The sequence below is a fragment of the Odocoileus virginianus genome, chromosome 12 (genome assembly GCF_023699985.2).
Source record: "Odocoileus virginianus isolate 20LAN1187 ecotype Illinois chromosome 12, Ovbor_1.2, whole genome shotgun sequence".
NCBI lineage: Eukaryota > Metazoa > Chordata > Mammalia > Artiodactyla > Cervidae > Odocoileus > Odocoileus virginianus.
Genome location: NC_069685.1, coordinates 62,818,270 through 62,889,235, shown reverse-complemented (window position 1 = coordinate 62,889,235; position 70,966 = coordinate 62,818,270). Strand labels below are relative to the sequence as shown.

General features: G+C 51.5%; 1 long non-coding RNA gene across 3 annotated transcripts; it reads left to right on the top strand.

The window, feature by feature from the left end:
- Nucleotides 1-22,148: 22,148 nt before the first annotated feature.
- Nucleotides 22,149-63,976, top strand: LOC139037821 (uncharacterized). Of its 3 annotated transcripts, none has more exons than XR_011490742.1 (5): nt 22,149-22,381; nt 57,976-58,061; nt 58,917-59,092; nt 60,021-60,157; nt 60,815-63,976. It is a non-coding gene; the product is annotated as an uncharacterized lncRNA (long non-coding RNA). The 3 variants fall into 3 exon arrangements; XR_011490740.1 differs by lacking the exon at nt 22,149-22,381 and adding an exon at nt 30,279-30,363; XR_011490741.1 differs by lacking the exons at nt 22,149-22,381; nt 60,815-63,976 and adding exons at nt 30,279-30,363; nt 60,244-60,459.
- The last annotated feature ends 6,990 nt before the right edge of the window (nt 63,977-70,966 follow it).

Here is a 70,966-nt window from a genome sequence, read left to right as displayed (position 1 = left end):
TTAACAGTCCCCCAAGGTCACACTTCCTAAGTGTCCCCACTTCAGCCTTGCTCCTGCACCCCAAAGGGGTTTGTACAGTGGCTGGTCGGTCAGCAGGGCTTCCTGAGAAAAGGGTGATTCTGTTGATGTGATTGATGTTAAACCAATTCCTTCTTCCCTGTCTCCCTTTCTTCCTCTTCACATTCTCATTCTTTCTCCTTTATTCAATCATTTATTCATTCAACAAACACGACACAGAAGCCATCTCTCTGGCAATTTGTAGGCTTCAATTCAGACGATATAAAAATGACCCAGGACTCTTTTCCAGCAAGGTGTGGTATATCATGAAGGGGAGGTTCTTTGGTGTCATCCAGCTCACCTAAAATCCCTGCCCCACTTTTTCAGGCTGTGTGAACTCGGGTGAATCACTTCCTCTTTCTGGGCCTCAGTTTCCCCATCTAACAAATGGGGACACTGGTGCCCACTTTGCTCCCTTCCTCAGCCTGCAGGGGGAGTGCTGGTGTCACTGGGGGGGTTTCTCTTCTGTGGGAGGGCTGGCCTTATAAAATACTGGCACCAGGGCTACTATTTTGGTGGGGAGGCCAGGCATCAATTGGGCACTGGACGGTCCTGGGAGCCCAGCGAGGGGCCTGAGGGCCCAGGAGGCACCTTGGAGCCCCCCAGCCCAGCCTCAAAGGCCCATGTGGGCGTGAACTGCGGAGCTTCTGTGCTGCAGCCGCCTCGAAGCCAGGCGTGAAATCTGGGCGCATGCGGTGTGGCGAAGCAAGGGCTGGGCGGACGCGGACCGTCCTTTGATGTGCTTTTGGGGTGTGTAATTAACTGTAACTGAAATATTATTTGATCTTTTATGTGGAAAATCAAATTGTGTTGTGTCAGACATGAATAAATACACACCGGTCCGTTTCTGCGGCCGCCGCAGCTCCTCCCCAGGCCCGGCTCCTCTGCTCCCCTGCCCCACCCCCCTTGCCTTGGTGGAAACATAATTCTCGCCTTTTAAACTTTTTCCCTTTGTCTGACTGTGAAAGGCCCTATTGTCCTGGGGGAAAGGAGGGGGCTGGGGCCTGAACCGAGGGCTGGGGAGGGGGGTGTCCTGCCCATGGACAGGGCTGGGGCTCAGGGGCCTGGGCTCTGGGACTCCACCTCTCTGTCTCCGGACATTGGGTGACCTTGGGCAAAGCCTTCAGCGGCCTCAGCCTCAGTGTTCCCACCTGGGTTTTCTCTGGACCCCTTGGGGTGGGGGTGTCATATTTTATAGGCGATGGGCCTCATGACTCTGCTAGAGGCATTTGAGAAACTGGCTGTTACTTTTACACAGAGGTAATGGCCTCTCTGGAGACCCTAAAACCAATCCAAGTAGGTGATCTGAGTTCTGACCGTTTCCTCCAGTGAGGCTGGTTGAGGATGGGGATGTTGGAAGGGTGGAAGATGTTGTGGAAGGGGGAGAACATAACCTAGTGATTACCAACCAGCTTTGGAACCAGGCATCCCTGAGTTCAAGTGGTACCTCTGCCAGTTAACTGCTATGTGACCTCTCTGAGCCTCGGTTTTCTCATCTGGAGAATGGGCTGGAAAGCACCTTAATCTTCGCACATTCTGTTCCACCTGCCTTGGGTGCCCTTCCTTCCCTGTCCTCCTAGTTGACAGCTGTGCGTGCATCAGTGATGTTGAACCATCACTTTATTTTGGGGGGACATTTGCAAACTCATCTACGCTTGTCTTCTTAGGCGTTTCCTTGTTTCTCTTCCCCAGCTTTCCCCAGACCCCCTCTCATGAGAGGGAACACTTTACTTGCTCTATATCTGCCTTACTCTCTGCCTTGAGAGTTGAGGAAGCACCCCCTCCACCACCCACCAGAGATGCCTCTGATCTTCCCAGCTGAATCCCAGGGCCTGGAACAGCACCAGGCACAGAGTGGGTGCCCAGGAAGCGATCACCTTGGTTACACTCTGCAGACTCCATCAGGAGCCTCCCCCAGCCCAGGCTGTGCCCACCAGTCCCCTGGAAGATGCTTGACCCGTTCCTACAGGGAGCTCTGATGCCGGGGAGCGGGAATCAGAGATGGCCCAGGTGAAAACACCAGGCCCTGGTCCCTGGCCAAGTCAAACATCCGGGAATTAAAGAAAATAAACAGAAGAAGAGAAGCCACAATTATTGTCTGAACCTGTAATATTACCTGCCAGGGCAGACGAGATGATTTTGGACAGTGGGCCGTCCCATCGCTGCTGGCTGGTCTGCCTCCCCCAGAGGTGCAGCGGGGCTGGGGTTTCTCACTTCCCCAGGTGGAGAGGCAGCGAAGGGGCACAAAGAGGATGCCAGGCTGCAGGACCCTCACTGAGCAGTGGGGGAAACTGAGGCCAGCCTGGGGACAGCGTCCCAAGGTCACACAGAGCGGGGACAGAGCAGCCCAGCACACCCTGCACCCTGTCTTCTACACGAGCGCTCACCCCTCTAAAAACAACACCAATGAGAAGAACAATAGAAGGATTTGTTGGATCCATCCCAGGTGCCGGGGTCTCCAGCCAAAGGCTTTCCACGCAGGTGCTTTTATTCTTCCTCATTTTACAGAGGCCACATTATTATTATTATTATTCGTGCGTCTCTTTCTCTGTTGAAAAAATTAAAAATTACATTATGACTGTTGGTCTAAGGATGAAAATATTAAGTTTAGATATTAAAACATGATCTTCAGAAAGCCTCCTTCCCCCTTCAGATTTTAGAAGAAATGAAAACATTTTAAAATAGTTTTTGAAAAACTGTTGTATTTTTCAAAATGAGAAAAACTAAACCCTAAAACTGTTGTGGGCCCGAGGCTCTGGGACTATTGAGGCAGGAGATAGATGAGCCCCCCTTCCCTCCCCCAGGGTAAAGTGATTGGAGATTCATTCTCTGTGGATCGAAACTCCAAGCTGAGAATAGCAGGACAATTAAGGTGAGGAGGGTGGGCCCTGCCCAGACCACATATTTCTTTTCCGGAAGTCAGGGGACCTCCCCCACCACACGTGCGCAGAAAAGGCCTCTTGGAGGCCAAAGGGGAGTTAGGTCAAGGGATGTTCTTCCCAGATGCCTTTGCGGTAAAATCCATCTTGACTTGGGAGGATCGTGAACTATACCAAATACGGACTGTCAACCAAGCAAATCAAAATGATTGGCCAAGGGAAACCCGGAAGAAATACCCCATAAAAGTAATTCAAATCGCCACGAGGATGCGACTCAGGAATTCTCCCTCTGGTTCTGCCCATGTGCGTATCTGGCCGCACACACTGTACTCTTTTTTTCCTCTTAAGAAACGCTTTACTTGTTTCAGTACTTTCCTTCTTGGTGAAAATTCTTATCCGCAAAGCCAAAGGGCCAGGGCCCTTGTCACTGACCACTGGTCTAGTGGCTAGGATCTGGTGCTTTTACTGCCGTGACCTGGCCTCAATCTCTGGCTGGGAGCCCAAGCCCCGCTCCACACCGTTTCAGGCTGAGACCACCCGAGATCACTACCGTACCTGATGGATAAGTTGGTTCTCTACAGAAGGGAAACTGAGGGGGAGAGAATTGAGCTTCAAAGAGGAATGAGGGACACACATCCTGTAACAAAGGAGCGGGATAAACCAAGACCCAGTGAGTGCCTAGGTGGAGGGTGGGGGATGGGAGGTGCTTGCCAGGTTCCCTCCGGAGGATGGGGCAGCCCCTCGCGGTCCCCAGGCTTGCCCCTATCCAGCGCCTCCACCACCCCTTTGATCTCCTGGAGCCGGGCTGTGGCCATGCTGACTGGTAGCCAGTGCCTGTGTAGCCTATAGCCATCCACAGGGTGACACATCCCCACTGTCCCCGGGAAGTCATTCTTGATTTCTGCAGCTTGGGGACCTTCTGCCCCTGCTTGGACTGTTGGGAGGGGGAGGTTGGGGCAAAAAGCCATTATTGTGACCCCTTAGATGAGCTGCTCCCTGCCTCTGTCACCATAGGTCAGGACCTCAGGGCTTCCAAAGGGCTGGACCACCTGCCTGGGGCCAGGAGGGGTGCAGCTGCTTCCCAAACCAATGATGAGAAAGTGGTTTCCTGCAACCTTCCCTTAACACCAGAGAGAGTCCCCGTTGGGTGCTAATGTGTCTTTAACACTTCTTTCTAAGGTTTGCTAATCTCTCTTTGAAAAGCTTTGTTGAGGGGGAGGGTGGAGAGGGCAACAGGGTTTGTCTCTAACTCAGCACCATTGTTTTTTTTTTCATTTTTAGGGTACCTTTTGATTTATGACTTCTAATGTTCATTTCCCATTTAAGGTGGTGATTAAAAGTTTCTTTAAAAATGTTAATTTCTGCAGAAGGAGATCAACTTAGAGAAAAAATACTAAGTAGGTCACCTCAGACAGGAAGGAGGGAGAGGGCAGAAATTAACCCGGAGATACACAAACTAGTGAGGTTTGGAAAAGCTGCTGGAGGCCGCAAACACACACTTGTCATTTTGGCATTGACTGCTCAGAGAGGGTCGGTGCCTTGCCTGAGGTCACACAGTAAGTGCATGTCACTTAGAAGGGACTCAAACTCCAGGTCTTCATGACTCCAAAGCATTTATTTTGGGAGTTGCTCCCATTTAGGGGTGAAGTGGGGGTCAGGACCCCCTTGGTGAGTTGTTCCCACAAAAGAACTTGTGACAATGTAGGCATGATTCTGCTACAGTTTCAGCCACATCATGGTGACTGAGGCTCAGAAGCCCTATTCTGCTTACACCTGCCATGTGTCCTCCGTTACCTACACCCCAGTGTGATGACAAATGTCCTCCCTGACTGTGACTCCATGCCTTCCTGAACACACTCAGGAAGCTTCCAGGGGTCCTACCAGCTCTGTTCTCTAAGGACCACCATGGATGTGGGTGGAGCTAGGCAGTCACGGGGACACGTGTCTCTGTCTCGTGTTCACAAGGCCCCAGAGGGCTGTGCAGGGAGGCAAGCCTCCCTTGGTGGAGGGAAGCCCATCCCCACAGCATGGGGTGCCTGGGTAGGGAGTGATCTCCCCGTCTCTGGAAGTATGCGAGTGGAGGCTGGGGGCTTTGCAGTTGGAATTTGCATTCTGGGAGTGAGACTAGTTGTAAGCTCCTCATTCCTCAGCTGACATGTCCCCAGCACGTCTGTGGGGTTGGTGAACATATTTTGGCCATTGGGACCAGGCAGGGCTGGAATGGAGGTCCAGCTTTGCCAGGCTCCACCTCCCCCTGCTTCTCATCTTGACTCTCCTTATCTCCTCACTCAGTCTGATTCTTCTTGCTAGCACTCATTATTACCCCCCCCACTCATGACTTCATAGGCTGCTCTCATCTGCAGCTGTGTAACAAACTATCCCGTAACTGAGTGGTTTAAAAGAGCAAAGATCATTTATTTGGCTCACAACTCTGTCATCTGGGTAGGACTCAGCCGAAAAGGCGCCTCTCTGCTGTACATGGGGTTGGCTACAATAGTTTGGAGACTGAAAGATTCCAGTCCAAGCTTGCTCACTTGTGTGTCTGACTGGATGACTGTTGTCTGGGGACTTCTCCTCCCCAACATGTGGGGGCCTCCACGAGCTGCTTGAGCTTCCTCCTAGCATGGCAGCTGGGCTCCAGGACGAGTCTCCCCAAAGAACTCGGTGCAAGTTGTGATGCTGCCATGACCCCACCTTGGAAGTAGCATAGCAAAACTTTAGCCCTGCTCTGTGGGTCAGGCCGTCATGAAGGCCTGCCCAGTTTCAAGGAGAAAGGAGACAAAAGACCCACCTCTTGAGAGACAGAGGAGATTGTGTGACCCTGTTTGGAAAATATAATCCACTGCATCTATGCATTTGCTTCTTCGTTTACTGCCTGTCTCAGAACCACAAGGACCTGGTCTCACTTGCTGCATAGCCTCAGCTTCTTGAAAGTGAAAGTGAAAGTTGGTTAGTCGTGTCCAACTCTTTGTGACCCCATAGACTATACAGTCCATGGAATTCTTCAGGCCAGAATACTGGAGTGGGTAGCCTGTTCCGTTCTCCAGGGGATCTTCCCAACCTAGGGATCGAACCCAGGTCTCCCACATTGCAGGTAGATTCTTTACCAGCTGAGCCACAAGGGAAGCCCAAGAATACTGGAGTGGGTAGCCTATCCCTTCTCCAGCGGATCTTCCCGACCCAGGAATCAAACCCGGGTCTCCTACATTGCAGCTTCTTGAAAGTGTCTGGCAAATAGTAAGTGCTCAATGGGTTTCCCAGGTGGCGCTAGTGGTTAAGAACCCATCTGCCAATGCAGGAGTTGTAAGAGATGCAAGTTCGATCCTTGGGTTGGGAAGATCCCCTGAGATGCAGGTTTGATCCCTAGGTCGGGAAGATCCCCTGGAGGAGGGCATGGCAACCCACTCCAGTATTCCTGCCTGGAGAATCCCATGGACAGAGGAGACTGGCGGGCTTCATAGGGTCTCATAGAGTCAGACATGATGGAAGCAACTTAGCCTAAGTGCTCAATGCATATTTGTTGAATACACAAGCGGAGAGATGAATGAAAAAAGAGGCAGAGATGGAGACAGACAGATCGGTTTGGCAAGACGTGGTCAGGGCTGGGCAGAGGGGGAAGCTGATGTCCACTGGCCCGAAAGCAGGGGCCTCTGGGGGGCTTCGGCTGGGCTTATCACAGGGAGTGGGAGGAGAGCGGGGCTCTACAGCTGGGTGGGGGTTGCCAGCCTGAGCAGGGTGACAGTCGGGGTGAAGAGGGCCATGTCCAGCAGGGACTGGCCTGCCAGCTGGGGCTGGATCCCGCGGTGGCCAGCGGGCGCAGGCTGCCTCCCTCCACTCACAATTTCCCTGTGGCCAGAGCCTTGGAGACCAAGAGTAATGAAACAGAAGAATGTCGGTGACATTTTTCTAAAGAGGAAAAATGTAGGGTTTCAAGTCAAACTGAAAGACTTATTGGGTTCGCAGCGAGGCTAGAGCTCCCTTTCGAGAACAAACTGCCAGATAAGGGGCACGATTGAGTCCCCGGTAATGTTCACTCTGGCCGGCCCGACGCCTGCCGACACTGTTTTGACTACATCGTTCTCATTGATTTTCCTCTAGTCCCTTGCAAATGGAGGCTCCGGCGTCTCTGGGGAGCATCGTCATCGGGGAGGCTGAAGAGGTTCTCTGTGGAGCAAAGCCAAGGGTGCTGGGTCACCAGGGGGCTGCTGGGCTGCAGCCCAGCTGGGTGGGCACAGGCCTGGCACCTGGGGGGGGTGGTCATTGACAACATTGATAACCGTACTCAGCATGATTCAGCCAGCGTTTTCCACGATGCCCCTGAGAAACTTTCTTTTTCACTCTTACACACTCCCCATTTTATTTCTGATGCTCTTAGCAACCCCAGGAGGTTCAGAGAACGAAAGGGACTCGCCCCATGACACAGGCAACCCAACTCAGCCCAGGTGAGCCGAGGTCTCTGGTTGAAAGCGGGGCCTCCTGGCCAGTCTTGGGGGCTTAGACACCCAGATTCCAGAATCTTCATGGACCCCCGTCCCAGTTTCCTGTTGCATACACCTGTCCTTCATCTACTGAGTCTTCTGATGACGATGATGTCAGCGTCTTCGTGTTTATTCTGGAGTGTCAGCTGTGTTTAGCTGTGGACAGCTGATGTCTCGAGCTCAACATGTTCCAAACTGAACCCACAGTCCCCTTCATTCCCTCTTCCACCTCCTCTGGGGGAAGTGACCCCCTTGTCTCTTGAATAGAGGGTCCTAGAGCCCCCCTGGTCTCCTTCCTCCTGTCATCCCCAGACCCTAACAACTATCCCCAAGGCCTGGAGAGTTTACCTTCTGAGTCTCCCCTGAGTCCATATGCGTCTCCATACTCCCACTGCCTCCAGCCCCTTGAGGCCTCTGTCTTCTCCCTCTACATCCGGCTCCCGGGTCTTGCCCCGCCCCCTGACAGCCCATCTCCCCACGGCAGCCAGAGGCATCACTGCGAAATGCAGCTCATTCCCTGCTTCACATCCTTCCGCCAGGTTCTCAGGAGCTGCGGCATCTGGACCATCAGCACCTGCCTCTTCCACAGCCCCCGCCTTCACCTGTCAACACTCATGACCAAGCCACCTTCACCTTCCCTCCGCTTCTCTTTTACTTCTGCCTGTCCACTGCTCCCTTTCTGCCTGGAAAGCCACGATGTGTTGGAATGGCCTGCTTTTCTGTCCTCCTGCCCCAGGCTGGGAGCTCCTTGGACACTGGGCTGGGCTTTACTCAATTTTGCACCCCTGGCACCCTGATCCGCACCTGAGCACATCACTCAGACTGTGTATTCTCTGAAGGATGGAATGACTCCAGCCTGCTGGTCAACCAAGCCCTCAGAAGAGGGGTCTCAGGCACGGGGGACTTGCCCAAGCACATGGTAATCCCAGGGGTCTGGAGATCCAGCCCAGGAGTGTTGCGGGCCCACCCGTGCAGAGATGGTCTTAGAGGTTGGGGATGACCACCACTTAGATGTTGGGGCTCTTCATCTGGGAGCATGAGGTTGTTCAGGGGTGATTCTCAGGAAAAGGTGGGTGGGATCTTGTTTAGGGGTGGAGGAGACAACTTTGCCTGGGGAAGGCATTCTTTGGAAGATGTGGTGGGCTTTACAAAGGTACAGAGGCCTGAAAGGGAAATCTCTCCAGGCTGGGAGGCACGAGGAATCCAATGCTGGGGTTGTCTGAGCCAAGACCAGTGCAGTATCAGAAAGGCAGACTCAGAGATGAGAGGACCTGCCTGTCGTCTTACAGCAGAGCCGGGTTGAAAGACAAGGATTCTGGCTCCGAGTCCAGCTCCTTTCCTTTGGGACCAGCCTTGTGATACATTTTGGGGAGGAAAATGAGAAATTCTTTGCTGACAAAGAGGCATATGGGGCCAGGTAGGGAGACGCCAATTCTCAGACCTGTTCAGGTCACCTCAATTTTTCCTGAAGGGTGGGAGTCACAGATACACAGACGGCAATTTCCTCTGAGGAAACGAGCTGCCATCTAAGGGGAAAAATGTCTGGGGCCGGATGCTTGGAGACTGGACAGGTAGGAAGGGGGGACAAAGGGAGGTGAACCTTGAAAATATCTAGGTCACATCTCCTGCCAGCAGCTGCCCAGCCCTCTGTCTATGGCCACGTTGAGAAAATGCTTTCTTTCTGATCCCCTTCCAGCCCTGTCTTGAAGAATGGGGTGGAGCTGATGTCTGGTCCTTTCATCAGCCGAGGCCCTGATATAATAATGGTGACAATAAATAATAAATGCTACCATCCATGGAACACTTGCTCCAAGCCCTGTGTTCATTACACATTGCCTATTTTACTTCACTGAGTCCTCAGGAGTTAGGAACTGTGGTTCTTCCCAATTCATAGATAAGGAAACTGAGGTTCAGTCATTGTCTGGATTTACACCCAGTTCTGTTGGCTTCAGGGCTCTGAGGTTTTCTTTTTCAATTTGGGTGGGATATTGGTTGTAGTAAGCGGGATCTTCCATCTTCGTTGCAGGATGCGGGATCTTTAGTTGAGTCATGTGAACATGTGTGAGCATGTGGGATCTAGTTCCCTGACCAGGAATTGAACCCGGGCCCTCCTACTTTGGGAGCTCAGCGTCTTAGCCACTGGACCACCAGGGAAGTCCCAGCTCTGTGGTATTTAACTGAATGTTATGGAGAGTCCCAGGTGCCAGGTTCAGTGCCACGTTAGAAGCTGGCCAGCCCCAGCCTCTGTTGGAAGGTGTCTGAGTTCTCTGGTCTGAGAAGGCTGATAAGGCACAGCATGTGCGCCTAGATGCTTGGTCTGGTGGGGAGGCAAGGTGGTCCTGCAATGCACCTTAGAGAACACCCCCAAGGATGCCCCCCGAGAGCCCCTGGCACTGTGCAGCTGAGTAGGGTGCTCTGCGCCCCCCAACAGCTCTGGCCCACGGTGGTTTGCAGGATTTGCTTGATGTCTGTCCCTTCCATTGTATCTGAAATTCGAGAAGGCCGAGATGCAGCCCTAGCACAATACCTGGCCCCTATGGGTCCTGCATCAGTGCTCATTTACTACTGTTACACATACAGACGCATCAGAGTAAGCCAGGGCAGGTAGTGAAATAAGCCAGCATAGGTCATAAGTGGGTCACAAGCAGGAAAGCACTATGAAAAAGTTATTATTGTATGCATTTTACAGAAGCGAACCATGTTCATTATAGAAATACTAGAGAATAGTGACAAACATTAAAAAAATCACCTCTCCACAATAGCCACTATTACCATGTGGGTAAGTAACCCACCACGTTTTTTAAGTTACATGCAGGTATGGGGCACAGCCCTATTCCATTGGGCACCATTCATATTGCATTCTGAGTGACTGTAGTTGTCCAGTGAACAACCTGGGCAACCATGTATGGCAACCTTGGGTATATGCTGCTGCTAAGTCGCTTCAGTCGTGTCCAACTCAGTGCGACCCCATAGACGGCAGCCCACCAGCTCCCCTGTCCCTGGGATTCTCCAGGCAAGAACACTGGAGTGGGTTGCCATTTCCTTCTCCAATGCATGAAGGTGAAAAGTGAAAGTGAAGTCGCTCAGTCGTGTCCAGCTCTTAGCGACCCCATGGACCGCAGCCTGTCAGGCTCCTCCGTCCATGGGATTTTCCAGGCAAGAGTACCGGAGTGGGGTGCCTTTGCCTGTTCTGAACCTTGGGTATATATATATATGTAAATATGTGTGTGTGTGTGTCTGTTGCTATTTATTCTTTATAGAATTGACACCAAACAACATATGCTGTTTGAAAAGTTGCGTCTCTCACTGAAAACCTACCATGATCAATTTTTTTTATGTTAACAAATATCTCATTTTAAGTGCATGCTTGGTCGTGTCCAACTCTTTGCGACTCCATGGACTGTAGCCTGCCAGGCTCCTCTGCTCATGGAATTTTCTGGGCAAGAATACTGAATTAGATTGCCATTTCCTACTCCAGGGCTCTCCTTGAACCAGAGATTAAACCGGCGTCTCTTGTGTCTCCTTGATTGGCAAGCAAATTCTTACCACTGAGCCACTTGGGAAGTCCAAATGTTTTTAAAACAATAAGTTAAATTATTAGGTTATTTCCATTTTATTTAAAACATAGCATGATGAACATGCTTTGGGGACATTTGTATATTTAAATTCTTGGGATAAATGCTAGGAATTTCAAGCAAGAGCATATTTGATGTATGAGTCTTTTGAAACACAAACTGCAAAATTGTTCTCCAGGAGATTCCCAGCAATAATGCAGGGAAGGAAAGGGTTAGTGTAAATTGGATAAAATTGCAGGAGGAGGAAAAAGAGAGGGGATATTGGGATATTTGATCCACTAGTGGCCTGTAGGTCAGACTTTCTCTTTAGGAGGTTGAAAGAGGAGCAGTTTGTCAGTGAGAGGTCAGCCTCCTGGCCTATAGCAATAAAGTCACATCATCCCAGCTTCTACCTTAGACTCCAGCCTGAATCTCTGTCTGACTTTGACCAAGTCATTTCCCTCTCTGCAACCTAGCTTCTCTCCCTGTAAGCTAGTGAGATTGGACTAAATCACAGTCGCTATCATCCTGTGATTGATTGGTAATTCCTGCCTGGCAGGACTGTGTTGAGCTTCTAAGTTATCTACAGTTGGCAAGAAAGAGTGCTGTGATCAATTAATAATGTCTGCCACAGGGTGTGGGAAGTGAGGCGATGGTACCTTTCCCATGGACTAGCTGTTCCAGGACTGGACACTTTCGGAGACTATTAGAGCTCTGAAAAGGAAGGGAGTTTTTCCTGCCATCTTGTTCCTCATGGATGTCTGGATTTTGAGAAAAGCCTCCTTGAGTTAGCCAAGTGCTGTCACCCTGGTCTGTCTCATGCTGGGTGTGTTGCGGTGTAGCTAAGAGGCTGATGACATTCAGTTTCTGTCTCTCGACCTTCTTCAGCATCTCATGACATTGTCTTCAGCCTGCAGAAGGAGGATTGGGAATTTCCTACGATTTCAGTATTCCATTCAGTTTTTATCATTTTAAGGTTCATGCGTTTCTAATTGTTATGAATACCATGGCAAAATTAATAGTTCTATGGTTGGTTTATTACATTTAGTAAAATTATGTGCATGCAGTGTTTGCCAAGAGAAGACGCGGCAGGCTCCTTAATCATGTAAAGATGATAATTTAGTTGTTACACTTGTTGAAATGATGGGATTAATTTTTAAAAAGTTTGCAAACTGGTGGAGAAATGTAAAACATTAATTTAGTTAGACAAGCAAGCCGACAACTGACAAATCCTTTCAGCCAAACCCGGTGACGGAGACGCTACAGACCCAGAGAGGGAGGAGATTCACCAAGGACGCAACAGGCACTTTCAAGGAATTGGGGATGTGATGTTGGAAAGTGCTGTGTGACTTTTGGGGAGATACTTTCCCTCTCTGGGCCTTCAATTTTTTTCTATAAAATGATATTAGATCCGTGATTTTCAAATCACGTCCTGCAGAAGTCCTAAGGATTCAGAACATGTCTTGCAGGCTAAAAGAAAGGCAGATGGATAAGAATGGATGAGGTTTCAGTGGAGTGGGTATCATGTTGGAGGAACCGGTCCACATTCTTTTTCCCCTGATTTTACCTTGGGCAATCTCTCTTCCCTCCTTGTCATCAGTTTATGTAGTTCTGAAGGGATTAACCGACCCCTGGGTGCAGAAGGTGGCCAGTGACACAGGATGGGCTGGTGAGATCAGCAAAGTGACCTGACAGTGATTGGTTTGGGCCAATCCCATGACTCATATCTAGCCAATCAGAACCAACGAAACTTTCTCACGGTACCTTTGCTGTAACTTCAGAATGAGATTCTTTTTCCCTTGGAGTGGCTGAGCCAGAAGATGGAAGATCGGGCTTTGGAGACGATTCTTGACCATGGTTTGGAGAAAAGCCTGTCTGAGAATGAAGCCAATGGAAAGGAAGTGAAAGTGAAAGTGTTAGCTGCTCAGTCACATCTGACCCTTTGTGACCCCATGGACTGTTGCCCACCAGGCTCCTCTGTTCATGGAACTCTCCAAGCAAGAATACTGGAGTAAGTAGCCATTCCCTTCTCCAGAGGATCTTCCAACCCAGGGTGGAACCTGGGTCTCTTGCAGAAAGTAGAACCAAAATACAAAACAGATTCCCAGTATCATCATTTTAGCTCCTGGATCCAGCCATACCTGATGTCTTGGATTTTTCTTTTTCTTTTCAGTTGTTTGAGCCTATACATTTCTATTTTTGCTTCAGCAAGTTTGAGTTGAGTTTCTGTAGCTTACAACCCAAAGAGTTGCAATTAATGTGGGACTAGGGCCAAGCTATGTTTATCCATTCTATATGTTGGAATTCCATATAAAAATTTTGTTTGAACAAAAGATTCTGCTGCTAAAAAGTAGGACTAGGACTCCATGATTCCTAACAGCCCTTTTAGCTGTGATATCCTGTGTCTCCATGGGTGCTGCTGTAGGTTTGCCTGTCCACAGGTGTATGAAGCAGGTGAGGGCACACACAGAAGGAGGAGGCTGACTCCGGGCCGAGGTCACCAAGAAGGCACCATTGGGAGTGGATCTGGAAGGCTTAGTGAGAGTTCTCCAGAGTGTAAGGGAAAAAATGGAATACAAGGCAGAGGGAAGAGCCTGTGCAGGTGGCCTGAAGGTGTAAAGACTGGGAAGCCTTTGGGGGAAGATTGGAGAACCTGATGTGGCTAAAGCAGGAGGTTTGTGGGTGGTGAGAGAGAGGAGGCTTGAGGAAATGAAGTGGAAAAGCAAAAGACCCCTGGGAAGGGTCTCGAGTGTCAGCTTGAAGAGTCGGCTAGTGGTTGGCAGGCAGTGGTCAGCCGTGGAATGTTCTTGAGCAGGAGAGAAGCAGGGCCCAGTGGGGGCTGGTTGCTGGGAACAGGACAGACTATGGAAGAGAAATCGGTCTCCCGGGGTGGTTATGCCCGAGACTGCTTCCGTCTGAGGCAGGAGGCAAGGAGGGGGTCCCAGGTCCCCCCCTGACTGCATTCCAGAGTCAGCAGGGCCTCACGGTTCCCAGCCCTGGAGTCTGGGCGCTATTTTGAGGAGGGAGGCCTGGGAGGCGGCTTGGTGGAAATTGAGAATGAGTCCTTGACTCTGCTGGCTCCATTTAGCAGGGGTGATTTACGAGAATTTTGCCCTGGTTCCTGGGGGAAATTGATCTTTCATCATGTTGCAGACCTTGATCATTCTTACAAGTTCTTGATGGTCCCTTCCCCCAGATCCACCATACAAGCCACGTTCCATTACTCTTCGGGACTTTCACCCTCACTGTTCCATCTGCCCGAATCACTCTTCCCAACTTTTTCTTGCTTGAGGGTAATAGTAACAATAATGTACTGAGTCACTTCAGTTGTCTCCAACTCTTTGTGACCCCATGGACTGTAGCCCACCAGGCTCCCCTGTCCATCAGATTTCCCGGGCAAGAATACTGGAGTGGGTTGTCATTTCCTCCTCCAGGGGATCTTCCCAACCCCAGGCTCGGACCTGCATCTCATGTGTCTCCTGCGTTGGCTGGCGGATCCTTTACCACTGAGCCACCTGGGAAGCCCCAGCAATAATAATAATAGTAACAATACTAAAGGCAGGAGAACCATCAGCCACAACCACAGCCAAAAAATGTGTATTGCACACTCACTGTGCACAGGCACATGGTAAAATCCTCATATACACCTACTCAAGAAATTCTCTCAACAATTGGAAAAGGTAGAAACTTTTAATATCCTGAGTTTAGAGAGAAGGAGGCCTAGAGAGATGAAGTCATCTGCCTAAGTAAGGTCTATCCCTGAGAAAAGGAGGAGGTGGGATTTGAATCCAGGGCGGTTGGAGAGGGGACAGGCCTTGGATTTGGGGAGGCCTGGCTGAGAGTCTGGGAGAGGGGAAGAGCGAGGAGAAGGGAGCAATGACAGATAGAGGTGAGGCCGTGGAAGAGGCGGAGAGAGAAACAGAGACGCGGCTTGGCAGCCCTGACTGAGAGAGTTCGAGAAGAAGCAGCAGAATCACATGCAAAACAGCCATGAAGCTCCAGGTCCAAAGCAAAAGGGAAAGATAGAGACTGGAGAGGAAAGACTTGGGGACTCTGTGTTAGGAGTGACTGTAGTTGTCCAGTGCAAAACCTGGGCAACTGTGAATGGGGACCCTTGATATGTATATGTCTGTTGGTGTTTATTCTTTATAGAAATGACACTAAATGACATATGTTGTTTAAAAAGCTGGGAGTGGGGGACCCACTGCAGGTGAGTGATGGGGAGCAGTGAACTGCAGTTCCTGGGGACCCTAGTCTAGGAAGAGGCAGAGGCACCAGGAAGAGGTGGGAGGCCCATCGGCTGCTTCAGCCATCTGAGCCTCCTGGTCTGTATCATCAACCACAGGGGGCCGCAAAATTATAGGCATCCAGGCACCTTTTCCATGCTCACCAGCACCGAGGTATAGTTTGTACTTCAGAGAGGCTGTGAGGCAGGGAGGTCGAGTTGTTTGGGAAAAATCACTTCATTAAAAAAAACCAACAAAAACTTGCAGGCACTGCAGGCGTGTGGTCTGGGTACCTGGTAAAGTTGAACACATTCTGCCTTCAGCTCTGGTCACGTGTTTCCATGATAGATCTCCGAGCTCCGTGGGAGGCATTGTCCAAATCAAGTCATCATTGAGGCCCTTTTGGCTTGGGAGGTGGGGTGCATGGGGCTGATGGTCAATAAACCACCCTGATCCCAGTGGGCACAGACACGCAGGGTGACCTCCAAACAGTGCTGGGGCAAGTACTAGCACCAGTCCCATTTTATAGATGAGGAAACTGAGGCTCAGAGATGGCAAGGAGGATTCTGAGCTGCCCTCCTGCTTCCCCCAGGACCTGAGGACTCCAACCCCCGGTTTCCCGTTGTGGTGGGTGTTGTTTGGTTGTTTCAGAAGGAACTCCCTTCCTACTGTTCCCGTCTAGCCCTTTGTGGATCCCCATTCTGGGTGCAGAGGATGAGATGGTTGAATGGTATCACCAATTCCATGGACATGAACTCAGGCGAACTCTGGGAGGCAGTGAGGGACAGGGAGGCCTGGCATGCTGCAGTCCATGGGGTTGCAAAGAGTTGGGCATGACTTAGTGAAAGAAAAACAACAACAAATTCTGGGTGCAGCTAAGAGTTTGAATGCTACTGTCACTGATGCCTCCAAGGAACCTGAGGCCATATTTGCCCCCAGGCCTGCCTCTTGCCTAGAGGGGCCCCAGAAGCTGCAAAGCACCAATAAGATGGGGAAAGAGAGAGAGAGAGAGAGGGAGACAGGGAAAGGATGGGAAAGGCTGGCTCTAAATTCACAGGAAGAGCAAATGGAATTACATCCATGAATGACAGATATAATAATAATAATAAAATAATAATAGCAGCTGGGCCTTCTCTGAGCACTGTTCATATGGCAAAAGCTTTTCACGGGTTACCTTACAGACTCCAGTTGCAAGCCTTAGGAGGCAGTACCTATAGGAACCTGTGGTTTCCAGGGATGCAGTATCAGTTCTGACGAAGTGAGCTGGGCCAGGTGGGTCCCTTTCCCCCCAGATCTGAGCTGGTTTCCATGGCATAGAACAGGGAACACGGGCTGCACTCCTACTCTGCGCCCTGTGGAGGGCCAGACCCTTGCTGTGTGATCTCATCTCATTCCATAACATCCTAATGAAGTGAGACCAGTATCCTCATAGACTAAGGCTCAAAGGTCAAACGATCTGCCTCAAGACACACAGCGGACAGCTGCAGGCCTGGGGCATAAATGCCAGTCTCTCCCTCCCTCAGTCTCCGCCTTCCTCAGTCCTCTGGGCGCCTGTTGACCCCCACTTCACTAGCCCCCCAGCACCTGCCTCTTGGGGAGCGGCTGAGCAGGGCTCCTGGCCCTGGGCCCGACCCACCCGGGGAGGAGAGTGACCCACTCGGGCTGCTCTTACGTGACCTGCCTCGCCCAGCCTGGCCCAAAGCGAATGTGTGTGATTGATGCCGAAACAAGCCACTAGGTGTGTTTAATCCTGAGGCTGTGATGACCGCAGCTTTGACCTGATTGATGAGGCTGTCGTGTTTTTATATGAAAATCACTACCTGAACATACTCCGGTCCTCCTAGTATTGATGGAGTCCAGCCCTTCGCTTGAGAGGCACTGAAAGGAAAGGTGAGGCCCAGTTTGTGGCCTCTGGGGATTTCGGCTGAGGCTGCCCAGGCATGGTGGTGCACACGTGTGCGGGTCCCTCCGCAACACGCGTTCACATCCACACACAAGTGGACACACATGGGTGGATGCACTGTAACACACGTGTGAGTGCATTCACACCCAGCTACGGTGCACACACACAGTCATGCCCACTTGTGCACACACATCTACACACACATTCACAGGGATGCACCCAGTCACCCATGCACGACCACGCACCACCAGCGTTAGTGCACATGTGTACAAACACCCGCAAGTGTACACAGCAGGCACACCAACGTGTACACACGCACGCACCAGGACCCCTACACACGTGTCCACACTGAAGGCTGCTCACACACACTCATGGGGCATACATATATACACTTGCACACATACACCCGCTTCTCTACTACGCATACACAGTCATGTTGTTGCTGTTCTGTCTCCAGGTCATGTCCAATTCTTCATGACCCCGTGGACTGCAGCACACCAGGCTTCCCTGTCCTTCACCATCTCCCAGAGCTTGCTCAAACTCATGTCCATTGAGTCAGTGATGCCATCCAACCATCTCGTCCTCTGTCGCCCTCTTAGCCTGCCTTCAATCTTTCCCAGCTGCAGGGTCGTTTCCAATGAGTGAGCTCTTCGCATCAGGTGGCCAATGTATTGGAGCTTCAGCACACTCAAACACAGGTACAATTTGCTTGCCACACCCACACAGTGCCCTGGCCCAGGCCTGAAGGCATGGAAGAGGCTGAATGAGAAGATACAAGGAACTGAGACTGAGTCCTGCCTCTCTCCCATCCTACCTGGATGGTTTTGGGTGGATACTTAACTCGCTGAGGCTCAGTTTTCCCATCTGTCCACAGGGTGATGTGAGAGCCAGCTTACAGAGCGGCTGTGGGAGGCAGCATTGATAAAAAACCTGGCACACAGTGAGTGAGTGAGTGAAATCACTCAGTCATGTCCGACTCTTTGCTGTCTCATGGACTGCAGCCTACCAAGTCCCTCTGTCCATGGGGTTTTCCAAGCAAGAATACTGGAGTGGGTTGCCATTTCCTTCTCCAGGAGATCTTCCCACCCCAACCCGGGTCTCCTGCATCGTAGGCAGACGCTTTACCATCTGAGCCACCAGGGAAGTCACACAGTAGGGTGGAGGAAATGGGTGTTCTTAGAACCCATGGCTGGAGCACCAGGACCCGGGGGTCTGGCAGGTACCCCTGCCTCTCAGTTTTGTTCTTTAGGTCTGATCAGCAGACGCTGTGGCCTCTCCCCAGCCAGGTGACCAGGGGCCCTGGGCAGCCTTCTTTCCCTGACAGGCTCCCCCTAGCCCCCAGCCCCCAGCTCCAGTCCTTCCATCTAGATGCACCTGGGCAGGTGGCTCTGGGTCTGAGCGCGGGCAGGGCCCAGCCTGGTGTCACCCCAGCGCCCAGCCCTCCTGCAGCCACAGGACAGGAGCAGTCCACGGGGAGCTGAGACCCTCGTGGCCACAGCCTGCAGCCTCCCAATGGGCAAGGAGAAGGAAGCAGGTCAGCGGGAACCTGTGATGCTGGCCCGTAATTCACATGGGGAGGGAGTCAGGGGTGTATTTTGACTACAGTCGTAAGCTCCAGGATTTGGGCCTGGGAGTGCCGTCCTGATAGATGAATTGGTTGAAATTCATTTGGCTGTGACGACAGGGCTGGTTTCCTTGACAGCTCTCTGACTGGAATGGCGTGGCTCACGGGACAGAGAGTTGCGAGTCCGGGCTTGCGTTATCCGGGCCCTGGCTGGCCGCCGGCCACCGTGTCTCCCCAGGCTCCAGCTCAGGGCCGGTGCAGGCCGTCCTCGTGTGTGTGTGGAAGACGGAGGACCAGGCGGACGGGGGGGTTCTGTGTGGAGAGACTGCAATACCCGGTGACCTGGTGGCTGCCTTGCTGTGTGAGCTTGTGCAAATCTCTTTCCCTCTCTGGGCTTCGGTCCATTTTAGAATGTGACAGCTCACTGTCTCTCTCTTTCCTTCCTTCCCTTCCCCTCCTTCCCGCTCTCCTTCCTGCTTTCTCTGCAGACCCTCATGGAATTCCTATGTGTCACACACTGCTTTGAGTGCTGAGTACCGCACTGGGGAAGGACCTGTGTGGCTATGGGGGTGGGGCGAGGGTGCTGGGCGGCAGGGTCTGCCCACTGGGGCCTCAGCTTCTGTATCTGTAAAATGGGAGCAATGCTGAGGGAGTAGTTGTTTTTGCCTCTAATAATCTATGACTACTGAATAGATCTTAAAGGCTCCTGGCATGTTCGACTTCTAGAAGCAGCCAAAGGAGGAGATTTGAGCTGACCCTTGGATTCACACAAACCCTCCTCTGAATCCTGGCTCTGCCTCTCCTGAGCTGCTTGACCAGGTTACTTGTTTAATTACCTCCAGGCCTCAGTTTGCTTCATCTGTGAAATGGGCAGAGTCCACCAACCATGAAGGGTCACTGTGAAGATTAAATAAAAGAACTCAGCATTTGCCAGAGGGTGGTCTGCATTTTACTGGCAAGCAGGACAGGAGATGAGTAAAGTTTCAATTTTTCATGTTTATGTATTTATTTTAATAAATACTAGACACAGATCTAACAAGTACATCTTACCAGTGGTTTCATGGATGTTATTGCTTCAGATGAGACTGAGGTTGAAAAAACAAGGTAATATTTTTTAAGAAAAGATGAATAAATAGTTGGGAGGAGTATTTGGGGAAGGCAGACACAGGGAGATGGCCCAATGGTGTTGGATTCAGAAGAAGCTCATGTAAAGTAATTAGTATTGTATGGGGGCTTAGCAAGGGTCCCAGGATGGTCTATGGCTGTAATGATGGTGATGACAGTGATGGTGGTGGTAAAGATTCTTGTTGTCGAGGTGATCGTGGCCACCTCCTATATGACTGGGGAACCGCTTTGATCGGATTGCGGTGTGGCCTCAGGTAAGGCTCTCTCCCTCTCTGGGCTGGGACTCACCCACTTAGAGATCCCAGGACAACAGTGGCTTACAGTGCCTAGGCCTGCTCGTTTTGCAGAGGCACCTAATGTTAAGGCTTTGTTGAGGCACCTCTGTCCCCAGGTTCCTGGGAAACTTGTGGTGTCCCTAGCCAGGCAGGGTCCACGCAAGGGAGTGTGTGATTGAGTCCTGGCAGGGCGGACCTCTGCCTCCCAGCCAGAGGTGACAGGATGCAGCAGTGCTTCTGCCAAACCCCATTGATTTATGGGCCTGCTCCCCGGGCCATGATGTTTGCACTTTTTCAGCTTGGGAGGCAGGGAGGCCAGGAGGGTGCCGGGAAGAGGGTGTTTAATGAGGCAGGTAAATATTAGGTGAGCACGGGGGTGATGACCACAGGCTGGGGGCAGGGTGGAGCGTGTCTCCTGGCTGGGAAGCCTGAAGGAGGGGTCCTGAGCATGACCGTGTCGGGGGCCTCTGACAGCTGCTTCAACCCCCAGCCCCCAGCTCCAGAGCCCGAGTCTAGGCAAGGAGCCCCCTGGATGAGCAACCTCAGCCCTGAAACAGCTTTGACTAAATCAAGTTCTCTTCTTGTCCTCTTCCAAACAGTGAGCAGAGTGGCTCCCAGGAAGGAGGCTGGGCCTAAGGGTCAGACTCTCTTTTTTTCTTTCTCTTCTAAGTTTTATTTTACATTGAAAGAAAAGTGAAAGTGAAGTCACTCAGTCGTGTCTGACTCTTTGTGACCGCACGGTCTCTAACCTGCCAGGCTCCTCTGTCCATGAAATTCTCCAGGCAAGAATACTGGAGTGGATTGCTATTCCCTTCTCCAGGGGATCTTCCCGACCCAGGGTTTGAACCTGGGTCTCCCGCATTGCAGGTAGAGGCTTTACCCTCTGAGCCACTAGGGAATCATTAGAATATAGTTAGTTATCAATGTTGTGATAATTCTAGGTGGAGAGCAAAGGGACTCAGCCATACATATATATGTATCCATTTTCCTCCAAATGCCCCTCCCGTCCAGGCTGCCACATGACGCTGAGCAGAGTTCCCTGTGCTGTTCAGAAGGTCCTGGCTGGTTATCCGTTTTAAACAGAGCAGTGTGTACATGTCAATTCCAGTCTCCCTAACTCTCTAACAGTCAGTGTCTTGGATCCAAAGCCCACCTCCCCATCTGTGTAATCCTAGGCATGTGAACCTGCCCCTCTGAACCTCAGTTTCCTCCTCAGCCTGTGGTCATCATCCCTGTGCTCACCTAACATTTACCTGCCTCCCTAAACACCCTCTTCCCGGCACCCTCCTGGCCTCCCTGCCTGCCAAGCTGAAAAAGTGCAAACTGGAATGAATGATGAGGCAGGGCTGAGAGTCTAGAAGGGGTGTCCGGCTTGGATGGAGGGGTCAGCACTTGGTGAGAACGATGCTCAGTGGAGCAGAGAAGAACAGAGCTGGGGCCGCGCGGGGACGAAGCCGGCGAGCCCGGCTCTCCAAGCCCACCCCACGACTGGTCCACGGTAGGCGCTCACTCGTGTGGTCTTAAGGCTCGAAGAGCATCTCTTGGGGATCCTCCAAAAGGAGCCTCGATGGGATGCGGGCTGCAGACAAGGGCGTCAGGGGCAGAGGGCAAGGCAGGGGGAAGGCTGAAGGTGGGCAGAACCTGGGTGTGGTCAGGACAGCATGATGGTGCAGGTGATGAGGAGGTTGGGGAGGGGAGGAGCGGTGGGGGGGCAGATTAGCATCTTCTGTCTCTTCAGTCTCTATGTTTAATTCCTTTATACGCTACCCACGTGTGTAATTTTATATACCTTCATGAATGTCCTGTTGCGGAGCCGTTCCTTTAGTGCTGACAGTTTTATTTCCTTCTTTTTTTCTTTCTCTTTAGCTTCCTCCTCCCCTCCTCCCAACCGGGTCACCCAAGTTAACAACCTGGTCTTAATCTCCCCACGACTGTCACACCTGTCCCCCCGCGCTCCCATCAGCGTCGTCGGCCACGTGCAAGGACGCACGTGAGACTCTGTGATTGATTTCCTTTCACAGCGATGGGATCGTGCTGCAAACACATCTCTCCACCTTGCTGTGCTCACTCATAAAGTCTCCTGGGCGTCTCCCGAGCTGGTTGGCACAGCTCTGCTCCCTCCCGTTGAGGGCTGGTACTTTTCGGTGCCACAGAGGCACCCTCAAGCACTCCCCATTCCCTGGCCAAAGGGCTCTGGTTTGGCCTTGCCTGTCTGGTTTTTGGCCGTGACAAAGAACGCTGCGGGCGACGCATATTGTTCAGCGCTGTGCATTTGTTTCTGTGAGACAGACTCCAGGACGGGTATTTGCTGGTCTCTAAGGTAGGTTTTAGATTTTCAGGGATGAAGCACGTGATTGCTTTTCTAAAATCCTCTAACCGTTTACATTTTGGGCAGTGATGATTGACAGGGTATTTTTATTTTTCCCTAGTCTACTGGGTGGGTGGTGGGGGAGGGCAAGGATCTGGTCTTCTCAGGCTCTTTCTGGATTCAGAGTGAGGAATGGGTTAGAGGCAAGAAGGCCTGATCCAGTTCATTATTTGATGAACTCCTGCCAGACTGTAGACCCGTTGAGGGTAGAACCTGCTCTATCTTGTTCAGTCATGGATCTTGTATGTCACCTCCAGTCATGGATCTTGTATGTCACCTCCTTTATGCCACCTCAGCTCCATTCAACATGGGACCTGAGCATTTTCCAGCCTTTGTTCAGTGTGGTCCAAGTGGTGGATGGATGAGTGGGAGCTGATGAAGCTCCATATGCCACAGGTTTGTCTGTACCTGAAATGGGGAGTGAGCTCCCTGTCACTGGAGGCATGCAACCAGATTCTAGACAAATCCATGACATGGCTCCTGGCACCAGTGAGAGCAATTGACTGAGGGACTTGTAACACCCCTCCCAACTCTGGGCGTCTGGCACTGCTGCCTGGACCCTGGCCAGGATCCTCTCCCACGGAACTGCCCTGAGCCTGATGGCTCTGGGCCCATTTGTGTGCAGGCTTCCTTGCTCCCAGCGTCACACTGGCTTCTGGCTCCTCAAACCTGTCAGGTTCTGCCAGGCGCCCCGCATCCTCGCCTCGGAAGGCCTCCCTCCCTCCCTAGCTCCTCCCGGGCCGTCCTGTTTGTGAGGCTGTTGTCTGGGGTTGCCGGGGCAACGCTGGATCTGGGCCCCACTCCGAGCCCACTGACTTTTGGCCCTTTCCACGCTCTTTGGACCCAGCAGCTGCTTCTGTCTCCTGTCTGGGCGGGTCCCTTGGGTGGAAACCCTGCGATGTGGTGTCTGCAAGAACCCTGGGTCCACCAGAGCTCTGGGGTTTTCCCTCTGGCTCTGGCCGGGGGACCTTCCTCCCTGCTGTGTTGTCGTTTAGCCGCTAAGTCCTGTCTGACTCTTTGCAGCCCCATGGACTGTAGCCTGCCGGGCTCCTCTGTGCCTGGGATGCTCCAAGCAAGAATACTGGAGTGGGTTGCCATTTCCTTCTCCAGGGGAGCTTCCCGACCCAGGGATAGAACCCACATCTCCTGCATTGCAGTGGTCTCCTGCTTTGCAGGTGCATTCTTTACCACTGAGCCGTCAGGGAAGTCCCCTGCCCCCTCCGGCTGGGGAAGGTGGAGTAAAAACCCAGACTCCGTGGCTGGCTGCCTGGGTTCGAATCCTGCCCCATCGGCCGTGCCTTAATCCTCTCCTAGCAGATGCTTCTCTGCACAGAGTCTGGACTCCCTCTGCGTCTACCTGAGTGTGATGAAGTTTTCCTCTCTGAGGGAACCTGGATGGGCCTGGGTGATGAGGATGTCCCTCTAATGAGGGAACAGAGCCCAACCCTGACACTTGCAATCTAGGGATTGTTTTTCTGATTCCTGACAGAAGGCTGGGTGTCTGTAGTGACCGACAGGCATGCTTCTTCCCTAAGATCCCCCCAGGTTCCTGGTAATTCCTCTCCTGCCCGTCACCTGGGCCTGTGTCTAAAGTGGGGCAGGCTTCCCTGAGGCCTTGTCCTTCCAAAGCCCCTCTTCCTCCTGCACCCTGCAGGAGCCTGCATCTCCTTCCCCACCTTCGGTGAGACAAATTTAAGACAGCTGAAAACCTCCTTCCTTCACTAAAAATTCACCGTTTTGCTTTAGATAGGTCACATCCCTTCTCTGGGCCCCGGTTTCCCATCAAATCAGTGACTTTATTATTTATTCTTGGCCACACCAGTCGGCAGGTGGGATCTTGGTTCCCAGAACTGGGCTCGAACCTGCGCCGCCTGCATTGGAAACACTGAGTCTTAACCACTGGGCCTCCAGGGAAGTCCCTGATCAGTGATCTCAGAGATGAAATCTTAGGTGGGACAGATGGGACATGGGTGGGGATCATGAAAACTCTCCCACAGAGGCGAAGGCAGGGGTCAGGGCTGGGAGGAGAGACTGGACAGGCAGGGCTTACCATCATCTCGCCAGGCTCCGGGGCCTGGTGTGGTATCCTAATCCCCATGCTGTGGGGCCCTGGGCTCACCGCTATAAGTTGAGGGTGCCTCATGGGACCCACCTCTGGGAGGGAGCGGGGAAGGTGAAAGGAATCTATGTGCCAGGATATTGGGGGCCCAGCAACGAGGGATGCCTTCCTCTCCTGCACCTGGGGGTTCTACACAGAGTGATGGAACCAGGAAGCCTGTGCAGGACAGGGGCTGGTTGGGGGGCTGGCAGGGAGGCCCCTCCCAGACTCCAGCCAGTGGATTTAGTTCTGGAGCATCTTCCCCTGATGCACACACTCACTGTCTCACACACGGGACCTGGAGACTAGACATGGACACCAGCAGGTGAGCAAACAGCCTGCCCTAGACACACATACACACTCAGTCGGTTTAGTCACGTCCAACTCTTTGCCACGCTATGGACTGTAGCCTGCCAGGCTCTTCTGTCCATGGAAATTTCCAGGCAAGAATACTGGAGCTGTCCCCTCCTCCACGGGACCTTCCCAACCCAGGGATCGAACCTAGGTCTCCTGCATTGCAGGCAGATTCTTTCCTGCTGAGCCACTGGGGAAACCCCCTGTCCCCCGACTCATGCATGGTACCCACCGCAGCATACAAGCATGTAAGCTGGTGAAAACATACCCAATACACACAGGGGCATGCCCACACCTGGAGCCTGCTGGGGCCCAACCTAGTGGGGCAGACTGAGGCTCAGAGACGTGGTGGCTGGCTCCTGATTTTGAAGCTGGGAAAGGAAAAAGCCAGGATTTGAACTGGACTCCTTTGCCTACTACGCGGGGAGTGTGTCCCCAAACCTCAAACCTTCCTGTACCACCCTGATATCTTGCTCTAGTATTTATCCAATGTCATGTTTCAAATAAACTTTACATTAAGTCACTTAAAAAAGATGTTAGCCTCAGCCTTAGCAACAAGATCCATCACTTTCCAGGACTTAAGGGGTGATATTTTTAAGATGTATTAAAACAGATATTTGAGAATTAAAAATAAAAGTTTTTTTTTGCCTGTTTGCCACCTAACACCATCTCTTGGCCACTTCGATGTTTAAAAATCATTTGGGGACTTGCTGATCCTGTTTAACCATCTTATTTCATGGAGGCACAGAGAAGGTCAGGAGTTTACCCAAAGCCACACAGCCAGCACAGCTGAGGCCTCCTGTCTCCCAGGTCTGAGGCCATCCCCTACCATGCATGCATCAGGGAAGGCAGAGCTCCTCCCAGGGTGGGTCCTGCCTGACTCTGAAATGAGAGCAGGCAGAGATTCACAGACACCATCTCTGTTCATCCTTGGAGGCATGCCTTCTTGGTCCCATTTAAAATTTATTTTTTATTTTCATGTTTTTTAATGATTTATTTTCATATTTTTTAATTTTTAAAACTTTTATTTTATATTAGAGTATAGTGAATTTACACTGTTGTTTCAGGTGTACAACAAAGGGATTCAGTGATACATATTCATGTATCTATTCTTTTTCAAAATCTTTTCCCATTTAGGTTATTACAGAACAGCAGATTTCCCTGTGCTGTACAGTAGGTCCTTGTTGGTTATCTGATGGTCCCATTTTAAAGTGAAGGGAGCTGGGGCTCAGAGAGGTAGAGCAACTCTCCAGAGGACACACAGCAAGCAAAGAGCGAAGCTGGGATTTGAACCCTGGAACTGGGTGTTGTGTGGCAGAGAGAGTGGCTGAGGATATGAAGACCCAGTAGAAAGGAGTGTTGATACCATGGTGGACACGGGCCAGCTGGGGGCCTGCAGTTTTGGGAGCCAGCCCTCCCTCCTTTGCTTCCCAGGCTAAAGTGTAGACGCTGCTGTACCTTGCTGCTTTCTGGAATGGATTTAGTTCAGAGGCTGTGCCGCAGCTGACAAGCTGCATGTTTTTAACTTGGGGAAGAATGTCCTGGCCTTTCAGAGCCTCCCGCCAGCCCGGCCGTACCTCCTCGGGACCAGGAATCCGGCTTGCTTCCTGCCTTCAGTAGCCTCGAGTTTTCTCTCTGGTCCCAGCAGCCCCGTCTTCTCAAGTCCAGACGGCAAAAGGTCTTGGGAATTTTCGTAAACTCTTAAACCTGGCTATAGGCCAAAGGAAAACAGCTCTGAAAAGGCTGACGCTGTCTGGGAGATGATAGAAATACGGCATTCCTGTAGCAGACGGTTCTTGAATTTACGGGGGAGCGGCGGACAGACCCACAAGCAAATGGGCCAGCCCTGCCATGGGGGACGTCGAAGCCCCCAGACACACAGCGGGCAGGAAAGAAAAAAGGGCTAATCATGGCCACTTGTACAGCTCTTGCAGCGGGCTGGTGTTAGTCAGTCTCTGTGCATTAACTCAGCAAACCTCACCAGCTGGAGGAGGTAACTGTTTAAGTCAGCCACCCATCATCTCGGATGTAGAGGCTCAGAGAGTTGAAGCGACTGGCCTGAAGTCGCACAGCCAGCAAGTGGTGGGGCTGGTTTCTGAGCTGTCTTACCACTGAGTCACCTGGACATGCATGCATCCACACACATGCAATCACAATACATGCACATAGGCAGACGTGCACACACACACACACACACGTGCGCACACATGTTCACACTTGCACTCACTCACACATACATTCCGAGACCCGAAACCGAAGTGCTCACCTGGCTCGCTGGAGCAGGGCCAGGACTCCATCCCTCAGACCCTGGGAGCATCAGCTTCCTTCCGCTTCTTCCTCCTTCTCTCCCCCAGATGTTTGCTGCAGCTCCCGCCAGCCGGCCAGATGTGCGTGACGCCCCAGGATGTCTCAGAGACCCAGAGGCCAAGGAGGCTGCCAGATGACCCCCAGATGTCCCTGTGACACTGCATATAGCCCTGGGTTAGGGGACCCAGACACCCACAAGGGACCCACTGCCCTGCAAGGTCACCGGGCTCTCACCGGGCAGGGACTGAAGACCAGGGGACTCAGCTTTGTTCCCCAGGTAGGAGCCCTAAGGCTGAATCCAGCTCAAAACCACTGTGGGGCTCGGGGCTGACCCTCTGCTGTCTCTGAGCCTCAGTTTCCCCATCTGTGCAATGGGCTCAGCATGGGCAGCTTGGCCACAGAAGGGTGTCCTGGGGACTGTTGACACTTAGAAATGGAAAGGATTCTTAAAGATCTCCTAGTTCCCAATTTGCAGATGGGGAAAGCAAAGCCCGTGATCATGCTGCCAGGCAAATGGCAAAATAGGGCTCAGAAACCAGGTCCTACGAATCTTGGCCAGATAACTTTTATATTTAATGTAACTAGCTCTTGCAGCGGCGACATGTAATAGAACACGGGAATGAAAAGATTGTTCTGTCTTCTCGCTAGCAGACTTGTTCTGACATTTCCTTTCTGCCCCAAGATATTTTTCTCAGGGATTACAGACCAGCAAGATGGAATTTTTCCAAGAAACGTTCAACTGGCCCCAGTACTAACACCCTAGATAGAGCATTTCACTTTCGGTTCTCCAGTCCAGTTTGGGGATTTCAGTGGCGAGGACGACAGGGCCAGTGAGCTGTGTACAGACAGGGTTGTGAGCTCTGCACATAGCTGGGCCTCTCCTCAGAAGGCACCTGGGAGGCAGAGCCTCACAGTCTCAGGACTGTGGGCTTCTGAGTGAGCCAGAGGTGAGCTCAAACTCCCGTCAAGCCTCTCACCGGCTGGGTGACCTTGGGCACATTGCTTGATCTCTCTGAGCCTCAGTTTTCTCATCTGTAAAATGGGTATGATCACATTTTGTGACACTTCATAGAAACAACAGATGTGCAGTGCTCAGGAAAGATGGCTCTGGAAGCTCTTGGCTCGTGGATGTTAAGCCCATTTCTCAGAGAGCCAAGGGACACACCAAAGTAGCCCAGCTTCTTTCAAAGGCAAGAGGCCAGGTCAGAGCTAGAGGCAGGCTGCCCCTTGCCTTGGCCCTGTCTGCAGGCCAGCCTGCTGGATCTGAGCGGTGCGGTCCTCCAGGCTGTCCCTCCAGAACTGACGCCGGGTCCTCTGCAGACACCTGCTGGCCTGTCCTAATATCTCTTCTCGACAGGGACCCCTGCGGTGGGCCTCTGTATCGCCCGCTCAGGCCCATATCTGTAAAAACCTGACCAGGCTGTTATTTTAAGGACAGTCGCTGTGTTTTCCACAAAGGGTCCCCTCTGGAATTGGCCTCTGGTTCCCATGGCTGGTGACAGAGCTCAGAGCTGGCTTTCAAGGGTGAGGAATAGACAGATGGTGGCAACTGTAGCCAGGGGTGGGGTGTGTGTATGTCTGTGTGTAGTTGCTCAGTCATGTCCGGCTCTTTTTGACCGCTGAAAAGAGTGCTATGGACTGTATCCCGCCAGGCTCCTCTCTCCGTGAGATTTCCCAGGCAGGAATACTGGAGTGAGTTGCCATTCCCTTCTCCAGGGGATCTTCCTGACCCAGGAACACAAACCCAGGGAGGTGGTGGTTGTTTTAAACGTATACTCTGAGGAAGGGTGCCCCCTACCCCGGCCCTTCTTCTCCTTCTCTCCTCCTTCAGCAGCCTGCACACCTACTATGTACACCCTGGGCCTCCTTGATAATCCTTTTACAGACGAAGAAGCCATAGCTCAAAGAGGGACAGTGGTTTTCCCAGGACCACACAGCACAAGAACGAATGGTTCTTCTGGACACCCAGTTTCACACCTTGGGCCCCACTGCCTCTTCTTTTACCTAATTTTCTCCTCTTCCCCTTGCTGCATTTCCCCCCTCCTCCTTCCTCCTCTTCCCTTTCTCTCCTCTCTTCCTGTTCTCTCTCTGGAAGTCTCCTGACCCCACCTGCTCTGCCTGTGATGGTCATCATAACACACAAAACAACAGCAGGAGAGAGTAAAGACTCTTAGCTGCACTTTGTAGCTTTTCCTGAATCCCAGGTTGTGAGTTAAGTCCATCCCGGGGTAACATCCTCTGACACCCTAGGATGTAGGCACGTTACTGGATCACTTTACAGGTAAGGACGGGGGACCCGGAGGAGGAAGCTGGGCAGGGAGGGGCTGGGGTCTGAGTTTTGGTCTAGCTGACAGCCGAGACCTCACACTTCATCTTCGCATGGCATTAGGCGTCCATCCACCACCCCACCCCCAACAAACATGTTTTAAAAATTAAGGTTTAATTTACAAACTACCAAATGCACAAAGTTTAAGCGAGAGCTCGATGCATTTTTCCACCAGACGTTGCCCATGACAACACCCTGGAAAGTTCCCTTGTGCCCCACTCAGAGTCCACGATCTTAACCCCAATCAGTGGCCCTGGTGGGAACTGAGCTGGAATCCCTACTGTGTCACTTTGAACAAGTTGCTTCACCTGGCCGAGCCTCAGTTTCCTGATCTGTACAATGGAGCCACTGTTCCTCTCTCCTAGGCAGGGACAGAGAAATCCTGTCCTAGAGAAATACACACAGGGAAATGGGGGCTTGTGTTAATATGATGAATATGCCAGAACCTTGGGTCCCCTGCCCCATCCCCACAGGCCATGAAGCTGATGTCACCCCCAGGCCCCCCAGCCCCTCTCTGCATCCCCAGACCCCAGCCTAAGAAGAAACCACCCCAACCCTGAGCCAGGCCTGCTTCTCTGGGGAAAGGAGGCACGGTGGCCCCTGGCCCTAGCCGTTGCCCGACCCCCAGACCACAGCCTGCAAGAGGCTAACCCCCTCCCTACCGCCCAGTGGCCCACGCCCCCACCCCTTGGTTGATGAGGCTGCCCCTGCGCGCACCCATTCATGTATTTTGTATTATAAAATGACTGCCGTCGCCATGGCAACATAAAAGGAGCCGATCTCATTACTGGGGCCCGGACACATTATTTTCTCCAAGGAATTTCTTCTTTTCATTATTTCCCTCCAAAGGTCAGTTATCCTCTCAGGCGGGGCGGGGGGCGGCGGGGGGAGTCCGCGAAAGGTGAGCCGGATTCATGGCAGAATTCCCCTGGCGGAATTTACAATCATTTTGCCTTTTTCCCCTGCTCTAACACCGTTGGAGAGATTTTCTTGCAGCCGAGCTGTTCTCTTTAACCCCTGCAGCCCTGGCAGGCAGGCTGTGCCGCCAGCAGACAGGGCCGCTCCTACTGGTAATCTGTGTCTCCTCCAAACTGTCACCTGTGGCCACCTGACTTTAAGCCCCTAGGACAGGGGAGTCTGGGGTGTGTCCCATTTGCCATGGAGGACTGGGGAAGCGGGGGAGGCTTGGAGATAATTTGGTTTTTCTACTAGTCCTCTCACTGGGGAAAACAAAAAACACCCCATTCAACAGTCAATAATAGTGATAATAACGACAATTCACATTGTGCTCTGGAATGTGATATGATGACCTAGAATTTGGCGAAGAATTTGGTTTCAGAGGCAGACAGGCCTGGGTTCAAATCCTGGCTCTGCCACTTCCAGGCTGTGTGATTGATCTCGGGCAAGCTGTTCCATGTCTCCGCATCTCATCTCTAAAACAAGCCTCGTGCTCAAGTCTACCTTACAGGCGTCGGGTGAGGATGGAGTGAGATATGTAAATGTATGCAAATGAGCAAGCGCTGTGTCTGCAGCACAGAAAGCAATAAGTATTGGCAACAAATATCTTGAGGTAGAGGTATACGCCAAATCTTGTATATGCAGTTACTCTGTGCATCAGTTACCTAGTGCTGTGTGATAAATCATCCTGAGATTTAGTAGCTTAGAACCGTGTGTGTGTGTGTGTGTGTGTGTGTGCACGCGCGCGTGTGTGAAAACCGTAGTAATTATTTATTATCTTTCATGGTTTCTGTGGATCAGGAATGTGGGAGCTGCTGGGTGAAGGCGGTTTTGGCTCAGGATTGCTCTTGCTGGTTGCAGTCAGATGTTTGGGGCTGTCATCTCTGAAGTATGCCTGGGACAGGGAAGTCTAATTCCAAGGTGGCTCATTCATGGTAGGCTGGTTCTCAGGGGTTTCAGTACCTCTGGTCTCCACGTGGATCTATCCTCAGGGACGCTCAAGCATCCTTACAACACGGTGGTTGGCTTCCCCCAGAAGGTCCAAAAGCTACGATGGCTTTCGTGACCTAGCCTCAGAAGTCCCACAGCGTTGTACCCACCGGATTGTCTTGATCATGTAGACTAGCTCTGATTCCTCGTGGGACGGTACTACACTGAGGCATGGCTAGCAGAAACCAAGGATTACAGGGCGCCTTATTGGAGGCTGGCTCCCACACACACTATGTCCTTTCCATAGATGATCTAGCTTAATCTTCACAATGAATATTGGAGGTTGATTTCCATTTTACAGAGGAGGGAATTGAGGCTTGAGAAGCAAAGTGATCTGTCTAAGTCTTGAAGATGTTACAGTATGATTTCAGGCCTGGTTTCCTGAATCCCACCCATTTCTCATGGACTGACTAGGTCTGTTGGTCAGATTCTGCTGGCCTGAAGGGGTGGAGATCTGTCGGGAAGAGAAAGCTTGAGGCAGCCTCAATCTCTCTTGCAGCTGGTCGGGGCAGAGCAGTGCATGCTCAACAAGTGAAGCCAGTCAAAACACTCCCTCCTGACGAAGCCAGTGGAATCAGGGTGTTTGTAAAACTGACGGCATTTTTGTTGACAGGCAAATGTCTATATCACATGGCAACAAATGGCTGGAAGATGCAAAAATGCAGTCAATCAGAGATTTTTTTTTACCCCTTCTTTAAAAAATAAAAGCTCTTCAACCACCAAACAGGATGAGTGATGTTTGCATCTTGTTTGCAGATCTTTCTCTCTGAGCTAGCAAGTTCCTGGGGCTCCACGTGGAGACCTGGGAGCAGACCAAGTCAGTTTGAACCAAACCGGGTGGGATTGTCAGGGTCTTCTTGGGAAGGGGTAAGTTATTGACCTGAGGGAGGAAGGGCTGACCTGAGATGCACTGATGCTCAAGAGTAGAGAGACCTGGGAGCAGGGATGACAGAACATCAAGCTGCTTGTAAGCAACTTGCTTCTTGGGTCAGTTTGGCTCTGAATGTCTGGCTGGCTTTGTGAAATATTGCTCAGCGGCTCCGTCGTGTCTGACTCTTTGTGACCCCAGGGACTGCAGCGTGCCAGGCTTCCCTGTCCATCACTATCTCCCAGAGTTTGTTCAAACTCATGTGCATTGAGTCAGTGATGCCATCCAACCATCTTATCCTCTGTCATCCCCTTCTCCTCCTGCCCTCAGTCTTTCCCAGCGTCAGGGTCTTTGGTGAGTCAGCTCTTTGCATCAGGTGGCCAGAGTATAGGCGTTTCAACTTCAGCATCAGCATCAGTCCTTCCAATGAATATTCAGGGTTGATTGCCTTTACGATTGACTGGTTTGATCTCCTTGCTGTCCAAGGGACTCCCAAGAGTCTTCTCCAGCACCACAGTTCAAAAACATCAATTCTTCGGCGCTCAGCCTTCTTTATGGTCCAATTCTCACATCCGTACGTGACTACTGGAAAAACCATAGCTTTGACTAGATGAATCTTTGTAGCATTTCCCAAACTCAGATGTACTTAGGATCTTTAGGATCTCCTACAACAGCTGGTAAGAATACTGGTGCCCAGGGGCCGGCCCTGGAGGCTCTGGTTCAGCAGGATGGGGAAGGTGGCCACGGTATTTGTATTTTTAATACATGATTTCACTTCCCAGAGATATTGATGTGGGTGTTTCTGGGGCCACTCTGAAAAACAGAGTGGTGTGGAAGAAAGGCTCTGTACCCACTACTGCCTTGACCCAGCACACTCCAGGTTGTACATCTGGGCCCAGCTGGGCAAGGTCTCCCAGGTGGCTCAGCAGTCAAGAATCTACCTGCCAATTCAGGAGATGCAAGAGATGCAGGTTTGATCGCTGAGTCGGGAAGATCTCCTGATGGAGGAAATGGCCACGAATCCCAGTATTCTTGCCTGGAGAATCCCGTGGACAGAGAACATGGAATCCCATGGACAGGGCTACGGTCCAAGGGGTCCCAAAGAGTTGGATGCGACTGAGCACACAGGCAAGGTTTTCAGGAACCATCTCTGATGCTCTCATAGGCTAGGTCACCATTGTAACCATCTGTGTCTACCCCCCTCATATTTTTGGGGGGGCTCAGTCTTTAAGAGCCACATAAGGGATGTCTGATGTTTGATTCCTCGACTTGACAAAAGTCTTTCAAATTTGGAAGCTGTTGGTTTCCTCATTCATTCATTCATCTGATGTCTTTTTTTTTTTTGCCATGCTCCACAGCATGTGAGATCTTAATCCCGGACCAGGGATCGAACCCACGCCCCGTACATTGGAAGGTGGAGTTTTAGCCACTGGACCACCAAGGAAGTCCCTCATTTGATGAGTCTTATTGAGTGCCTGCTATGTGATGGTTTCTGGGGGACACAGCAGTGACTGAGAGGTGTAATCCCTGCCCCCTTGGGCCCCATAGTCCAGTGGGGGAGATGGATCAAATGAATCAAGAGACAAGTGGGTAGAATATCTGGAAGTTAAAAGTGTCCTAAAGGGAAAAAAGATGGGGCTTAGATGGAACATGAGGGGACAGCAACTATACACTGGAGGGCTGGTCAGGGAAGACTTCTCCGAGGACAGGACTCTCAGTCTGAGATCCAAAGATGAGAGAAGGCTGGTTACATGAAAAGTGGAAGAAAGCTGCTTCTGGCATGGAGAACAGCATATGCAAAGGTCCTGGGGCCAGCAAGAACTCAGAGTAGTCAAGGCATGGGCAGAAGCCCAGTGTGGCTGGAATCGATTCAGTGAAGGGCCGAGAGCATGGGCTGGTCAGGGGCCTGACCACAAACGGGCTACAGCAGAGTTTGAATTGTATTCTGAGTCTGATGGGGAGTTTTTGGAAGGTGTTATGGTTAGAAGTTAAAGGGCTCAAAGGAGACCATTCTTTGGCTTAAATATCTTTTTAAAATTAATTAATTAAATTATTTAATTAAGGCCCTGGCTGCACGGGGTCTTTGTTGCAGCACATGGGCTCTTTAGTCTCAGCATGTGGGATCTAGTTCCCTGGCCAGGGATTGAACTGGGGTCCCCTGTACTGGGAACGTGGAGTCTTAGCCACTGGACCACTAGAGAAGTCTTTCAAATATCTTTTGGCAGGAAAAGTAATATCGTTTTGCCCATTTCCTGGGAAACTTCCAGTAAGTGTGTCTGTTACTATTGCATATCACTTAGACCTCAGATGCCACCTCCTCCAGGAAGCCTTCCTTGCTTTTGCTCGGACAACTTCACATGCATTTCCGCCAAAGCATCCATGATGGATATGCAAATATACCACAGTGCACCAACATTTGTGGAACTGTAGCCAATGCCCATGTTGCTGGATGGCACACTCCACGTGGGCTCAATCTCATCCTACATCTATGTCTCCTCAGAAGTCTCTTTAACCTCCTGTGCCTCAGTTTCCCTTAACGGGCTGTAAGGAAGAGCAGCCTTTGCCAAGCTGGGTTGCTGTGGTACCTGGGTAAGTGGATGCACCAAACTACTCACCAAATGCTTGGTACCCAGTGATGCTCTCAGGCTGGCTGCACTTCTTACATACGTACTCAGAGGATATCTACTGAATGAAGGTTTAGAGGGATGCCCCCACTGCACCTGCCAGCCCACCCTTGACAGGAGTTTGGCTCATCAAACACTCCAGCATTGGCTGGGGATGTGCTTAGATCTGCTATCTGGCTGTTCTTTTCATTTCTCAGATTCAGTGTTGGCAGGATACACCCATACACACACTCATACACTTTGGGGGTCCAGGTGGGAATTTATGGTGTCCTGGCCCCATAGTGGAAGAGCCAGAAGGATCCGGGAGAGGGTCTGGGTCAGGGAAGCAGTGACTCCTGGCTTTTTTTTTTAGATTCTTTTTTGAGGTGGATCGTTTTTAGTCTTTATTGAATTTGTTATAATATTGTTTCTGTTTTATGTTTTGGTTATTTTGGCCATGAGTCAAGTGGGATCTCAGCTCCCTGACCAGGGATCAAACCCACATCCCTGGAAGGTGAGATTTTAACCACTGGACCGCCGGGGAAGTCCCATTCCTGGCTCTTGATTTGAAGGAGCAGAATGTTTTCCTTGGGAGGGGATAGGGCTGCAGAAACACTTAGTTTTCACAGAGCTTGGTACTCTCTATATCCACCTGTCTGTCCACCTATTAGACAAATATTCACTGAGCCCTGATTGCCTCGGCACTGAGGACCCAGTGGCGAACAATGCAGAAGCCACGTCTGACCTCACAGAGCTGACTTTCCACCCAGGATGGAAAAAGAACCAATGCTTTGTGAGCATCTATAACATACTGGGAACTCTTGACATGGTTTTTCTGCTTGTAACCTCCCAGGGCTGGTTTGATCGTCTCACTTTCTAATACCAACATGAGAGCGTCAGAGAGGTGAGTGCTGTTGCCCAAGGTCACCGCTTGATCACACCGGAACTTGGACCAGGCTTGTTGGATTTTCCTGCTCATTCCTTCTACAGAGAAAATTATCTTCCTTACCGCCACCTTACCGCCACCCTCTCTTTGGGGAGGAACCCCCCCACACACTGATCCAGCCCACACAAGAGTATCAGCTTGTCAGGAGAAACCCCAGGTCTGCCTCTTCTTGGAGGAGATCTGTCCTTGCTGAAGGGTGAGGTTTCCACCTGGCAGTCCCAGCTCCGCATACCAGGAGCCCCGAGCTAGTCAGCGAGGGAAGTAGAGAGTCTTCTGTGGGACTACAGACGGGGTTCTGGGTGACATCCCCGTGGTCCAGTGATTAAGACTTCACCTTCCAGAGCAGAGGGTGTGGGTTCAATCCCTGATTTGGGGAGTCAAGATCCCACGTGGCTTGTGGCCAAAAACCAGAACATAAAGCAGAAGCAATGTTGTAACAAATTCAATGAAGACTTTAAAAATGGTTCACATAAAAAAAAACAGTACCTTTAAAACAAAAAGCAAGTTGGAGATTGCCATTCTCCCCCTCCCTGTGGTAACCTTAGTCCTGACCTGGAAGGCAGGACCTATGTCTCCTCCATCCGGGTTCCCTACAGATCCCACGTGCTGCCTAATTAGTAGCAAGGGCATCGCATAAGGCCATCAGGCAGAATCCATTGCACCATCTTCCCCTTTCCACACACTGGTTAATCCCCGTCTCCCAGGAAGCCTGCACTGAATGCCCCAAGCCCAGGGACCTCACCTTCCTCTCTTTGACTCCAAGGAGCCCAGACCCTTTGTAGCACCATCTGTATCACCACCCTTCTCCTTTCCTTTTCCCTCCCCCACCTTTCACTGGCAAATGTGATTTAAATATCTACTGGGATGAAGTGCACACTGGTTAAGGGTAGAGCCTCTGAGTTAGGAGCGCCTGGACTTGGACCTCAGCTCTGCCACTAGGTCTGTGGCCCTGAACGAGCCCCCTTCCTGCCCTGAGCCTCACTTTTCCCATCTCTAACATCAGAGGGTTATTCTGAGCACTCCATTTGTTGTTCACTTGCTCAGTCATGTCTGCCTCTTTGCATCCCCACAAAAGGCAGCACGTCAGGCTTCCCTGTCCTTCACCATCTCCCAGAGTTTGCTCAAACTCACGTGCATTGAGTCGGTGATACCATCCAACCATCTCATCCTCTGTCGCCCTCTTCGCCTCCTGTCTTCAATCTTCCCCAGCATCAGGGTCTTTCCCAATGAGTCAGCTTTTCGCATCAGGTGGCCAAAGTATTGGAGTACTCCATAAGATAGAATTTAGAAATTTCTCCCATTTCATCTACTAATGGGGAGAAGCCGGGGGACTTTAGAAGCCAGGAAGAAACTTGCTTTCCCAAGTAGAGCTCCTGATGAGCGCTAAGAGCAGGTGAAGAGCTGCGAACCATGACTCTTATTTTGGCATCAGGGGAAAATTTGCAAGAATGCCTATTGCATATTTACTGCCAAAGAAGGGATCAAGGCACATGAAAGACAGTCTCATGAGGTGTGTGTCTGGGCCTTCTCTCCTGAGCCCAAGCATCTTCCCTGTGCAGTCCTAGACATTCTTGGGGCACAAGCCTCAGGCTCCTAAGAACTTTTGTTGGATAGATCTTGTTAACCGCCCTCAGTTTCTTAGTATTCCTGCCAGGGCCCATCTGTCTGAGAAGGCCCATCCATCAGGAAGTTGTATCAATAATCCAGATACTTCTTTGGAGTAGTTCTTTTTTTTTTTTTTTGGTTTTTAATGGATGTTGAGAGTTTGTTCTCATTAAAGTTCCAAAGTCCGTGTTGGAGCAGTCAGCTTACAAAAAACACCGTGAGCGCTAAAATTTGCTTCTTTCTGATGTAGTCTCTTGCTAGCTTGAAGGACTGGATTTTATAACAGGTCAATTTCAGACCGTTTGATATTGATATATGAAGATCCTTAGGGGTTTCTGAATGCATTTTTCATCCAGCCGAGATAGCATCATATAAGGAAAATGGGATTGACTGTTAAGTACAAATTGAAAAAGACATGGTCATTTAAGATAGCTCCTTATCTGTATACAAGGAAATAGTATCAGGGAAATAGACCACCAGTTGACAGAAATAAATTTCACCTTGGACTCCCCCTCCACATGCCTCCTTCACTGCTGTTCACACTTGTCGGGATTATTCAATTATTCTGAGAGCCCTTTCCCGGGGGCCCCTTTTAGAGGATGTGTCTGTGAGGAGGATTCCCTGCTGCTTTATTCTAGAAGGAAGTGTTAGATAGGAGGAGCGGGGACCATTCACAGAGCAAGCTTTGGAGAGTTTGGAGTGGGGTAGCTTCAGTCTGGAATGTGGCAGGTCTCCCCAGCAGAGCCCCTGACGGTGAGCTAAGAGCAGGTGAAGAGCTGAGAACAATGATCATGCACTTTTCTTCTCATCCACCAAGTTCACTCACAGGACCCTTGGAGGGGTCTTTAGCCAAGCAGGGCCCCTCGCCAGGTGACATATCCAGCACTGGGAAACTTCCTGAATTTAACCCAAGCAGAGTGGGTTTGAAGGTCACTTGGAAAATTCCCCAGATTTCCAAATATCCCCTTTGCCGTGGAAGGGGCAACTGGGAGCTTGTGTCTGATCTAGACACCAGCGTGTGGACCTGTTTCTTCTCCGGCTTGTCCCCTCTCTCCAATTCCTGAGCTGGAGGCTGGAGAAATGGGGCTGATGCTTCTCTTTCTTCCTTGGATCTCCCCTGTGAGGCTGGGCTGGGACCTTCCAAGTTGGTGGGTTCCTGAGAAGGACAAGCTTGGGGCAGGGGTCTACCTTGCCCACAAGTGAGCAGAGGCTGTGTCCCAGCCCTGCTCGCCTCACTCAGTGGGAGTCAACATCAGAAATTCCTCCTGATTCCACTGAGGAAAGGGTTTTCAGAGCCCCAAAGAAAGCCAGGTGACCTTAGGCCTAAAAGTGAGCCCCAACCTCAAGGCTTCCTGAGGACCTACTATGTGTCAGATGAGCCACTGCCAGGAAACTCTGAGAAGGATGTGATGAAAATCAGACCAGTCCCTTCATATGTACGATTTTTGTTAGAACTTACAGCAAGCTGAACATCACCACCCCGTTTACAGTTGAGGAATGTGAGCCTCAAAGACAAAAGGCAACTTGAACAAATCACACAGATAAGTTGTGGAGGAATAAGAATTTAAATCTGAGTTTGTTCAACTCTGAAAAAATCCATCCATTCATCCCCCTATCTACTCATTCATTTATCCATTCTCCTATCCTCCCTTCCTTCCTCCCATCCTCCATTCCTGCCTCTCTTCTTCCCATCCACCAATCCATCCATCCATCCTTCCATCCATCCACCCACCCATCCATCCATCCATCTATTCATCTATCCATCCATCTGCCCATCTGTCATCCATCCATCCATCCATCCATCTATCCATCCACCTATCCATCCATGCATCTATCTGCCCATCCATCCATCCATCCTTCCATCCATCCACCCACCCATCCATCCATCCATCTATTCATCTATCCATCCATCTGCCCATCTGTCATCCATCCAGCCACCCACCCATCCATCCATCCATTCATCCATCTATCTATCCATCCATCCATCCATTCATCCATCTATATCCATCCATCCATTCATCCATCTATCTATCCATCCATCCATCCATCCATCCATCTACCCATCCACCCATCCATCCATCCTTCCATCCATCCCTTCTATCCATCTATTCATCTATCCATCCACCTGCCCATCTGCCATCCATCCTTCTGTCTGCCCATCCATTCATCCATTCTTCCATTCATCCATCCCTCTATCCATCCTTTAATTCATCCATCCCTCCATCCATCCATTCATCCATCCATCCATCCCCACGTCTCTCCCTCCCTCCATGCATCCATCTATCTGCCCATCCATCCATCCTTCTATTTATCTATCCCTTCATCCATCCATCCCTCCCTCTCTCCCTCCATCCATCCATGCATCTATCTGCCCATCCATCCTTCCATTCCTCCATCCCTCTGTCCATCCATTCATCCATCCATCCTTCCATCTATCCATCCATCCACCCACCCACCCACCCACCCATCCATTCATCCATTCATCCTTCCATCCATCTATTCCTCCAGTTTCTCTCAAGTACCTGCCAGGCAATAATCATCCTTAATCGTTAAAGAAGGGACCCTAGGGATGTTCCCAGGCCCAGGTCTGACCATCAGTCACCACAAGTGGACCATGCTGGGGGCCCTAGTCTAAACTTGCCAACAGGAAGCTGTGGGAAGGAGGCAAGGGAGTGTCTCCCACCCAGCATGGGGACTAGGGCTGGGCAGCAGAGCTTCCACCTGGAAGACGGGGTATGTGGGAAGTGGGGTGGGGAGAGCCTGGTAGAAGGAGTTCATTTCCCCCTCCCAAGAAACTTACATGCAAACTCTTCACCAGGCTGTAATTCCTGTCTACCTGTCAATATGCCTGGGGCATGGAGCCAGTTCTTCCCGAGGCCATGAATCACAGCACTTGACTTTCTGATACTAATAAAATGCAGCCTGTCTCAGAGATGGCCTGGGACCATCTCCTTAGGGCCAGTCTGTACGGTGTGGAGCATGGATGGAGCAGGTGGCCCTTCTGGGAGCCGGCAGCATCTCAAGAGGCTCTGAGGGAACTTCCCTGGTGGTCCAGTGGTTAAGAATTCGCCTTGCAATGCAGGGGACATGGGTTCAATCCCTAGTTGGGGAACTAAGATCTCATATACTGGGGGAGCAGCTAAGCCCAGGTACCACAATTAGAGAGTCCCTGCGCCACAAGGAAAGATTTGGCATGATGTGATGAAGATCTGATGTGCTGCAACTAAGGCCTGATGCAGCCAAAAAAATAAATAAATATTAAGGAAAAAGAGGCTCTGGGCCCTCAATGAGGGGGGGATCCCAGATCCATCAAAGATGAGTCCTGAATCTACTCAGAGGCTGGATGAGGACCATGGGGGAATACCCTGGGGGGCGGCTTTCATGGCTGTCCTCAGGACCCCTGACGGTCCAGGCTACTGGCTGCAGCAGGGCTGGACAAATGGGCTAGTGAGTCTGAGCTGGTCAGAGTCTGGCCAGAGGTTGGGTGTGTTACTAGCACCTCGCACACCCATGGGATCTGCTCAACGTCACCGGGGAGGTCCCATCCGGTCTATGCCCTCTTAGAACCTTTCCACTGTAGATAGCGATGCTTTCAAAGCATTCATGAGCTCAGCCCCTCCTACCCCAGCATCTCTCCTGCAATGCTGCCCTGGCTCTGTTCACCCCAGGGACACCGCCTTGTCCATTCTGATAGGGGAGTGATGACATCTCATCGTGGTTTGAATTTGCATTTTCCTAACTGCTCATGATCTCTTGCTCTGGGCTTTTAAAAAATGTTTGGAGCCACTATTGGGTTCCACTGGCCCATTTCACAGATGAGAAAAAAGAGGCCCAGGAATTGAAACAGACTTGCCCAGCTGCAGCTGGACCCCCTCAGGCTTCATCCTGATTCCTGGTCATACCCTCTTAAAAGAACTCTTTAAAAGTATTCTGGGACTTCCCTGGTGGTCCAATGGTTAAGACTCTGCCTTCCAAAGCGGGCGGGGGCGAAGGTGGGGGATTTGATTCTATCCCTGGTCAGGAAACTAAGCCCTCATAGGCCAAAAATAAAAAAAATAGAAATAAAAAGATAAAATGATGCTTACTTTTGCTTGGAGGTGCAGGAGGTGCTCTTTTGATATTCTAACTGACTGTGTGTGCTGTGTCCTGTCCCTCTGTCTTCTTGCCTATCTGGAGAGCTGACGATGGGGTAGCCACATCAGAACTTTTTGCTGGATGTCCGTGGGACCGCAGCCTGTGCCACACCATCGTTACAGACCTGGGGCCCTCCTAAAGCCATCCAGATTACAATGGTGAGGTCTGGACAGCGAAGGCGCTGCTGGACACTAATTCCCAGAGGACGACAGGACAAGGATGGGTCACCAATCTCCACCCTGAGAAAAACAGGCGGCCGCCAGTGAGGTCTGAGGCCAGCGCTGGCAGGGCTGAGCCCCAGGTCAGTCTTAACGCCCCCAGAGCTCCCCTCCTGCCTCTACTCAGACCCCCGCCCTCTGTTCCCCACCTCCAAACTCTCCACTCTCCACACAACGTCTCCTTCCCCCCTTGGCCTCCCAGATCTGTTGTGTGTCTTATTTAATCTTATTTTATTGGGGGAGAAGGTCGCATCCAGAAGACCCGGGAAGGGTGGAAACACAGCATCTGTGAAGGAAGGACGGCTGCAAAGAGAACACACAAAAAAATTTTTTTTTAAAGCATGGTAATAAATGCTATTCAAAAAGAAAAGAGAAAAGAAAAACTCACCCCACAATCTCTGAAAAACACAGCCCATTGAAATGACAAGCCGAAAATCATTTGCTAAGCGCCGAAACTGGTCCCTTTGTCACCCAAATCCCTCTGTTGACAGTTACCTTTCAATCCTGCAATTGTGGGGAAAGGCTGATTTTTATTCAATGTTCTATTCACCCTGCGTATTAATGAAAAGGGGGAAGGAAAAAAAAAACTTGTAAGAATGGTGTTTAATAGGCTGATGGACAAGCCGTCTGGATTCACCGGCCGAGTGCCTCTTATCAGAGGCTCGCAGTGGGGCTGACGCGGGCGCCCTGTCCCAGCGCGACTTGGCACACTCACCCAGACTCTCGGCCCCTGCCGCTGAAACCCCGGGATGGATGGACTGGCTTTTATCTTTAATATTTTTAAAAAGTGGGGAGCTTGATGATCTTTTCTCCTTACCAGGGAGGAGGGGACAGGACATGACCTGACCCTGTGGTTCAGACATGCATTAATTGAGCACCTTCTATGTGCTGAGGGCTGTGCTGGGTGCTGGATGTGGTACGGGCGAGGCAGTGCCCCCAGACTGGGGCAGAGACTGGCAAACTAGGCATTTTGCCTGAGCTGGGCCAGGTGTCAGAAAAGGTCAGGGTGGCCCCCACTAACTCTGGGGCAACCATGTACCCCAAATTGTTTTCTCACGTGCCCTCAAGGTGGAGGCCCCAGGCTCACACCAGCAGGCGGGGGTTTGGGGCATCACCGTGCCTGGTGGGTTGCAGGAGGTGGGGACAGAGGAACTTCCCTGATCAGTTCTGTTCTGAAGCCATGGGGGATGCTAAGACTGAACTATACAGGTAGGATCCCGACCCTGGTTTGAATCTTGACTCTTCCACGCACTTCCTGCAGGCTTTGGGCGAGTCCGTCCTCTTTGCTGAGCCGCTGTCTCCTAGCCTGTCACTTGGGGGTAGTGACATCGCTGAAGTCAAGTTGTTGGGAGGATGTTACCGATTCAAGGTTTACATCTCCGCTCCCAGGTTCACATGCTGAAGCCCCGAACTCCAGGGTTCAGAAAACTTTACCCTCTCCCATTCCTGGCCGCCCTTTCTCCCTTCCTGTTTTCATTTCTTGGTTTTCTGGCCTGGATTAAACTGGCAGAGTTTAAGAAGGAGAACGTTTGCGACAAGGAAACCGGCTCCCTGGCTGGGCGGTGAGCTCCCCGTCACTGCAGGGCTGTAAGTGGAAGCTGGAGGGCAACTTGACGAGGATGTTCTGGTGACATGAGGGTGGGCCACAAGGATTCGAGGGGCCTGGACCTGCTGCCAGCCTGCTTGCCCAGACTGCAAACTGGGTGTGGCCTGTTTTGTCCCCGGCGTGCCATGCCCAGCTCTCAGGCCCCATACCCCAGGTCACCCTGGAGTCCTCTCCGCTCACACTCGGCCCTTCGGCGAGTCCTGACAACTCTGCCTTTAAAGCGCTCCAAGCCCACCAGCTCCCCTCCATCGCCCCTTCATCTGCAGCGGCCCGCTCACGCAGCTCTCTGCCTCTCCCTGGGGCCCCTTCAGCCTTTCGTCCCACAGAGCAGAGCGCAGCCTGGAATCTGTTTATCGGATCCCCTGGGTCTGCTTAGTCCTCTGCAATGTCTTCCACCGTGGAACACTTCTCAAAACCCCACCCCTCTCATAGCATCTCGTACCTGGCCCCACGCTAGTCCCTCCATGCCACTACCCTGGAACTCTTGCTGTTTCTCGAATATGCCAGCTCTGTTCCCTTTGGCCGGGCTAGTCCCTCTGCCTGGGACACAGTTCTCTCTGGTCCCCACAGGGCTGCTCTCTCTCCATCTGGGCTTCCGCCAAAAGCATTTTCTTCTTCCCTGACACTGCCCGTGTCCCCAGCGCTATCTAACCCCTCCTCCAGCTCAACTTCCCTGCTCAGCAGGTGTCACCACTTCACACCACGTATTCATCTGATCCATCGTCGTCTGCCTCCTTTGCTGGCCATGAGAGCAGGGACTGTGTCCACCTGGCTGCCATGGTGTCTCCAGGTGGACTGGAGATGGACGGGTGGCCTCCCCCACTGTAGTGGGGATCATCTCTGAACCTCACGCCAGGACTTGTATCCTCCCACCTCCTGATTCAGAACACAGGGCTACTGCATCCTTTCCCCGTGTCTTCTGAAAACCAGCATGTCCTAGGCAGCGACAAGTATCAGCCACTGCTCCTCTTGATTGCTCACTCACTCACTCAACAAACACCTACTGTCAGGTATCAGGCAGGCCATGAACGAGCGTATGGAGCTCAGCTATGAAAATGGCAGACACAGAGCTGACATTTTTAATGGGGGGAGAGAGATAAGAAAAAGTAAATTAATTTAAATGATGATATCAGGAACTATGAAGAAATACAGATGCTGTGGTCAAGGGAACAGTCAGGGAGGACTTCTTGGAGGTGGCATCAGAAGTGGAGAAGGCCTGTATGAAGTGCTGTGCTGGCAGGGGACAGGAGGGGGTGCTGCCGAGGCAAGGGAAGCAGGAGCCAGACGGTAAAGAAGCTTCACCCATGTGAGGCACTGCAGGGGACCTCGGATACTTTTAAGAAGGACTTAACGCCACAATAAATTTGAGTGGGTGCCCAGGGAATGCCGAACGTATGAAAGAATGAATGAGCTATTTGAGTTGGTGAACAAGCACCACCTCAACTTCGTGGTCCCCTGGGGTTCAGGGTCCTGCCCTCTTTTATCCACCTCCCAAAAATCAACCATACCTGGCAGGTGACCCCCTTTGAAAGATACCGCCTGCATCATTTTGGAGGTAGGTGTTGTCTTCTGCTAGTGCCTCAACTCCACCGCCAGGATGAGCTAGGCCCCAGTGGTGAGTCTCTTCAGGGAGCTAAGCAGGAAACCCTCCTGGGACACAAGGAGGTACCCGCTCCCAGCCTTCCTGGAATGGAGCGATCATCCAGACAGTCATTTGTGTTTTGGGTCCCCTTCCGCCTCCTTCCCTCCCCTCCACTCCACTGTGATCGCTGACAACGCGGATTTTAATATATTCACATTGGCAGAGCTATTTGCATTCAGATGCAATTATGAGGCAAGACCCAGACTCCTCAGGGGGGTTGTGGAGTGGGGGGAGGATATGCCAATACTCTTGGGGGGTGGGGGGCTCTGGGAAATGTGGTCCAGCCTGGGCTGAGCTCTGTACCCCTGCTTTCCAGGCATCAATGTCTGGGCTGGTACAGCACCCTCTCCCCAACTCTGAGCTGGAGTTGAACTGGATTATTTTGTTCATCTCAGGATGGGGAGCGGTGTGGGTGTTGGTTGAAATGGGATCAGGACAGTGTTTTTCCAGCTCCCACTATGTGCCAGGCCCTGTGCTGGGCCCTCGGGAGTTTACATCTTTGTGGAAGACTTAGACAAGAACAAATTAACAACTAAATAAATAAGAGCACACTGGAAAAAGTGTGGCATGAGAAACCATATAGGTGAAGTGACAATCTTTGGGGATGTTTCCCTAGATACAGTACAGAATGGGGACGGGGAAAGTTGATTGCAAAAATGTGCCCAGTCTTTCAATGTTCCCTGTAGCCATTTCCCCTCTCAATGCACCTTTGCATCTCAACCCATCAAAAGAGGCATTTATTTCCTACCCCTGCAATCTGGACTTGGTCATGGGACTTGCTTTGGTCAGCAGGATGTGGTATCAGCAATATAGGACCATCTCCAACCAGAGGCCTCCAGGAACTTTGTACATTTCTGCTTCTTCTCTTGGAACCCTGCCACCACCTTGATTATGAGCCTAGACCCTCTGCTGGAGGTTGGAAGTCTGATGGAGCAGAGAAAAGCCATCCCAGTAAAGGTCAGCCTAGACAAGACAGAACACGGCTGATCTGCTGACTGACTTCAAATGCAGTGATCATTTTATCAGTCCAGATCAGTAGGACTACCTACATAACCTGTTGACGTGTGAGTTAAACAAATGCCTGCTGTTTGAAGCCATGACATTTGAGATGTTTTGTTATGCAGCAGTAGCTAACTGATGCAAAAGGTCCCTGTGAATAGCATTTCATCTGAGATCCAAAAGATGAGAGATTCAGTGAGATAGCTAACCCCCAATGAAGGAAAAACTTAAACCAATTCTAGAAAGAAGTATTCCCAGTGTGGAAAGGCAGTGAACTAACCCCTAAGCTAACAAAGAGCTTAAAGTCTCCCCCACAACGTGTTAGCCCACCCTAGGGGCTGGTGGTGAAAGGCCAGAGCCCATCCTGATTAACCCATCCCAACTGCCACCCCTATTGTTGAGGAGGGTTAGCCTTTTAGTTCATTCTCTCCAGAGAATGAATACAGTCTTTGCACTTGCAAACCTTTCTGCCTGGGACTCTTATTGTCTAACAGTCTGGCTAGCCTCCTCTTGTTTAAAAATTCCATTTTGAATCACTATCACGTTCAGGATCAAGACCACCAAGGTACAGAACATGCTGAAAAGCTCCCTCCCGGGGCTGTCCTCCAGCCTCCAAGACCCCTCCTCCCAAGCAAACCCTGTGTTCAATTGGCATGAGTCCTTTCAGAGACATTTTTTGCAAATGTAATCTAATGCTACAAAAGATTACACTTGATGCTTTTCCCACAGAATCTGCTATGCTCACTGTGTCTCTCCTCACTCTCCATGACTTGGAAATCTTCCACGTCAGTAAATAAAGGGCCTCTGCGTTCATTTTACACAGCCGTATAGTACTCCACGGTGTCATTGTATCATCATCTATGCGTCTAGTCCCCTACTGATGGACATCTAGGTTATCTCCATTACTATTTTGCCATTACTTAAAAGGTTCATTGAGTAACCTTATACATCTATGTGTGCATATGGGAGAATCTCTCTAGCATAAGTGCCAATTTATCATATCGATAGATTTTATCTAATTATTCCCCATAGAGGATGCCAAGGGACACTCTTCCATCAGAATATGAGAAAGGCCTGGCTGACCCCTCGTCATATTTAAGATTATGAACAGTTGCCATCTCCTCCAGGAAGGCTTCTCAGACTTTGCATTCAGCTCATTAGCCTCAACAGTGTCCGAGCCTCAGTGCCAAGTTGGCGGTACTCTGTACTGCGGTGATCTATTTCCTTTTTTGTCCCCATCATCAGGCTTGGAGCTCCCTGAGACCAACCTTTACTTCTCAAGAAGTCCTCAGGCCCACTCAGGTCCCAGCACAGGGCTGAGGCCTGAGTAAATGCCAGTTTCCTTTCTGTGTGCCCCAGGGGCTGGGGTCCCCAGGGTGGGCTCCCTCTGTTTACCCCTTGGCTGCGGTGTCTCAGGGATGGAGGTTCAGCCTCTGCCCCTGACACTTGCAGGCCACCCTGTGTGCTGGCACGGAGCCCCTTCCCCCATCGCTGGGGCCTCCGCCCTCTCCCTTGAACAAATAATAATTGTTAGAAAAAGGCCGGTGGATAAATTATTATCCTGACCCTCATTCCAGTGCAAAAAACTTTTGCTAGCTGCCAAGCGAAAAGTCAAAATTTGCATTTAAATAGAAAACGTTAGGCCAGCTGAACAGGGAGGCCAGTGCCCCCAAGAGGCCCCTCCCAGATGGATGGGGAACGCGGTCACCCACCCCTCCCCAGGAACCAGCAAGCAGCAGGGGAAAGCTTCAGGGTCTGAGTCGAACTGACTTTTTTCTGTGGTTTGTGGCCCCTTGGGGCCTACTCTTTCCAGTTCCTGCCAAGGTTCTGCAAAGGCCCTGTGGTCCAGCCAGATAGACGTCTTCGATGCCCTCTATTCCACCCACCATGAACTTGAGTCTCCTTTCTCCCACCCCACGTAATCAGGTAACCACAAGCATTAAGGGCAGGTCACGTGACTTCATGGGTCACGTGATGCGGAATGTTTGGAGCACGGTTTTAGAGCTGGACAGGCAGGGCTGGGGGCTTGGCTATTTGCAAAAACATAGCTTCTCTGAGCCTCAGTACCTCTGTTTGCCAATGATGGATAATAATGTCTTCTTGGCTAGGGACTTCCCTGGTGCTCCAGTGGCTTAAGACTCTGTGCTCCCAATGCAGGGGGCCCAGGTTTGATCCCTGGTCGAGGAACTAGATCCCACATGCTGCAACTAAGAGTTTCTACGCCACAGCTAAATATCCCGCATGCCAAAACGAAGCCTCGGCGTAGCCAAATAAATAACAAAATAAATAAAAATAAACAGTTGAGTTATTTTATTTTTATTATTTATTTATTTTTGACCATGCCATGGGGCATGAGGGATCTTAGTTTCCGGAACCCGGATCAAACCCACATCCCCTGCTGCGTAAGTGCGGAGTCTCAACCGCTGGACCGCCAGAGACGTTCTCTGGGAACAGATTTCTAAGTTGAGGGAACAGCATGGGTGAGGCTGTAAGAAGAGAGAGAAGCAGAGTGTCCAAGGAATGGCCTGGACCCCAGAGGGGCTGGACGGATGGCAGGTGGGGAGGCAGGGAGGAGGGAAGAAGGAAGAGGGCAGGGCCGGGTCAGGAAGGCCTGTGGGACTTTGTCTCAGGAGGACGAGATCAGATGAGACCCGGGAGCCAGGGTCCTGGGGAGCCCTACACCAGCAGGGGAAGCAGGAGCTCTGGAGTGCCTGTTACAGCCAAGGAGAGATGCTTAATGTCCCCCCCGGGGGGCAGGACGGACCTCGGGGGAGACACAAACAAGCCGTTCTGTCAGATTCTGTAGGGCCAAGTTGATCAGGTTGAATTCTGGAGGCTTAGCCTCACCCGGAGAGAAGGCAATGGCACCCCACTCCAGTACTGTTGCCTGGAAAATCCCATGGACGGAGGAGCCTGGTAGGCTGCAGTCCATGGGGTCGCTAAGAGTCAGACACGACTGAGCGCCTTCAGTTTCACTTTTCACTTTTATGCGCTGGAAAAGGAAGTGGCAACCCACTCCAGTGTTCTTGCCTGGAGAATCCCAGGGATGGGGGAGCCTGGTAGGCTGCCGTCTATGGGGTCGCACAGAGTCGGACATGACTGAAGCGACTTAGCAGCAGCAGCCTCACCCACACGAGGGTTTGTCTGAAGGTCTGTACAACTTCTAGAAATTGCTCATCTTCCCCTGGGCAAACCCCTGATAGAGTCCATCTCTTTAGCAGAAGTTAGTGAAAGTGTTAGTCATTCTTGGTGACGCTGTGGACTGTAGCCCACCAGGCTCCCCTGTCCATGGAATTCTCCAGGCAAGAAGTGGGTTGCCACTCTCTTCTCCAGGGGTCTGAGAAGTGCTCAGTTCTGCACCACCGGTCTTGGACCACTGATGGTCTGTCCGTTCGTCCATTCATCCATCCCGTGGCAGTAATCTGAGCCATGTGCAGGGCCAGGGGACCAGGCTAATTGCGGGCTTGGGGAAGGCCAGGCAGAGATTAGCCCACAGTGACGAGTGGCGGCGGGCGGGCGTCTGGGGCCAGGATGGTACCTGATTAGTTAAATTGCCAGCACCTGCTTGCTTTTATTGCAAACATAAACACGGCCGTGCAGACCATCGCTGGCCAGCCTAATGCGTTCCTCGTTTTGCCACATCTGCAAGGTTTTCGGGGTTGGGCAGTGCGGAGGCTCAGGCCTGGACAAAACAGGGATGTAGATGGGTTTGGGTGAAAAGACGCCGGATTAGGAATCAGGGGAGGGAATTTACACTTGGCGGGGCCTCCTCTGTGGCAGGCACTGCGTGAGGCCTTTATATCCCCTTGCAAAGCTGCCGGACCCTCAGAACTCTCCTGCGAAATATTATGACTTTTCTGATTGAGACTCAGAGCAGTTAAGCAACGTCCTCCAAGTGATCCAGCCGGGAGGTAGCCTCTATGGAATCTGAACCCATGCTGCCCACCCCCTAAGCCCCTACTCTTTCTGCTCACTGGGTGTAGGGACCCCCAGGGGTTCCTGCTGTAATTTACTGAATTTTATATCTGCAGCACGCAGTTACCAGCTGGCAGTGGCACTTGTGTTCAGGGAAGGGAAACACAGTTTCCAGGCCTTCAGACAGCTTGCTAGGGGACCACAGGCTTCTGTTTCCTCTCCCTGTGCCTCAGTTTCCACATCTGTAAAATGGACATCTAGTCGCCCGCCTTCTGCTATTAAACTCCAGGGCAAAGAGGTGAGGGTGTGAGAGTTTGGCCCTTGACCGTGTCTGACGTCAAGTCCAGCGTGCCAGCTGAAATCACCTACTTGGGCTCCTCAGAGCTTCATTACACAGGGTCGTGTTGCCCTGTTGCCACGGACATGAGTCCTGCAGGACTCCGCCAGGCACGGGCAGTGGTTGACTCTAGCCATCACCCAGCGATGGGCCGACAAGAGAAACGGCCGAGGAAACCCTTTCAAATTAACTCCGTCTCCATCACCGGCGTTTTTATTAAGATAAACTATTTGGGGGGATGTTTACCGAAGATAGCCCTCCTTGCTGGCGGAAGGTCAGAGGGACGGTTGGAGGGAACCGCACAATTGTCATTCGAAAGCTTGGGGCGCTTCTCTCACATTCAAATGTGCGTCTCTTCCCCTCCGTGACAGATGCTTCAAGCCTGTGACATGTTTTGTCAGAATTTCATTTGTCGGAGCGGCTTCAGCCTTATTCTTGGCAGATGCGGACGATAGGGGAGAGGTACGAGTCTAAATTCCCTTCTGCGGTCCTTGAAAATGAAGTGGCAGTGCTTTTCCACCACCAACACCGAGTTTCACCCAAGGAGGAGAAAGCAAAATGTGCCTTAGAGCCCGGGAGAAGGGCAAATGTATATTCACCATCCATCCATCCAATCGTGCCTCTCCTTGCTTCTTAAATCATTGCTTTATTAAATAACTCACATTGTCCCTTTATTCATTTCCATAAGCACTTTGGTTTTTTTGTTTATAACTGTTTTTTAATTGAAGTATGGCTGATGGACAATATTATATAAGTTGCAGGTGTACAATACAGTCATTCACAATTTTTAAAGTTTTTAAAATATACTCCATTTATAGTTATTGTGGAATCTAAAAAGTACAACAAACCAGTGAATCCAACAAAAGAGAAGCAGACCCACAGACACAGGGGACAAAGTGGTGGGTAGCAGCGGGGAGAGGGAAGGAAGGAGGGTGATACAGTGGTTCCGGGGGCAGGTAGGAAGTACCAACTCTGGTATATGATGAGCTACCCTTTGGGTTTTTCATTGGAATCTTGACTTCTCATGCCTCCTTATGTGCACCAGAGCCTCAGTTTGCACACCTCGGAAATGGGGCAATGATAGCCCAGGACTGTACTAGAGCTAAATGGGTTAAGTCGAGTTAAACACTTGGTTTGCAGGAGGGGACGTGCTGTGAGGGCGGTGGTGGAAATGTACTCCATCCCACAAAGGTTAGGTTGCATGCTCAGGGCCACACGGTCGGCGAGCATGTCAAGCAGGTGGGATATGAGCCCAGTGGGTCTGCTTCCTTCCCTTTGCTCTGCTTTTCTGCTAAATCTTAGCATACATGTCGCCTCGGGCTACAGGCCACTGGCCCTGTGCTTCAGCGGTGTTCGCCGAGCTCGGATCCAAATTCAGATTCTTTGTGTCTCCTCTGGGACCTGTCCGGGGTGGGCTGCCTTCTCTAGGGGCCCCAGCAGTGGGTATCAGCCACCAGTGGTGCTCACTGCCATCTTTTCCTAAAAGCAGCATCAGGTGAAGACGCTCCTGGTCCCAAAGGGCGACCTTGATCTCCAGCCTCGGGCAAGCCCTTCTCTTCTCTCTGGGCCTCAGCTTTCTCCTCTGCACAGTAGGTACCTAGGTGGTCCCGGAGCCCCCACTCAGACTCTGAAACTATGATTTTTTCAATTTTTTTTGGGCTGCATGGCGTGGCATGAGGGATCTTAATTCCCAGACTAGGCATCTAACCCGCGCCTCCCGCTCTGGAAGCACAGAGTCTTAACCACTGACCCACCAGGGAATTCTCCAGAAACTATGATTTTTTTTTTAGTAGAGAGAGTGTCTTTTCTTACTGCTCACGGGGTTCTCAAGACAAGAATACTGAAGTGGTTTGCATTCCCTTCTCCCTGATGCTGGGGAAGATTGAAAGCAAGAGGAGAGGGAGCCACAGAGGATGAGATGGCTGGATGGCATCACCGACCCTATGGACGTGAGTTTGAGCAAACGCCAGGGGACAGGGAAGGACAGGGAAGCCTGGTGTGCTGCGGTCCCTGGGTCTCAAAGAGCCGGACACGACTTAGCGACCAGACAGCAACAAAGTGTCACTGCAACCCATGGACTTTCTTTCTGGAGCGCCCTGGAGGACCTGGCCACACACAGTTGACACCAACCACCACCCACTCCCCCCACCCTTCTGCCCCCAAACATCTTGCCCTCTGTGGAGCCCTGGGTACCCGAGGGCACCTCTCCCACCAGAACCCGGAGATTCGTCCCAGATCCCTCATCCAAAGAAGTCACCTGCAAGCATCAAAGACCTTTTCTTCCTCTGGGATCCTCCAAGGATGGCCAACACCTCCATTTCTTCTGTGCCAAATTCCTTCCTCTTGGCCTGGGAAGCCCCATCAAGCTGGAAATGCCCCTTTGCTGTGGGATTCACGTCGCTCACATGAGGGCACAGGAGGGGTGAGGGTGGGGTGTGGGGCAGCATATTCGTGCATCACGATGGGCTCCTGCTCAGGCGAAACACAGCGAGGGTGAGGGTGGGGGGAGTGGGATGTGACCGGCAGAGGGGGAAGCTCTGGGTGATTTTCCTGGTCCGGCTGAAGAGGCGTTTCCTTTGGCTTTGCCAGGGCATGGCCATCCACCTAGAGAGAGGTGGAGAATTCCTGGGGGTCTTCTCAGCAAATGACAAAGCCAACGGCAGAGGAAAGAACAGAACTTTCCGATATCCAGATTCAGGAGGAGGCTGAAGAAGGGAAGGCGGGCGGGATGGAGTTAGATTCTAAGAGTTCGCAGCCTCAGCAGGTCCCCGAGGCCCCCGGAGAGGTTGTGGGCTCCAGATGTGGACGGGGAAGGTGGAGGGGGGAGGGGAGGCAGGGCAGGGGAGTGGGGGAGGTCTGTTCACAATTAGCCTTGATTTTGTGTGATGACATTGAAATTGTGGGCAAACATGAAAGCAGAGTGGTGAGGACATGTCTGTCCGAGCAGCCCGAGGGTTAATCCGACGTGAAGGACACAGGCGGAGGGCTGGCACCACATGGAAGCAGTTTGCGTGGGTTTTGATGTCCCGCCAGCTGAAGGGGGCTTCGCCGCTCAGGCTGATCGGGCCCTCCACCACCCCCAGCCCAGCCCCCTGAAGCCTGGCCGGCTCTGGCCGAGAGGTTAAGTCGAGAGCAGGGAGAGAAGGTTCTGCCTCCTGCAGGGCCCGCCCAGAGCTGAAACCAGCATGGTGGCCCCACCCGTCTGCACAAGCCAGGCGCTCGGGGTACCCTGCCAGCGGCCAGGGTGTTGATGGAGGAGCTGCAGAGGGGAGAGTCTATGAGTTCATTTCCACGCCTGCATGCAAGCTCAATCTCTTTAGTCGTGTCTGACGCTTTGCGACCCCAACGGACTGTAGCCCATCAGGCTCCTCTGTCCGTGGGTTCTCCAGGCAAGAATACTGGAGTCGGTGGCCATGCCCTCTTCCAAGGGATTTTCCGGACTCAGCAATCGAACCCACGTCTCCTGCATCTCCTGCATTGCAGGCAGATTCTTCACTGCTGAGCCACCGGGAAAGCCCTGAGTGAGTTTCCATATTTCTGATATCACGAGGGTTGGGCTGACGCATATGCTGGGGTGTTTGGCATGTGACGGTCTGGCAACGGGGCTTTGCTAGGATGAACCTTGATGGCAAATCTTAAAATTTTTATGAGGATATCAGGGGCCAGGAGGGCAGGTGGGAGTCTGGGTCATGGGCTCCAGTTCTGAGGGAGCCTGCTTGTTGAGCTTAATCCGGGAAGAAACATTATTTTGACATCTCTACACTGCGGTGAATGTTCAGAATAGAGAGAAAGGCAGAGACCCAGGTACGCTGCCAAGTGCCACCCTGTACCATGTGGGTGCCCTTGGACAAGGGAGCCCATGTCTCCTGAGCCTTGGTTTCCTCATCTGTAAAATGGGAAGAATAATCCACCCTCCTTGAATAGGATCCTTGTGAGAATCGGATATCCAGATGTTTGTAAGATGTCAGCATCTCATGTGTGCGCTCGGTCACTCAGTCATGTCTGACTCTTTGCGACCCCACGGACCCCGCCAGGCCCCTCTGGGATTTCTCAGGCAAGAATACTGGAGTGGTTGCCATTTCCTCCTCTAGGGGATCTTCCCAACCCAAGGATGGAACCCATGTCTCCTGCATTGGCAGGCAAATTCTTTACCACTGTGCCACCCGGGAAGTCCCTAGCATCTAACAGACACCCAATAAATAGCTGTCAGGGTTTCCGCCTTTATCAGAGATAGTGAACACGCAAATAGAGCTGGTGCGATGATCAGTGTTATTATCGATATTCCGTGTATTAGTATTCTGGAACAGTTGTGTTAATGATGCAGAGTGTGTCTGTGGCTGAAATCAGGACAAGGATTCCTTTCCAGCGGCGCAGACAGTGGCTCTCAGCATCAGCCCTCAGCCCTGCTGTTCGTGACCTGGGGCCTTATCATGTGCCGGCAGGCGGACTGCCAGGCATCTGAAGCTGTCTGGAAGCCCGGAGCCCCACAGATCCGAGCCGAGGGGTGTATTTCACGCAGAGCCTGTGACCCCTGGAGGTCCTTGGGAGGCAGGAAGGAAAAGGGCTCTGTTTTGGTGGGGGAGGGGTCAGGAGAGGCTCTTTGTGGTGGTGGGGGAGGCGGTGGGGGGGAAGGAGTTGATGAAATTTCAGGATGTACCGAGGTCAGCTTCCAGCCGACTCGTCTACGTTAGAGAAAAGCGATCGCCACCCCAAACACGCTTCTTAATGAAGCACAGCCCGTGCTTACAAGCCTTTCCCTTCCTGCCTTTTCCCTCTAGGAGGAAATTCTAAATCCTGAACACAAACAGCCACAGAATTATATTTACATATATTTATATTTTCTATTCACGCATGTTTAGAGAGCTGGAAGCAGGAAGAAAAGAAAAAAAATACTGAGGTTGATTCTAAATGGAAGTAATGTTTCACACCTGAGCCTCGGACCATGTGCTAAGAGCAGGTGAAGAGAGGTGAAGAGTGGTCAAACTTGCCTTAGTTGGTGTTTGGACTTTCAGTCAACAGAGAACCAAGTCTGTCCTCCTGAGGAGTAGAATTAAATTGTGCAACAGGATAAATATGACAAGGTTTGTAAAGGAGAGGTGGATGGGAAGAGGGGCATTGGAAGGTGACTTTCATATGGCTGTTAGTGAGTTTGACCTGGCTAGGCTGGGCCACAGGATCTGTGTGTCGGGCCTAAGGGGCTCATTGCTTGACCATATCAAATGCGAAAGCTGGCCTTGCTCTAGCTTGCTATGGACGAGGAAGGCGCACGAGAGAAAGCCAACCAGGTCTGCCTCCACGTGGGTAAATCAGAGAAGACAGAAAACAAGGCAGCTTGGTGATGAGGTCTCAACTCTTCTCGAGGAAGGAAAGAGGGTCTCAGGGACCCTGCCCACTACCATCCTGTCCAAGCCTCTGTGCCAAATGTAAGCAACTCAGGGTGCCTCCTCCTTCTTGGTGGAAGAGACAAGCTGGCAGACCGAGGTGCTGAGAGAGTGTGCCCATTCGCCTCCTGGCAGAAACCTTCAGAGACACGGGTGGTGTCAGCACAGGGCCCTGTAATCCGGGGAAGTCGTCCTGCAGACCTTGCTCGGCATCCTCGTGGAAAAGAGAGGCCCAGACACTGGACGCAAAGGGGGGCATCGCCCCAGGAAAGGCACCTGGGGAATCTGTCTTCCTGCTCATCAGGCTCCATGAGGAAGGCCCCTCGGAGACCCTGGGATTTGGAATTGAATTGGAGCTGCCGGGGCCGTATTCAGGTGGCCATTTGACGCCCTGCTCTGCTAATCCATCACACACACGTACCTTAATTTAAGCTTCCTCAGAACACAATGGGGTGTCCGGAGGCCCCCGGAGGTGAGGTGCCTTGGCCAAGGTCACTGTGGACCGCTGAAGGCAAAACAACACTGGATCCAGGCCTTCCTGATGCAATGATCAAACACTTAAACTTTTTTTTAACCGAGGTATTTTAATGCCCGTAAAATAAAACACATAATGTTGGCCTGTTGTTGTCATTGTTGTTTAGTTGATAAGTTGTGCCCAACTCTTTTGCAACCCCATAGACTGTAGCCCGCCAGGCTCCTCTGTCCATGGGATTTCCCAGGCAAGAATCCTGGGTTGGGTTGCCATTTCTTTCTCCAGGGATCTTCCCAACCCAGGGATTGAACGTGAGTCTCCTGCATTGGCTGGCGGTTTCTTTACCACTGAACCACCAGGGAAGCGCAATGTCAGCCTATGATGATATAAAGCAAAACAACTCGAGATGCAAAGTCCAGGCTACAGGTTCCAGACTTGTGATCTTTCCAGTGATGATAAAATCCATGCTTGTTTAGTTCTTTCTATGGATCAGCGACTGTCTTAAGGGCTTCCTGTGTATTAACTCAGTTTAATCCTCATAATAATCCTATGAGGTAGGTACTCATTATTTTACTTCTTTTCTATGAAGAAATAGAGGTGTGGATGGGGAGGTGAAGATCACCCATTCAGGAATGATAGTTCATGAACCCAGGCGGCCCCCTTGATATCTTGTCTGTTCAACCTTCTGCTCAGAGATGCACCCTAGCCTCCTGGGGTGTGACTTTCAAGGGACCCTGCATTTTCATTTTGCATCCAGCCTTGCAGTTAGGCAGCCAGCCTTGGGTGTAGCAGTTAAGAAGCAGGACTCTGCACTTGGCTCAGGGCCCTTGCCTGGCCTGCTCAGCTGGGGCCTCTGAGCAATTCACAGCTACGCCCTGAGCCTTCCTGTAGCCGCGGTCAGGTGACCAGTGATAGGCTGCAGCACTGAGAACAGTTTCACTGGGGAGGGGAGACGCCAGCCTGCCCTGGTCCTTGGTTGGTACCTGGTGGGTACCTGAAGCTGGGTGCTGAGCACCTGCCCTGAGATGCGGGGAGCACGTGGAAGGCTCGATCCTATTACACTTGGGTGTTCTGGGGTTGCGCTCTGAGCCAGCTTGATGAAACCCAGCCTGAGTGGAGCCTGATCTTTTTAACCTTGGCGTACAAGAATTGAGGTTGTACGTCAAGCAGCTTCTCTGTGATGACTGGCTTAGTCCTGCTGGAGGGCCAACAGCAATAAATACGCCACCCATTTGCTCTCTGAATGTTCTTATTTGCAGCACACCATGCAGAAAAAATATTAACAGAAAACAAACTCCTCACTCATAACAGGCTGATGAGGGCCTCTTTAGAGTGGTGTGTTTGCTTGCATCTCCTCTCTCCTTTTTGTTCTTTCTAAAGAAGCTATCACTGGAGTTAAGCAACCTCTGGTAACATCTCCTGGGGCACTGAGCTAAGAGAGGTGGATGGCTTGGGAGAAGAGGGGCCCTCAAGGGGGACAATGGAGTGAAGAATCGCCCTAGGGAGCCAGAGGCAGAGGAATGGGGGAGGCTTGTCAGCTGAATGAGAAGAGCCTGGGACCCAGAGAATTGACTTCAATTCACAAAGGGGGTTCCGGGGGTCCTGGGTACCAGGAAAGCCACTCCTACTTTCTGGGGCTCAACTTCCACATCTGTAAAATGGGTTGATTCAGTGACCTCTTCCAGCTCCAACACTCTGTATATGCCAACCTATTCTGTATCCTTTCTGATCTTCTGAGTCCTGATCTAGCAAGGATCTGAGGGCACATGTACTGTTCTGTAATTCCAGCATTGCCAAGATCCTTGAGACTCCAGAATTCAGTTGTTCTGTTGTTCCCCGACTTGAAGACTCCAGGCACACAGGAAGAGGAAATGGTAATAAGAGTAACGTGAGTTAACATCACCCATGTAGACAATGCTGGCTTCATGGGCACATAACTTGTGCTCTCACAGAGGACCTTGAGCTCCATTTAATGCTCAACTGTCACCGACGTGAAATTCACAAATTTTGAACAAGGGTCCCTGCATTTTCATTTTGCACTGGGCCCCACAAAGGATGTAGCCAATCTCTTGGGTGTAGCATTTCAGAGAAAAGACTCTAGAGGCAAGAGGACTTTGTTCTGATCCTGACTCAGCCCCTTCCCAGCTGTGGGACTCTGGGCAAGTGACGGCCCCTCTGTTATTTCACCGTGTCCGTGAGTCAGGAGTCCCGACGTGGCTTAGTTGAGTCCTCAACTGAGGGTCTCAGAAAGCTGCCATCAAAGTGTCACTCTTTGGCTGTGGTCTCACTGAGGGTCAGCTGGGAGAGGTCTGCCTCCAAGATCACTCAGGCTGTTGGTAGAATTCATTTCTTTCTGCTTGTGGGATGGAGGGTTTCAGCATTTCGTGTCAGTCAAAGACCATCTTCAGCTCCTAGACACCATCCACAGTCCCATGCCGTGCGGGCCTCCCAACACAGGGAGCCTACACCATGGCAGCTTGCTTTTCTGAAGCCAGTTTACAAGCTGGAGATTACAGCAAGATGGGCCTTACAGTCTTCTGTAGGTAACTATATACATTGTGTCAACTTTGCTGTATTTTATGGGTTAGAAGCAAGTTACCGGTCCCACTCACACTCCAGGAGAGGGTACTGTGCAGAAGAAAAATATTAAAAGCTACGGATCTTGGGGTGGGGGCACCCTAGAGGCGGTTGCCACAGTGGTTTATTCATTCATTCATTCATTCAACTAGCTCTTATTGATGGCTTGCTCCAGGAATTGGTGATGGACAGGGAGGCCTGGTATGCTGCAGTCCATGGGGTCACCAAGAGTCAGACATGACTGAGCGACTGAACTGAATTGAACTCTCTGCCAGGCCTGCAGGCAAACACACTGAGCAAGACGGATGAAGGCCCAGACCTTGGAAAAGTAAGGAGAGAGGGAAGGATGTGCCAGTGGGTGACCTAGGGGGTGGGGGTGGGGGAGGGCAGACCCAGCCCTAACCCTGCTGCCAGTCTTCTGACTGACCCTGGCCCACCTGGGCCTCCCTGGGCCCATCTGTCCAGCGGAATCATGCCACAGAGCCCTCCCTGACCCAGAGGCAAGACGAGCTCGGTCTTCACTGTGAGGATCTGTTGAGCGAGTGTGTCGCGGTGCCCGCGAGTGTGTTGCATCACACATGCGTGGTGGTAGCAACTCACCCTCACCACGGCCAGCCCCCAGGAACTGTGAGTCTGCTTTCAGCTGCAATCTCCTTCTGTCACCCACGAGAATACATCTGCAAATAGGCTCTGGAAAGAGTCTGAGCCGTGACTTTGGGGTGCCCTGGGTGTGGAAAGAAGAGGGGGGCAGAGAAGGGAGGTGCATGAGTGGAGATGCACTCTGGGGCCCGACTCCAGCTCTTCAAGACCTTGATCTGGGACGTAAACGTCTCCATGTGCTGATGCGTTCATACCCGTACAAGGTCCCACGTGCAAGAGGGCCTGATGCGCAGTTTAAGCCTCCATTGTTGCCATCTTGCTGTTTTTGATAATTTTTGAGCCTGGAGCCCTGCATTTCATTTTGCACTGAGTTCCCCCAAACTTTGTAGCCAGTCCAGTGGCTGTGAGACCTTGGACAAGCCATTTAAGCCCCTGTGATTAATCCTTGCTTTGGAAAGAGAGAGAACCAGATCATCCTAAACTCAAAGATCACTGCAACAATGATAACCTCACGACAGAAATAATGACTCTAAGCTGCATAAACAGAACCGGGGCTTGTCCCTGGCTCTGGGCTAAGTGCTTGAGTGCTTGACTGATTTCACCTCCTGCCCTGGTTATCCCACCACAAAGGAACTATTGTCACGTCCATTTTACAGATGAGGAAACTGAGGCTCAGAGTGGCAGAGTCGTCAGCGGAAGTCTGGAGTGGAGCCGTGAATGCAACACGGTTAGAGCCGCCTCTGATCCCGGCTCGGCGGCTGCTGCTGTTCTGAGGGTCTGCAGAGCGCAGTAGGTGCGCCCCCCACCCCCCACCCCCTCGACCCCGCACCGCTTCCTTCCTGGACGCAGCTGTCTACAAGTAATGTTTTCCCTACCCAGCTGTCTCCCCTCTTTCCTTTCTGAACCTGGAGCATGAACAATATTTTCAACAAGCCGTCGGCAGAACAAACTGTCTCTAAGGAGGAGGAAGGCTTTGTTTCTCTCCATCCCCTTCCCCAGCACTGCCCCCCACCTCCAGCCTCGCCGGCAGACTCCAGCCAAGACCTGAACGATTTCAGCTGCTTTGGCAAGAGACATAGTGAGATCAGGGTCTGCTGTGGGTATAGAGTAAGGGCCTGGGGGAAGTGGGGGCGGGGCCTGCGGCGGTGGGGGCGGGGCTTGTGGGAACGGCGCCTCCTCCTTGGAGACTCCAGCAAGAACACCTGGGGCAGGTGGGTGTGGCGGGGGGGGCACGCGGGCCCCCTCTTTTACGGTGCGTGAGATGCGGAGGGGCTGCAAGTCGCCCCTGCCCAGCTCACCAGCTGAAAGGCCTGGAGTGAGAAGACCCGCCCCCAAGTCCAGCCTCAGCCAATCAGTTGGCTGGGTGACCTCGCTGTAAGGCCCTCCCCTCTTTGGGCCTCAGTTTCCTCTTTAGAAAACAGCGAGTGGGCGTATCTTTCTTCTCCAGCAGGCTGTTAATATGAAAACCGAAGAGGAAAATGGAGAAACCACACTATCGGTAAATCAATACCTTCCCCTCGCTGCCTTCTGCCCGCTGGCCTTGGCCTGGGGCCCTGCCCTGTCCTCAGCCTGGGCCGCTGTCTGCGAAGTTGAGGTGATTGAATTTCCAAGGCTGAGAAGTGACCTGCTGGAAGCTCCATCACCCTGGACTGTAAGCTCACCGAAGGCAGGCCCCAGGCCTGGCCTGGCTCCCTGCTGGCTTCTAGCGGGGAACCTCGTGTAGGGGTGGTACTCAATGAATATTTGAGAAATAAACGACTCAGAGACCCTCTAGGTCGGACCATGAGAACACTGGCCAAGGGAGAACGAGCCTGGGAACCAAGGAAGGTGGTTTTGAAACCTGACTCTGCCTCGGGTCTCACTCTTTGGGTTGGAGCCGTCCACGCCCCGCTCTGGGCCTCAATGTGCTCACCTGTGGAATGGGGGCCCTGGAGTGGCTGAACTTGAAACCCTCGCCAGCTCTGCCGGGCCTGAGGTTGCTGTCATCAGCCAGAGAAACTGGCCTTGGAAGGGGACGCTGGACAGCCCCTTTCTGTCTGTCCCAGGAGAGGTTATCAAGGCGTTCTCCATTTTCATTTGTGAAATTGCGAGGGACGTCTGGGCATGCAGGGAATATGCATTGTCCCTGGTGCCTGACCTCCGGCCTCTGATCGATCAGGATGTATTTTCAATGCACATTTCCTGGCGGAGGAGCTCAGAGCATGCTGGTCCCAGCCCCCCAGCCGCTCCGTCCAGAGATCTGTGAACGCGCACTCCACCTCCCTGAACCAGGCCTGGAGTGGCCCATGCATGTTGGTCCAGATGGTCAGCAGTACCTCAGAAGAGAGTCTGGGGGCTCTGGGAGGACAGTCGCCAGGGCTCTGGGCTCTGGCTTGTGGACCCCACCTTGTCCTGTCGTCTCCCAGGCTATGGGCCTCTGTCCCTACACTCCCTTACAAGGCTGGATCCACCACTGATCACGAGGCCGGGCTGTCCTCCGTCCCTCATCACTTGCTAGAGAAGTCCTACCACTACTATTAATGATAATAACTAACTTGGACTGGGGGCTTCTCAGGTGGCGCTGGTGGTACAGAACAGGCTTCCCAGTACAGGAGATGTAAGAGGCGGATTCGATCCCTGGGTCGGGAAGGTCCCCTGGAGGAGGGCATGGCAACCCCCTCCAGTGTTGCTGCCTGGAGAATCCCATGGGCAGAGGAGCCTGGCGGGCTGCAGTCCATGGGGTTGCACTGGGTTGGACAGGAATGACTGAATGAATGACACATGCACAATCTGGATTGAGCTCCTGCTGGGTGCTTAGTCTTTTATAAAATACTCAAACTTAGAAGGGAGAGGTCAAGAGCATGGGGCTTTGATTTCAGGAAGGCTCGGTGTCCAGGTCCACTTAGAGGTTCTTACAAGTCTTTGAGTAAGTCCCCCTAGTGTTTAAGTCCCCAGAACCAAGCACAACTGTCTTCAGACCTCAGCCTGCCACTTAGCTCCTTGCCTTACCTCGAGCACAAGACTTCAACCCTTGGTGCCCCCAGCTTCCTCATCTGTGAAATGGGTATAAAAACATTTGAGGGTTTAGTGCACAGAGTGCTTGCCGTGTTGCCTGGCTGTGGGGGACACTCAAAAGCCCCCCATCCATGAATACTATTCTCTTTTTCTAGTGACTCTCAGCCTTCAGCAGGTGCAAGTCACTGGCATCTTGACTTGTAAGGTCCCCCGTTCTTCAGCTTCATCGGAGCGGAGTTGTGCGTGCTCTTTGTTGCCTGGTTTCTTTGGCTCACGCTGCATGTTTGAGACTCGCCCCTGTGGTTGTGGATATTGGTAGTGTGTGCGTTTCATGGCTGGGGAGTCCTCAGGTCTGTGAATCTCCCGGAGTCTGTGCTCCGGCCGTTGCCAATGGGCATCTGGGTAGTTTCTGGTCTGCGGTTATCCAGAAGGGCGGGCTGCTAGCCTCCCCTGTGTGTCTCTGGGACCCACGGGCAGCTCTTGCTCCAGTTTCAGCGGATCTTGCCGAGCAGCTCCTTAGGGCCCACCAAGGATCCACTTCAATGTTTAATTTTTAAAAATTGAGGTGAAATTTATGTGACATAAAGTTCACTATTTTAAAGTGAACACTTTGTTGGCATTTAGTACATTCATAGTGTGATACAACCACCACCTCTGTCTAGTCCAAAACAGTGTTTTCACCCTAAAATTAAACCCTGTACCCCTGATACTATCTGGAGATCAAACTCTGTGTTCTCCCTTCCCACCCAGCCCCTGGCAACAACTATCAGTCTGTTCTATATCTCTATGGATTTACCTATTCTTATTATTTCATATCAGCGGAATCATACAGTACATGGCCCATGGCTTCTGGCTTATTTCACTCAGCATCGTACTTGGAGGTTTATCCATGTTGTAGCATGTGTCAACACTTTGTTCCTTTTAACGACTGAGTAATATTCCATTGAATGAATGTATGACATTCCATTTATCCTTTCATCAGTTAACAGTTTAACAACTTAACCTAAAGCTCCGGATCATATGTATTCTTAGAAAAACTCTTGCTGTGGGGGCAGGTTTAGTGCCGATAACAAAAATCACCCTCTCTCCCGCCCCTTCCCCAGATAACCATGGCCAATGGACCTGTGTCGTTAACACACACACACACGCGTCACACACATGCACACATGGCCTGACGACACCGATGAGAGGCTGCTGGGCATCTTGTCTGCAGCTGGCTTTGGTCCCCTCCCTTCACAGTCCTGGAAAGAAGGTGGCACTCTATATACTGTCCGCTGGGAAGCTGCTAGGTGGTGGCGTCACTCACGACCTGGAGCACTCTCCATGTCACCTGTGTTTGGGGACAAAGGGGTCTCTGCTGGGGAGGAGAGGGGCCCTCTCCTGGGAGGCCCTTGTCCTCTCCTCTCTCCGCTCATGACTTTGAACGATGCCAACCCAGACTGAGCTACTCTGGGAACTTCAGCAAAGCGTCACTCAACCCTCACTTCTTTCTATATAAACCACTCTATTCTTCTGCGATTCCACAGGGCTACATCTCCTTGGTCTGTGACTTTTAAAATCATTTTCTCCCCCTTTTGGCCCGGCTGGCCCTCCCACCCTGGCTCACAAAGCTTTTTAAAATCCTTGAGAATAAGATGCAGACTGGAGAGGAGGGCAGGAGGGGAGGGGTCTGGGGGGGCTGGGCGCGGGCTGGGGCAAGCCAAATTCTTCAGGGGTTGGATTTCCTCCAGGTCGGCTTCCCACGATGTCTCTCCACCTAAAGAAAACAAACTGAAATCCAGTCCAGGCGGCCACCTCCTGGGGTCCTTTCACCTGGTGGGCGATGGTGCAGACCGCTCCCTGGGAAGGCAGCTGCGGCCAGGAGCTGGGGTGGGGGAGGCGGTGTCCTGTGAGCCCCACGGTGTCTCCAGACTCTCAGCTGGGGACTCAGTGCAGGGTGCAGCCAGAGACAGGGGACAGGCCAGTCCATGGCATGCGACTCCTGCCCTTGCCCAGAACCTCGTGCTTTGTTTCAAGCTCTGCCGTTGCTATTGTGAAATTCTTTTTTTTTTTTTTAAATTTATCTATTTCTTTGGCTGTGCCAGGCCTCAGTTGCAGCGCGCAGAATCCTTCTTGTGACCCTTGGACCTGGTGCACGGGCTCATGGCGTGTGGGATCCTAGTTCTCCGACTGGGGATCGGACCAGTGTCCCCTGTGTTGCTAGATGACTTCTCAACCACTGGACTGCTGGGAAGTCCCCTGAAATTCTTAATACATTTTCAAACAAGGAGTGTCGCATTTGCATGCTGCCTTGGGCCCAGGAATCACACCACCTTCCCCCCCCCGCCGCCCCCTTCTGGGGCCTTTAATCATAGTCTCAGCCAGGCCACCTTGGGCCTGGCACATTCCTTCTATGAGCCTCAGTTTTCCCAACTGCAAAATGGGAGAACCCAGTTGCAACTGGCTGTATGGAATGACTTTTGGGGGCATGACCATCCCTACCCCAACTTTGTTCTTTTGAACTCCTCAGACCCTGGGCCAGCAGCATCAGCTTCACCTGGGAACTTGTTAGAAGTGCAATTTCTTGGGTCCACTTAGACCTTCTGACTCAGACACCCTGAGTGCGGACCCAGCCGTCTGAGTTGTAACAAGCCTTCCCAGGGAGTACAGATGTTGACAGCCTCTGCTGAACCATGGGATCTCAGCCTGGGAACTGAAGTCTCCTCCTGCATCTGGATAACCACCTTGTGACCCCAAGCAATTCCCTTCCCATCTAGGTCTCAGCTTCCTCATCTGTAAAATGGGCAAGTGAGATCTGCCTTGCCAGTGGCCTTGTGGACAGTCAGTTTAAAGCATTCCAAGCACAGATCAGTTGTAAACCACTTTTAAGGAATAAGGAAATAAATGACTCTGACCCCTCTGGCTACCTGTGTGGGCTGTCTGCACTGACTTTGGTACCTGCAGGTCACCTCCCCCTGGGTACAGACTGGAAGCTTCTCTAGACAAGGATTTTGTTTGTTTTTGGCAACTGATAAATGATGAGGCAGGTATAGAGAAAGCTGGACTTTTGAGTCCTTTTTCTCTTCTTTAAAGAGAAATGCAATTGGGCACATTTGAAAGCTTCTCTGAGCCTCAGTTTCCTCATCTGTAAAATGGGGAGAGTATTAACCTCCTTTCAGAGTTGTGCAGAAACATGAAATAATATACAGGAAGGAAGGGCTCTGTGCAGGGGACTGAGGTGCAAGTGTGGATCAATAAAATATTCATATGATTACTATTACTAAAAGATGGATCATCAGTTCCTGCCTACCCTGTGTTAAAGGGACAGAGATCCTAAGAGTTAGAATCCCCTTCCTCTTAGAGTCATCTGAGCAAGAGAGCATGAAAGTAGAGACACAAAGACACAAAGATGCACAAAGACACCCCCGCGGGCCGCCCCTGCCCACCCAAGGTCTCCCTCCATCCTTACAGAGGCCCCAAGGAGGGCCGGGCACCCACGATGCTACAGTCCCAGAAAGGGGCTGCAGTCACCCAGCCAGGAGGTACAGACCAATCTTAGCTGCTGTCAGCCTAACTCTTGCCAGATTCCCCCTGAGTGGGGGCGGAGGTGGGGGCTATGTGGATGGTTTGATGCCTGCCTTTCAAGGATACCTCTGCTCTCAAAGTCAATGGAGGTTGCAAAGATGACCCCAGAGAGAGCTGGTCCTATAGCAGAGTGATGGAGCACAGTCCAGGGGTGGGGGGCTCCCCTGGCAGGTGGGGGCAGGGCCTGGGGAGGCTGAGAGTGTCCAGGAGGTCAGCTGGTGGCCCTGGTGCCTCCACTCTCAGCGGGAACAGGTTGCGGATGACAAAAATGGGGGGAGGGAAGGGGGGACAGGGGAGGCGGAGTCCCGAGGACTTGAGGGGCAGGGGTGAAGGGGATAGGGGAGGGAGACACAAAGGCAGCCCTGGGGGAGGGGAGGGCGGGAGGAGGGGCCTGGCTCCCCACGTGTTTTGAGTTCGGGGCTGGCTGCAGCTCTGAGCCCTGTTTGCTTTGGAAGGGCCTCCAGTTAACTCCTTCCTGCCCGGCGGGGTGCCCGAGGCTGGTTGGAGATGGAGGGGTTGGATGCTGAGAGGTGGTGGCCAGGCTGGGAGGCTCTGGCTTATTTTTCATACCCAGTGATCCTGGGGGTGTTGGGGTGATGGCAACAAGGACCCCCACGAGGGCTGGGACTGGGCGCTTCCCTAAACTGTGTGCCCTGCACACCTTGCTGGTCTCACCCCGGTCCTGCTCTGGTCCACACACAAGCTCAAATCTCTGCCCATGCTGTGCACACTCACCTACATGTAGTCACACTCATTTTCTCTCCTGGTCTGCACTACACCCCCCTTGGGATGGGGAAACTGAGGCTTGGAGGGGAGCAGTGACTTGCTCTCAGTCACTCTGCAAGTGGCTGAAGCAGAACTCAAACTCAGGTCTCTTGGGTACCAAGGGATGATTTAAAAAGTCCACCCCCTCCTCCACTCCAGGGTGTGGCTGTGGGTCCAACTGGAGGCCCAGAGGGGCTGGGTCCTCACCCCCTTCTCGCATCTTCTTTCTGTTGGAGTCAGGCCACCACTCCCAAGTGTCTTTTGTCCATACTTTGCTGGAGCTCATCCTCTGCAGTGAATCTTTTGAGCTGGAAAAATTGCAATGCAGACTTGGGGCTTGGAGGAGTACATGGAGGGGGGCTTCCACCCCAGAAGGCCTCAGGGACAAGGGGACCCCAGTGGCCATCTCTATGCACATTTATGATTTTTTTTTCATGTTAACAGACTGAAAGGAGGTGGCTGAGGCCCCAGGGCTGTAATAGCAAGAGGTACTGTTACCAAGTGTCTACTCTGTGCTGGGTCCCACCACCCCCATTTCACAGATGTGCAAACAGAGGCCGCAAAATATGCTGCTGCTGAGCCCAGCTCTCTTGTGGCCAAGCTGGAGTTTGAGCCTGGGATGGGCTAGATCCTTAGTAACTCCTGCAGCTGCGTTCTGCATTTTGGGTTTTTCCTGGCACCCCTGGGACCTCTTAGCAGCTCTGCAGGATGTTTGATGGAGTCAATATTTGTTGATCAAATCATGATACAGAAGGGCCTATGGCTGAAGATTTTTCTTCTTCAGTTTTTGGGCAGTTCCCAAGGCTACCCCTGGTAGTTACTGAAGCTCAAGAGGGACTGGATTTTAGAGCCAAGTTCTTCCTCCTTCTGATCTCAAAAGTCACAGTTTTCCTTGCCTCTGAAAAACACCTCTGAGGGCTTTGCTGTTTGAAGAGAACTGAGAAGGGCTTTTTTTTTTTTTTTTTCTTTTTAACTTTTGACCACACTGTGTGGCATGCAGGATCTTAGTTTCCCATCCAGGGATCGAACCCCTACAGTGGAAGTGCTGAGTCTTAACCACTGGACGGCCATGGCGGTCCCAAGGAGGGACATTCTTAAGAAACAACATGATCTGGGGAAAAGAATCCTTTCTTGGGAGTCTGGTGCCGTGGACCCCTGTTCTGAGCTCCTCTTCTGTAGCTTTGGGCAAGGTGGTCAAGATCTCTGGACTTGGAGTTTCCCCACCAATAACTGGGGGACCCTCACTTCAAGGAAAGAACATCTTGAAGAGCCTGCTGAAGCTTGGAATAGAGTCCAGTTTGCTCGCTTGGAAACATGTCCAGGAACCTTGGGGCAGAAGGGCCCCCGTGAATCTTCCTGGATCTCTTTGGCCTCAGTTCCCTTCTCTGAACATTGAGGCAACAGTTCCCGCCCCACTGGGGCTGGTGAGCAAATGAATGGAGGGCCTCTGGCATGGACTGGTAGTCAGCAGGCATGCAGAGACTCCAAGCAATCAGCTAAATGGTGTTTCTCCAGCTGTTAGTGCAGGAAGGTCCTTAGAGAATCTTGGTCTTACTTTCTGATGGGGGAAACTGAGGCTCAGTGTGGAGGGGACTCTTCGTGGACTCAGAGGAATGAGGGACACTGTCAGGCCAACATGCCCATCTCCTAAATCTCAGCCCCCCAGTCTTATACCCCACCAATCTGGGGCCCCTAAAGGAGGATGAGGAAGGCGCTCAGTGAATCCACACCATCGCACACTTAGCTCGTGCACGTTAAATCTCATCTCACTGTGACAGCAGCCTATGAGGCAGGTGTTGTGGTTTCTGCCATTTCACAGGGATGTGATCTGAGGCTTGGAGGTCTAAAGTGGCAGGACATTTGGGTTGTGGGGCTCCGCTAGTTCCTGCAGCATGTCAGCAGCCTCTCTCAGCCTTTCCCTTGCCCTGGAACAAATCCACTGGAAGGCCAGGGAGGGAGGGTGATGTCACTAGAATCCACGCTCAAGGGAAACGAAAAGGACCTAAGTCAGTCGTGAGTGTCAGCACTTGGACGGTTACTGGCAGCAAAAGTCTCAGGACACAGTTCACAGCCAAGGGTACCAGGGTGGGCCTTAGTCATCAACTTCTGCTAAAAGTCAGAAGTGATACTGACGTCTGCAGGGTCCCAGAGCCACGAGAGGGACCAAGGTCAGGTAGACATGGGGTCTTTGGGAAAAGCTCTGGGGCATATAGAACAGCAACGCAGGCTTCTCTGTGACCTCAGGGGAGTCACTCGTCTTCCTCGGATCTTCCTCTCCTCATTTGTGAAATGAAAGGGTTTGCATCTAATAATAACCCAAGTTCCCTTCTGACTCCAGTGCCCTGGACAGGGTAGCCTCTATGTCGGTTAAGAGTATGGGCATCGGAATTTTAGCAGATCTGGATTTAAGTCCAGAGGAAAAACCTATCCTCTAAGAGGCTTAAGTGAAACAAGCGGAAACACATTTTAAAAATAATTAAAAAAAAAAAAAACAACAAGAAAACATACACACCAAAAAATAGGGGGAATGGGGAATGAAAAAATACTGGCTGCAGTAATTGGCATCAGCTTCAGGAATGGATTGATCCAGAAGCTCAAATGGGGTCACTGGGGCTCCACTTCTCTGCCTCTCTAGCCTTGTGCTATTTTGACATCAATCAATATGAATGAATATGGATTGAAATTAGAATTATTGTGTCTTGGCCCATTAATTCCAATTTTATTCCCCTCCCCAGAGATCAATTCATTCAATACCTTGATTTGTCCTTCCAGATCTTTTCTGAAGTGTTTTCATCTATTTCCCACACATTTCCCATGGTTTAGCTTTAACTTTTTCTTTTCATACATGAGACTGTGCTCTACATGTGATCCTTATATTTGACCGAGCCATTTGTTATCCACCTGATATCTACATAGTCCCCCCAATTTCCTTGCATTTTGGTGGAGCAACTGATCTTCAGCCAAAGGACAGTGCATGCTAGAATGGTCCTTTATGCCCATTCTTCCCGTGCACAAGTGCTTGTGTGTGTGTGCACGTGCGTGAGCGTGCGAGCGCTCAGTCGTGTCCAGCTCTCTGTAACCCCACGGGCTGCAGCCCATCGGAATTCTCTGTCCAAAGAATTTCCCAGGCAAGAATACTGGAGTGGGTTTCTGTTTCCTTCTCCAAGTAATGATGGGGCCAGTATAAGACAGTGTACTTATACTGGTGGACTCGACCTGGATCCCTGAGTCACTGTGTTGAGGGAACTCTCCTGGAGGGACTGAACTTACATCAGGCTTTGTGTGAACAAGAAATGAACCTTTTTTTGTATTAAGCCCCTGAAGTTCTGGGGCATATTTGTTATCATAGCATAACCTGACCTATGCCAACAAACATGTCATGTTCAGTTCAGTTGCTCAGTCATGTCCAACTCTTTGTGACCCCAGGACTGCAGCATGCCAGGCTTCCCTGTCCATCACAAACTCATGTCCATTGATGGCGTTGGTGATGACATCCAGCCATCTCATCCTCTGTCATCCCCTTCTGCTCCTGCCTTCAGTCTTTCCCAGGATCAGGGTCTTTTCTAATGAATCGGGTCTTTGCATCAGGTGGCCAAAGTTTTGGAGCTTCAGCTTCAGCAGCAGTCCTTCCAGTGAATACTCATGACTGATATCTTTAGGATTGACTGATTTGATCTCCTTGCAATCCAAGGAACTCTCAAGAGTCTTCCCCAACACCACAGTTCAAAAGCATAAATTCTTCGGTGCTCAGCTTTCTTTATGGTCCAACTCGCACATCATGACTACCGGAAAAAACATAGCTTTGACTAGATGGGCCTTTGTCAGCAAAGTAATGTCTCTGCTTTTTAGTAGGTTGTCTAGGTTTGTCATAGCTTTTCTTCCAAGGAGCAAGCATCTTTTAATTTCATGGCTTCAGTCACCATCTGCAGTGATTTTGGAGCCCAATAAAATAAAATCTCTATTTCCATTGGTTCCCTGTTTATTTGCCATGACGTGATAGAACCAGTTGTCATGATCTTCATTTTTTGAATGTTGAGCTTTAAGCCAGCTTTTTCACTCTCCTCTTTCACTTTTATCAAGAGGATCTTTAGTTCCTCTTCACTTTCTTCCATAAGGGTAGTATCATCTGCATATCTGAGGTTATTGATATTTCTTTGGGCAATCTTGATTCCAGCTTGTGCTTCATCCAGCCCTGCATTTCTCATGATGTACTTTATATATAAGTTAAATAAGCAGGCTGACAATATACAGCCTTGACATACTCCTTTCCCAATTTGGA